The sequence below is a fragment of the Mercurialis annua genome, linkage group LG6 (assembly GCF_937616625.2).
Source record: "Mercurialis annua linkage group LG6, ddMerAnnu1.2, whole genome shotgun sequence".
Classification (NCBI taxonomy): domain Eukaryota; kingdom Viridiplantae; phylum Streptophyta; class Magnoliopsida; order Malpighiales; family Euphorbiaceae; genus Mercurialis; species Mercurialis annua.
The window spans coordinates 14,875,395-14,947,483 of NC_065575.1; the positions used below are offsets into that span (position 1 = coordinate 14,875,395).

The following is a 72,089-nucleotide window of genomic DNA, read 5'->3' on the forward strand; positions in this document are numbered from 1 at the left end:
CCGTCAATGCTCCTTTATACAACTCCGTTAATTCCCTTGGTACTCCGACCCGATAGCTCGACAACTTGTCGAATCTAGTTAGGATCAAAATATTAATTCTCTTAATTAATAAAATCCTACTATGGAATTAACTCTATACCATCTTAATTTAATTTAATTAATTAATTCTAACCTCCAAATAATTTCTTATTTAATAAGTTCATATTTTTACTAATTTAAATTTTCTTTGTTTATCTTTTTTTTTAACACGTAAAACCATTTTTCATCACCACTCATTTAAATATTTTATTTTTCATAAATATACTTCAATACATAAAATATATTTCTTCCGTCAAGTAATACTTTCCACTTCAAAGTTATTTATTTAAATATATTAAAACAGCCCCATATTGGTCGAAACTCCACTTTCGGTCAAAACCAAAATACCCTCAAACTTTTCAAAATTGACCATTTAGGTCCTTTTGTAAGTCAATCGATTTTAAAATCGACAAAATTACTTAAAATACCCAAAATCATTTTACCTCAGATTATTAACAAATATAATCTGGAAACTTTGGCTAACATACCATGTAGCCCTTCAACTTTGGAAAAATACAATTTAACCCCAAAACTCTAGTTTTCGGCAGAAACATTCAAATCTTTCCAAAAATTATCAAAATCATTTAAAAGCATTAAACTCATTTTGTATCAGATTATATACATCTATAATCTGGAATTTTGGTTAAAATACTGATTGGTCCTTTATTTTTATGAAAATTACACTTTAACTCCTAAACTTTAAATTTTGACAATCAAGTCCAAGCCCAACCAAATTCAATAAATCATCAACTCTCAAACTCAGAATTCCATTTATGTTTTGATCACTCCAGTCACCAAATTCCGGTCACCGGATTCCGGTCAAGCTCCGATGAGCTTTAAAAACCGTTAAAACGTTCAAAAATCATTTTTACACAATTTTAATCACCCAAAAATCTACCAATACATATTTATTTTAATTATCATATTAAAACAGCAGCCCCAAAATTAAAATAAATTATTTTTCATAATTTTAACAATTTTAACAATTTTAAACCGTATAAACAATTAATAATCAAAACCGATTATTAATCCGTCAAAACACCTCAACTAAATCAATTAAATTCCATAAATAATCAACATATATATTTCATACATTTTTCATGAATAATTTCTGTCCAGAAATTAAAATGACAAAAATACCCTTTTTAAACATTTTTTTGCCGATTAAACTATTATAAAAATTAAACCCGATTAACGAACCATTAAAAATTCATCATTAAACATTTATTCACCATCAACCCAACATCTAACTCAAACATAAACCAATTTATTTCCAGAAATTTAAAATCCATTTATTTACCCTTTTTAAGCGATTTTTAAGCCTTTAAAACTATTAAAAATCGAACTCCAAACCATTAAATCAATACCCGAAATGTTTAACATTTTTAATCCACAAAAATCACACTTTAAAGCATATTTTAACCTCACTATTTAGATCAGCCCAGAAAATTAAAATAATTAATTTAATTTCACGGAAAAATTATTTTAAAACCGAAACCCAACAAACTAGCAATTAAAACCAACTAATCAACCATTAAACAACAAGTTTTAATCATCCTAAGCATGTATCTATGGTTCATTCAACATCAGCAAATAAAAGTTAAGATTTGAGCTTTGAAATTCACCTTGATCCAACATGCAAAGATAGATTAACGATCTACGGAAAATGCTCAACGTTTTTCGTTAAGAAACTTTTGTGAGTAAAGTTAAAAATCTAGGACTTGTGTTTTATTTTTTTATTTTGAGAGCTTTGGCACCCACACAACAATGGAGAATGAATATGTCTAGCAAAAATGAAGAAGAAGATTAAGAAACTTGGGCATCAAGTTTGTTTAGAGAAATATCTAGATATTAGTTTCATGTTTCATTTATTTACAAGTTTGCCATTATGGCATTCTTGTAAATAAATTGAACTCTAGGGGCAAAATAAACTCAAGTTTCTCAAATATTCAAAAACATTAAATCATAACATATGGGCTGAATTAAAATATTTTTGGGCCTTTAAAATAATAAAAATAATTATTTTGACGATTTTTAGCGTAAAATCGCAAAATTCACATTTAACACATAAAATTGCCAAAAGTTAAACTTAAGGCAAAACACACACAAAATCACATTTTCACACTTATAAATTCATCTCGTGAATTTAATAACTATTTTCGAGGTCCTACTTAATAAAAATTAGACACGCGCGAAAATAAATACTAACAAATAATACGGGGTATTACATTCTCCCCTCCTTAAAATAATTCGTCCTCGAATTATAATATCACTTATACTTCAACATCTATTATTTAGGACTAACAGGGTGCTTTCCCTTATCCTATTCCTTTGTTTACATTACAGAGTCAATGTCTCAGCGTACTTACGTTAAAAACTTATCATTTTAAAATCACTTTTCTTTTCCACATGTAAATCCATGTCATAATTGTGCACCGGTGTGATGACTTCTCTCATCACCAAGAGTTGCAATGGCATTCCTCTTTTCTTTTCAACATACATAATGCACATGATGCATGTTCTAATAGTGAATACAATATGAATGTAGTGATGCAATCCTATTTGTGCCAATGCAATGCTTTCGTGATTCGTGTCCGGGCACAATTATGTGTTCATAAAACAACTCTTTTTCATTAAACATATTTGTTTTTTTTACAAAACTGGCGCCTGCGTAAGTTTCTGTAGACATAAAGCTCTGCAAAATTGCTTATTCCATAATTTTTCTATTTAAGCTTTCTACTCTTTACTACACATCTAAAGGATCTAATCTTATTCCTTGGTTTCAGGCATAGCTTGCGAAACTAGCCCAAATATTCTTATTAATCCTTGATTGATTGAGGGAATTTCGCCACTATTCAACCTCTCAAGTTCGGATTTTCATTGCCTCACTCTCTACCGCGTATCGCGTTAGGTTGACCCGGTCTAGAAACCATTGTGTAAATAGACCTTGCTTGCTGAGGAAGTGGTTGGTCCACATTCTCTATTGTATTATGCTGTACGGAATACGGGCATTCTCTCGCGTAATGACCTTGTTGGCCGCATGAAAAACATATATCCATAGTAGCTTGACAAATACCTAAATGTCTCCTTCCACATCGTTGACACATAGGATTTGCAAAACTAGAGCTTCCTTACTCAAAATTTTGACCAATGGTTCTAGCCTTCTTGGCTTCTTTTCCTTGTCTACCTCTCTGATGGGTTCGACCATGTCGTCGTACATTTTCTTCACTTATTTGCCTTGACGTTTGGTTTCCATAACCAAAACGTTCATTTCTAACTTGATTTGGTTGTGAGGGGTCAGGAATTTTACCAAATTGGATTAATGCGCTTTCCAGTTGTCTTGCACTGTCAACAACTTGCACAAAATCCTTGTCTCTTTGAGTCAACAGTTCTATAAACTGATGTCCTAATCCCTTCACAAACATGGTGTTTACTCTGACTTGATTTGTTATCAAGTCTGGAGCAAATCTGCTCAATCGATTAAACTCGGTAACATATTCTTGTACAGATCTATTACCTCGAGTTAACGATAACAGTTTGTCCCGGTTACCTTCAACTACCGCAAACGGTAAGAAGAAGTCCTTATATCGGGTCACAAACTCTGCCCATGTTATACGACCCATTATTGGTCCAATTACTTGTCGAAACCAATCCTTGGCTGGACCTTTCATCGACATCTCCATTAACAACATTGTCTGTCTTTTGTTAGCTTGAAGTCTACGAGCATTTTGCTCGACTTCTTCCAAAAAGTCTAACGCATCACTTGATCCATCAAACTCTTTTCGGCTCAGTTTTACGTATGCTAACACCAGGTCTCTATCAGCATTTCTCTCTTCTCGCTGATGCTGGTGTTGCATCCACTGCCCTATCATTAACACACAACTTCGTATATCAATAACTTCTGCTGCCAAATAATTTATATCAATATTGGGTTGTTGCGGCATTCCCGGTGCCTGCACATTCCCAGCTTGATATACTCTAGGTTCTTGTTGACCTCTATTTTGTCCACGGCCTCTATCTGCCTGTCGGACTGGGTCATACTCTCCTAAATTAATTTCGGCCTCCCTTCGGGCCTCGTTTACTCGTTGTGCCGCTGCACGCGCTCGAGTGGTTCTTTGTTCAGCCATTCTAAGGCACAAAGAAATCTAAATGAGCTCCTAATAACATGGCATACGCATCATGTTCGCAAAGTTCTACCGCACACATAGTCGTGTCTTATTCTTACTCTACGAATTAGGCTCTAATAAAATTTCCATTCGTCTATGTCATATCTGGCTATAACTCACGTGTTCTATACGTTTCATATACACTATTTCCTTTGCATGCACATAAAAATCAATCACATTACATGCACATAATCAAATCGTAGCCATCACAAACACATAAAAAATTAGGTTCAAAGAAAACCCAATTCATTTATGATTTACTCAATCATAACACATTCCATAAGTCTCGAGAGTATACTACTCTACGTAGACTAAACAACACTCAAAACATATAATCATTCAAGTAAACAATTCTCAACACACATATCACCATATGTCATATATATAAGCCATATCCTAATGATAATCAACTCATTTAGGAATTATCGGCTAAAGCACATAACGCAAGTCTCGTGAGTATATCTCTCTACGCAGACTTTATCACATTCGAAAGCATATCACTCCTTTCAGTGAATACGCTAAAAACATACCACATCAATCAATCAATCATACTCATAATAAACACACATTTCATTGATAATATGAGTCTCGAGAGTATACAACTTCTCGCAGACTATATACTCGAAAGCGTAATGCTTACTCGAGTACCCACAAACATATATTGTGCTAACTAACACATCTAACAGATATCTTGACACCACACATAGGACAGGACGTTTTGAAAAATATTTGAAAAACCGATGAAAACGTTTAAAAGACATGACTGGAAATCCTATAATCCGCAGTAATTCCTAACTTAGCCTAGTGACATTGTATATTGCTCCTATGTAACACAACATCTACACAGACTAGCAGTGGTATCTCTGACCAACTGCACTCAATTCCCATATTAGCAGAGGTAACTGGACCAACTGCTCTGATACCACCTTTGTCACGACCCGAAATCTCGAGTCGAGACCGGCGCTAGGGAATGGGAGTGGTTGCTCCGAAACCCGTAGCAAGCCTGAAAAACACTATAAATTTTTCGCTTTGAAAATAGAAATGTATGAAACATTTATCAAATAACTGATGGGACAAAACATCAGAGTTTAAATGCGCTTTAAAACATTTGATTACAATAAGACTATACTAATCTACTGCGGACAACTAGAACTTAAAACCTTCTTTACAGTCTTTTATCAAAGCAGACTTCCGAGAAATAAACGTTCGGAAGCCTTCATCAAAATCGGACCAGCTTTCCTGAAAAATGATTCCACAACGTGGGTCAGATATACTGGTGAGTTCATGCCGTTACAAATAAATATTTCATAAAGTTAAAAACCGTTTTATATTTAAAGTAACTTTATGTATTTTCGAAATCCTTTGAAAACATCTTTAAAACAATTGAAGCCAGAGCTCACACATAACATATTTCAATCAAGACTTCAATATCAAAGAATGTCAACCATATACGTTGACCTTTAAATTAAACCACATTTCTTAAATTCGTCCATCTACATTGATGGCGAAACTTATCAACACATCATACATGCATAATCTTATGGGACCGATAGCACAGCCAACCGATCAACCATATCCACAACATACATAAATCTTAAGGGACCGATAGCACAGCCAACCGATCAACCTTATTCACCTGACATCGATAGCGAAGCCAACCGATGTAACACACACACACATTCCTGACATCGATAGCGAAGCCAACCGATGTAACACACACACATAAACTGACATCGATAGCGAAGCCAACCGATGTAACACACACACATAAACTGACATCGATAGCGAAGCCAACCGATGTAACACACACACACATTCCTGACATCGATAGCGAAGCCAACCGATGTAACACACACACATTCCTGACATCGATAGCGAAGCCAACCGATGTAACACACACATAAACTGACATCGATAGCGAAGCCAACCGATGTAACACACACACACATTCCTGACATCGATAGCGAAGCCAACCGATGTAACACACACACATTCCTGACATCGATAGCGAAGCCAACCGATGTAACACACACACATAAACTGACATCGATAGCGAAGCCAACCGATGTAACACACACACACATTCCTGACATCGATAGCGAAGCCAACCGATGTAACACACACACATAAACTGACATCGATAGCGAAGCCAACCGATGTAACACACACACACATTCCTGACATCGATAGCGAAGCCAACCGATGTAACACACACACATTCCTGACATCGATAGCGAAGCCAACCGATGTAACACACATTCAAGCATAAGCAAATGCATAATAATTATCAAAATTATGTGTGTGCCTTTGTATATCAAAATAATATATACATATAGTATATACATAAAACATATATCCACACAAGGCATGTAAACATTTAACACCGCAACGCACATATCACATAGTATACTAAAATATGAAACTTTACGAATACCGAAATGTAAAAACATGTACTCACAGAAACCGTTTAACTACGGTATTACTCCGTCAATGCTCCTTTATACAACTCCGTTAATTCCCTTGGTACTCCGACCCGATAGCTCGACAACTTGTCGAATCTAGTTAGGATCAAAATATTAATTCTCTTAATTAATAAAATCCTACTATGGAATTAACTCTATACCATCTTAATTTAATTTAATTAATTAATTCTAACCTCCAAATAATTTCTTATTTAATAAGTTCATATTTTTACTAATTTAAATTTTCTTTGTTTATCTTTTTTTTTTAACACGTAAAACCATTTTTCATCACCACTCATTTAAATATTTTATTTTTCATAAATATACTTCAATACATAAAATATATTTCTTCCGTCAAGTAATACTTTCCACTTCAAAGTTATTTATTTAAATATATTAAAACAGCCCCATATTGGTCGAAACTCCACTTTCGGTCAAAACCAAAATACCCTCAAACTTTTCAAAATTGACCATTTAGGTCCTTTTGTAAGTCAATCGATTTTAAAATCGACAAAATTACTTAAAATACCCAAAATCATTTTACCTCAGATTATTAACAAATATAATCTGGAAACTTTGGCTAACATACCATGTAGCCCTTCAACTTTGGAAAAATACAATTTAACCCCAAAACTCTAGTTTTCGGCAGAAACATTCAAATCTTTCCAAAAATTATCAAAATCATTTAAAAGCATTAAACTCATTTTGTATCAGATTATATACATCTATAATCTGGAATTTTGGTTAAAATACTGATTGGTCCTTTATTTTTATGAAAATTACACTTTAACTCCTAAACTTTAAATTTTGACAATCAAGTCCAAGCCCAACCAAATTCAATAAATCATCAACTCTCAAACTCAGAATTCCATTTATGTTTTGATCACTCCAGTCACCAAATTCCGGTCACCGGATTCCGGTCAAGCTCCGATGAGCTTTAAAAACCGTTAAAACGTTCAAAAATCATTTTTACACAATTTTAATCACCCAAAAATCTACCAATACATATTTATTTTAATTATCATATTAAAACAGCAGCCCCAAAATTAAAATAAATTATTTTTCATAATTTTAACAATTTTAACAATTTTAAACCGTATAAACAATTAATAATCAAAACCGATTATTAATCCGTCAAAACACCTCAACTAAATCAATTAAATTCCATAAATAATCAACATATATATTTCATACATTTTTCATGAATAATTTCTGTCCAGAAATTAAAATGACAAAAATACCCTTTTTAAACATTTTTTTGCCGATTAAACTATTATAAAAATTAAACCCGATTAACGAACCATTAAAAATTCATCATTAAACATTTATTCACCATCAACCCAACATCTAACTCAAACATAAACCAATTTATTTCCAGAAATTTAAAATCCATTTATTTACCCTTTTTAAGCGATTTTTAAGCCTTTAAAACTATTAAAAATCGAACTCCAAACCATTAAATCAATACCCGAAATGTTTAACATTTTTAATCCACAAAAATCACACTTTAAAGCATATTTTAACCTCACTATTTAGATCAGCCCAGAAAATTAAAATAATTAATTTAATTTCACGGAAAAATTATTTTAAAACCGAAACCCAACAAACTAGCAATTAAAACCAACTAATCAACCATTAAACAACAAGTTTTAATCATCCTAAGCATGTATCTATGGTTCATTCAACATCAGCAAATAAAAGTTAAGATTTGAGCTTTGAAATTCACCTTGATCCAACATGCAAAGATAGATTAACGATCTACGGAAAATCCTCAACGTTTTTCGTTAAGAAACTTTTGTGAGTAAAGTTAAAAATCTAGGACTTGTGTTTTATTTTTTTATTTTGAGAGCTTTGGCACCCACACAACAATGGAGAATGAATATGTCTAGCAAAAATGAAGAAGAAGATTAAGAAACTTGGGCATCAAGTTTGTTTAGAGAAATATCTAGATATTAGTTTCATGTTTCATTTATTTACAAGTTTGCCATTATGGCATTCTTGTAAATAAATTGAACTCTAGGGGCAAAATAAACTCAAGTTTCTCAAATATTCAAAAACATTAAATCATAACATATGGGCTGAATTAAAATATTTTTGGGCCTTTAAAATAATAAAAATAATTATTTTGACGATTTTTAGCGTAAAATCGCAAAATTCACATTTAACACATAAAATTGCCAAAAGTTAAACTTAAGGCAAAACACACACAAAATCACATTTTCACACTTATAAATTCATCTCGTGAATTTAATAACTATTTTCGAGGTCCTACTTAATAAAAATTAGACACGCGCGAAAATAAATACTAACAAATAATACGGGGTATTACAGACGTCAAGTACAATTGTTCCTATGGGTTTGATCGGAGATCCACCAAATCCTTTCACGGGAGTAGCATTCCTTTTTAATTCTGCGAGATCCCTTCCCAGGCTTTCATAAGCTTTCCTTGTTATTGGGTTGATAGCACTTCCTTCATCGACCAGGATTCTTTCCATATTCCAATGTTCGATGATCATGGCTACCACTAGGGCCTCATTGTGCTCTTCTGAGATTCTTCCAAAATCCTCTCCTTCGAAAGTCACCGGAGGCGGAATCAAGGATTCTGGTATTTTCCTATTTCTGTATTGCGATGCATTTCTTAATTTGTCTTTTAGGTTCATTCTATCATAAGTCATCTTCTTCAATAGTATTTATTTTGAGTTCATAAAAGCTCCTTCGATTCGAAGTTGGTTAAGATTTTCCCACAGACGGCGCCAATTGATGGAGTCTGCCTTCTGATCCCGTGAATGAGACCTGCAAAATAGGGTAGAATCTAACGGAACGATGGTTGTTCGATTAACTCTACGATGCTAAAGTCTGCTTAGAGGTTTGAGCAGCGTTTTGAGTATATGAATTTAAATTGTGTGTTTAGGCATACCTCATGCTCCTTTTATAGTAGATGATTGTAGTAGAGTCGTAGCAGGAAAGTGAATCCTACTTTGTAGGGTTTGACCCTAATTAGGAGTAATCTACCTTATTCACACATGAGTCCTATTTAGGAACGTCTTCCTAAATAGTCTCGTCTTTTTAAGTTAGAGCTTATATTCCTAAGTTGGAGTTTGTATCCAAATAGGAGAGATACTTCGAGATTATATAGTAGATCTGGTAATCTATCCGAATCCCAGGGTCGACGCGCTTTGTCCAAGTCCTCAGAGATTCGGTCTTCATCTTGTTGGATGATATCAATGACGGATCCTATGGATTCGACCATCTGCTTTATATGTTTATGTCCTCCTGGCGGGAGTCTGATATCGTCTGAGAATGGATCTCCTATGAGTTGGCTCTATTGTAGTTAAGATAGAATTCGGTATCCATCAATTAGTATAAATAATAGGGTTAATTACATATAAAATTACCACCTTTACACGAATTTTCAAAAATAACACGACCTTTAAAACGTGTCAATTCAGGGCATCACCTTTCATTTATTTTCAAAAATAAAATGGGCACGTTTTTGGATAAAATTTTGCTGACTTGGACACCCAATATGAGTGCCACGTGTCATGCCACGTCAGCAAAAATGCCACTAAAAATGTGCTTATGTTGTTTTTGAAAAGAAATGAAAGGTGGTGCCGTGAATTGCCACGTTTTAAAGGTCGTGTTATTTTTGCAATTTCGTGTAAAGGTAGTGATTTTATATGTAATTAACCCTAAATAATATACATGTGCAGTTTTTTAAAAAATATAAAATAAAAAAATATATATAATTCAATATTTTAAAGGTAATCTATTAAAATATATTCTTATTTTGTTTTGTTTTGTTTTGTTTTGTTTTTATTAGTTAATAAACAATAAAATTATGATTTTTTTGTGTTAAATTTTTAGGTAAAATTATTATTACATTTAGATATTAGCTTAATTCCGTATAAATACACGAGATTACTACTAGTTAAAAATAAAATTTTGACTACAATTCAGGTATTTATCAAATTGTTTGGCGGACATGCATCGACTCACATATGAAATGTTGAGTTTGGTTTTGACATGTGGCTTAATTAAAAAATGGAACCATCATGTGATACTGTACATTATATATTTATTTGCTTTAACATAATAATTAATGTCCTAATTATCTATATCTATATACTTATATAATTGAGAGGACCAACGGAGCTCTTTCATTGATTGTTACAAAATCGAGCATTTTTATTAGTTGCCACTTTTGTTAAACTACTTAATTTAAATTTTACTTTTTAAATCAACGGAGCTCTCTCATTGATTGTTATAAAATCGAGCATTCTTATTAGTTGCCACTTTTATTAAACTACTTAATTTAAATATCACTTTTTAAATCAATAAAATTACTTATAACTACTTATCCTATTGAGTAAAAATCTATATCTATATACTTATATAATTGAGAGGACCAACCGAACCCTCTCATTGATTCCTATAAAATAGAGCTCTCTCATTAATTCCTACAAAATAGAGCACTATTATTAATTCTCACCAAATAAAAAATTCTCATGAATTCCCACTTTATCTAAACTACTAAATTTAAATTTATATCTTTAAATAGTTTCCAACTTATATAAACTACTCATTTTATAAAAAAAATTCTCTTATTAATTTGATTTATTAATAACAATCATTCAATTATTCCTAACTATTTTCGGCATAAGTGGAGTAAGAAGATGCATGTCTCTTTATAATTTATTAATATTAATAGAAATCTATCATTTTGACAATATTCACGTGCAATTTTGTGAGCTTAATCTCTAAGTACAAGTTTTAAATTTTACTCCAACATCTTATAATTTAATGAACGAAAAATTTCTTATCAGAGTTAATCTTATTTTATACTTATTATGTGAGTAAATAGCTTTTGCTTTATGTTTTTTTTGCTAAAAAATTAGTAATTAATAACATCAGGTGATATTTTAATAAAATTTATACCAATTAATATATTTTGAACTATTTTTCTAATATGTTTAAACTACATTTTTATAAAGCCAACCCTATAAAAATATCAAACGTATACGACTTTTGTTAGTTATAACCAAAACTTTCAAAATTGGAAATATAACCCGTTTTGATAAATTGTGTTCCTTTAATAGCCAAATTCGAATCAAATCAATTTTTTTGCCAACATGAGAATCATATATATAAGATTAAAAAAGATTTAATCAAAATAAGCATGTTGTATCACAATAAAAAATTTAATCACAAACTGAACCCAGTTCAAAAATGTCTATAAAAAGCATAATATGCAAAAACAGATTAATATTTATAATAGAAAAATAACATAATTTTATTATCAAGCGTAAAATAATCAGACCACACACAAATATTTAATATGACAAAACACAAAAGTTAAATCATTAAAAAACAAAAATAAGTATTTTCTGGTATAAAATTTCTTATTTTTACTGCTTACAAATCTTGGATTTAGCAATCACTTAAGTGGTTAAGTTATCTAATTTACATTAACTTCTTAAACTCAAAAGAAAAATAAAATATATCAACTGTGCTTAGCATCTTTATTACTTCATGTCAATTCAATTTATGGTAGCAGCTGGTGATTAGTTTCCGAACTTGCATCAACCTTTAAACCCCAAAATAAAATTAGAAGCAGGTAAAACTTTTGAATTTAACAGAGTTGTATGTTATGTTAGTATCGTTTTCTTCGTATCTTTGTTTATTTTTTATTCTCTGTGTTCTAAGTTTTATTCTAATAAGTTTTTTTTTGTTTCATTGATTTACAGGAAACTAATTTGTACTTCTAAGAGTATCATTTTTTAGGTTTGAACTTTTGTCAATCTTCATCCATTTTTTTCTTTATAACGCTAATTCGATACCTCATATTATAATCAGGTAATTGTTCCGAATTTTGAAGTGTTTCATATTCTGGATTATATTTTGATTTCATATTCTGGATTATATTTTGATTTTCAGGCCGTTTTTTTTCTTTATATTGCTAATTCAAGTTCACCTTAAACTTTGATTTTCAAATAACTAATTTGAACTTTGAGTTTGATTTGTTAATTATGACCACCTTATGCTTTGATTTTTAGGTAACTATTATGAACTTTCATCTTCTCGGTTTGAGTTTTAAACTATTTCTAAACCATTTTTTTCTTTAATGATAAAGGTTTTTGTGTGAGTGATCAATTCGCACTTCAATGGAGAAATACTTCAGTGATATATAGTAATGTTGTGGATAATGATATGTCGTCTTTTACAAATCAAGAAATATGTAAGTCAATATTTTACCTTCTAATAATATCTGATAGAGTTTCCTCTAACGTTTAAGGTCATCCTGAATTAGCAATATAGACTTTTCTCTAACGTTTACAGTGATATGTCGTCCTCTATTAAGTTTCTTAATCTTTTTGCTAATCTTTAATTTTCGGTTAATAACATTACAAATGTGCTATTTCGCTTTATAATTTATTTTTAAATACTTTACATATTATTGTTTAAAGTTTTGTTGAGCTTCGTTAGCAAATTAATATGAAATCATGAAGTGTTGCAAATCATATTGCTTGATCCATATTTTTTCACAACAAATAACAATAGAGAAATTTTTGCGGAAACAAAAAAAAACGTAATTGAAGAGAAAAAGTTACAGTTTCGATAGAATAATTCTAAAAATATATTATTTCTTTATTCTATTTTATTCATTAGCATTATTTGTATGATTTTTAAAAAACTTATCATTTCAATTACGTATAAATAGATTTCGCGCAGATGCGCGGGCTTACGACTAGTACTTATATAATTGAGAGGACCAACGGAGCTCTCTCATTGATTGTTACAAAATCGAGCATTCTTATTAGTTGCCACTTTTGTTAAACTACTTAATTTAAATTTTACTTTTTAAACCAACGGAGCTCTCTCATTGATTGTTACAAAATCGAGCATTCTTATTAGTTGCCACTTTTGTTAAACTACTTAATTTAAATATTATTTTTTAAATCAATAAAATTACTTATAACTACTTATCCTATTGAGTAAAAACTAATCAATTTACTGAGTTAACATTTAAATAGTAGTTTCATGTTCTAAATCGAATAGTTTTGTCATGAATAAAATTACTTACTATTTGTTTTACTAAGTTAAACTACGTAATTTGTTAAGTTAAACCCTAAAAAAACAAAGTCTCTCAATCTAAACCAAATAGTTATCTCAATCATTCTCTAAATATGACACTAAAAAAAGAAAACTTATGCAAACAGAAGATAGAAAATATATATACGGCTGAACCAAAAATTTGAATCAAAGTTTTGATATTTATTTGGTCTAAAAAGCTATGCAATTGTCTCTGACCATAAACAAACCACAACCAAAAAAACTCATTTTTCTCTCTCATCTCTCTAAACTCTCTTTTTCTTTTCAGAAACCCTAGCCGCAACAAGAGGGAGGTGATTTTGGCCATTTTTTAGTTCAAAATCACCTCCCTACCTTCTCGTTTTCTGTTCAAATCTCGTATTTAGTTTATTTTGCGTTAATAATCACAGATCTGAGATCTGTTGGTATTTTTATTTCTTCCTTTATGGATGTTTTGTCTTCCTTTGTGGAGTTCTGCCTCTTACCCTTTATGGGTTCTGCTATTTCCTTGATGGAATTATCTACGGAACGTAGATCTGAAGTGCTATCAGTAGAAATCTTATTTCTAATATTCTCTCAGTCAGACTCATTCAAAGACAAAAGAGTCGATTTCTGGTTTAAAATAACCTTCGAGTGGAGCGGGCGGATCGCCGAGTTGCATATTCAAAGAGCTCCGTCAATGCGATTGAAGAAATTAGATATGATTTTCTGTTATTTTACTGATGTTCTATTATTGTACTTCTTGAATGTATTGATTTGTTCAATATTTGATCAAGTTGTATTTTTATTTCCCTATTAATGAAATTTTCATTATTCTCAAAAAAATTATCTCTGACCATTGGATGAAGGTGCGTTTTGATACATCATTTTTTTTATTTTGTATAATCTTTGTTACTAAAATTTTGTATAATATATAAAATGGGTTTCGATCAGTAAGTGTTTAGTTTGTTGTTTTGTTTTGAGTGATTTTATAATTCATGGAATTTTTTTTATGTTGTCATTGTAATTTTAGTTTCTTTTTATTAAGCCTATGTTTTAATTTTTCTTTTTCTTTTTCTATTGTATTGACCCTATAATTGAAAAAGTTGTTTTGCTCTAAAAAATGGCTTCGTCCTGGTTTGATTTTTTTTTTTTTGATCTGATCATGAAGTATCCTGAACGGGTTCCAACTATGAAACGGCACCTTTAAGCCTTCCACATTCAGACTAATCCCCACTCGAGCCGGGTAGGTCCCTTGCGGGAAGCAAAGCTCTGGCCCCAAATTTTAAACGGCTGCATACATGAGTACGGTTCGAACCCGCGACCTCACTTAAGCTAGAAGAGCGCCTTACCAACTCATCTACGCATTTCTTCAAAATTAGTGATACAGTATCATAGTTTATCATAGTTAGTTGGTTTTGCAATTAAGCTTACATGAATTTGTATATCGAGCTTTAATTGTATATAAAGGTGGTAATTGGGTGTTTTTGGGTGGATTTAGATGAGTTTATTTGGATTTGGGCAATTTTTTGGTTGGACAATTATTATAAAATTTCTCTTATAATTATAAATTTTTTGTGCAGTTGGATAATTTTAGATTGGGTTGAGTCACCAAAACGCAAAAATAGGCAAAATAAAATATAAGGTGAGATATTTGAAATAAATATTTTTCAGAAAAAATATTTTCCAAAACAAAAAAATATTTCTCAGGAAAAAAAATATTTTTCGAAACAAAGATATTTTTTCAGGAAAGTAATATTTTCCAATAAAAAATATCTCTCAGAAAAAGTTATTTTTCAAAAAAATATATTTTATTGGTTATGTGCTTCTTATGAACTAAGAAGCACGAAAACTTCGATGAAGTCGCGTGTCCCGTTTCAAAAACCGGAAACTCTCAAAAATTCTCGAAAACTCAAAAAGAAACGCTTCGGGCCGTTTAATTATGTTTAATTGGCATAATTATACAAATAAAATTTAATATATTTAATATGTTATAATTACTCAAACTTTTTTTGGTTGAAAATAGGCTATGTTTTCTTAGGTGGGTTGAGTTGGGTGTTTGAATTGGACAATTATTTATGACCTTTTTTTTTATTAATTAATTTGTGATGTTAAAAAAACTTTATATGATATAATAGTATAAAAGAGTTAAATCGAATTTATTTTTTTATTAATATTTATCAATATTTTCACAAGAAAAGAATATATATATAAGAACTTCGTGCTAATTGTTTTTTCTATTGACATTTTTTTATTAATTTTTTATGATAACATTATTATTTAAATGAAATACTATTTTAATTCCGCGCAAATGCGCGGGTATACGACTAGTACTTATATAATTGAGAGGACCAAAAGAGCTCTCTCATAAGTTCCCACCTTAAATAAAACACTTATTTATTTTATTAAAAACATGCTCTTGATAGTTATCCAATTTGAATAAATTACCCCCCACCTTTTAGCTCTTTTTCAGTTGCAACCTGACGTTGCAATTTTATCAGATGCACCCTAATTTGCACCTTTGGATTTCAATTCCACCCTCAAAATCAAATTGGACTCTTTTTCAGTCGGGAAAAATTCATAGAAACCCTTATAAAGTACTCGTTTGAACTCTTTTCCATATAAAAAGTTAAAAATGGATGACTTATTTTAACTTTTTCTAAATAGAAAAGAGATCAATTTAGTACTTGAGGGTGGAATTGAAAACCAAAGGTGCGAATTAGGGTGCAGCTGATAAAATTACAACGTCAGAGTGCATTTGAAAAGGGGCTAAAAAGTAAGGTTTTTTTTTGTGATTAAGCCTTTAATTTATAAAAGAAAATACCTATTTAAATCTCTAATTTCTGACAGTTATATTTTCCAGCGAACTTCATACATAGCGGTGATCTTAATTAATACTGTTTTGTATCTAAATTATGATTAGTTAATACAACATTAACGAAAATTGCATCATTTGTTCGGTTAAATCATATATGCATAAAGATTAGAATTTATTATTAGCCTTATGATTGTGTGAACAATTAAGCCATAACCTATAACTTAGAGTGTTACATAAAAGGGTTAATTACTTAAAAAACTCTCACTTTTAACTTTATTTTTGTTTATACTCTGATATAGAAAAATTGTCACATATACTCATGACTTTATCTTTATGTTTCACCTCTACCCCAAATTTCAAAAAAAAAAAAAAATTATTAAAAACAACTAAATATAAAAATTATTTTACACCTTTTTCTATAAAAAAAAGTACCAAACAAATACTTTATCTTTAAAAACGTTCAAATAAATCGTAAAATTAATAAATTTTTTTAATTTAAATAAATAAAATAAATAAAATATTTTTTATTAATTATAACATACAATTATACTTCAATTTTAAAAACCGCTAATATTATAATTTAAAAAAAATCGATTTTTGAAACGACGCCGGACAAGGAGGAGCTCAATGGAGGAACACGCTAAAGAGGAACACGTTGTTCCTCCTTGGAAAGGATGAACAGATCTGTTCCTCCTTTCCATGGATGAACAGATCTGTTCCTCCTTTCCATGGAGGAACACAACTGTTCCTCCTTGGAGTGTTCCTCCTTTCCATGGAGGAACAGCGTGTTCCTCCATGGAAGGAACAACACTGTTGCTCCTTCCATGGAAGAAGGACGACTGTGGCGGTGGGTGAAATTTTTTTTTTTAAAAAAATTAATTTAATTTTGTTTAAGTTTTTTTTACGGTTTTTAATTTCGATAGCGGATTTTAAAATTGGAGTATGGTTGTAGGTCGAGAATAATTAAATAATTATGATTAATTGATTTTATTAAAGAAAAAGGTGTTTTTGTATAGTTAATAACATTGATGTGTAATTAGAATATATACTAAAAATGAAGGACTATTTTAAACTTTTTTTCAAATGAAAAGAGGTAAATTTAATACTTTGAGGGTAGAGGTGAAACATAAAGACAAGATCATGAGTATATGTGACAATTTTCCTAAGTTAAGTTATAAACGAAAAAAAAGTTAAAAGTGAGGGTTTTTTTAAGTAATTAAGTCTACATAAAATTACTATTCATATAAATTCCATCGGACTAAAAACATTAAACTCTTTATCTATCTATTTATATATACTAGTTTCGCATTACGTGCTATGCACGTGGCTCGTAACGTAATTCCTCAATGAACATATTAGTAAATTTACTATAATTATATCAATTTTTTATTTATAATTAATATTAAATTAGTTAAGAATTTTTGTAAAAGTAAATATAATATATTCGGTTATTAAATTTTTTTCTTTTAGTTTTATAATAACCATAATTAAATAGTTAACTTAATTTTATTAATAATATCTTTAAAAATAATAAAATAGAAATTTAAATAATAATATATTGACGAAATACAGTATTTTAATTTTGTTGTTCAATCAAACTAAAAGATAGATATTCCTACTATTTTGGAGACAATTTAGCTATTTTTTACACACTAAAAATTAAATTGGAGATAATTTAGCTACCTATTCTAATTAGGACTTTAATTACAATAGTGATCAATTAAATAACTAATTAGTTAATGACCATAAAACCTTTATTTAGTAGTAAACTGAAAAGGATTATTCAGTAAATTTACCTGTCCCCCCCCTCCCCCATCCGTGCTTTTATATATAGTATAAAATAGATATATATAACTATCTTATATGTGAGAGGGGGGGCAGGCAAAATTACGGTAATAGGTTTCATTAAGGGTATACTTGATATTAAAAAATATAAAATTAATAAGAGTTTAATTTAAATACAAAATAAAAATATTATAGGTTAATAAAGATACATATATTTGAGGGAGAGTTAACTTTAAACAGGAGTATTTAATTGTTAGGCGAGTTTAAGTAAAAAATATCACCAAGAGTAATCAACTAACAATTTAACTTTAAGTGTAATTCTATTTGTTTATAAATATTAAAAGCCTATTTAATACGTACAGATAATGGTATATCAAGTAGATAAGTGAAAAAGTTTAAGTTCAATATAGTCTTCTATATGTATACTTGAACCAATTATCTCTCAATATCGTGGACAAATTATTATCACTTCTAACAATTATGATAAATAAAGGTTAAAACTTTTTTTTTCTTCCATGCATGCAAAACTTAGAACTTAAAAACTGTCGTTTATTGTCAGCTCATTTAGGGGTAAAGCATATGTAAAAATCAATGAACTGGAGCTATGGAATCTAAGGAAAAGATGTCTTCTCTCCCAAAAAAAATCCCATCCCAAACCCTAACCATAATTCCACCATCGCCAACAACCTAAACTCCTTCCGACCATCATCACCACCATCAAACCATGTAGTTTATTTCGAAAACTTCCCTAGGTCTTGAAACTACCTCAATCTTCAGAATGCTTTTTAACGTTATAACCTTTACGGGAGAATATCCATTGCAAAAAGATTGAATTCTGCAAATCGTTGCTTTGGGTTTCTTAGAATCGATTCGTCTATCAGTATTGATTGGATTTTGTCTCAGATTAACATGATTTCAATTGGGATATACAGGCTGCGTGCTTTTGTGGCAAGATACCCGAGCCCTGTCAAAACTTCAACCCCTCCTGCTGCATCTAAGGATATCAAAAACACTATTTCGATTGAGTCTAAACATGATTCTACTGTTCGTGAAGGCAGGAGCTTCATGGATGTCTTATATAAACCTGCAATATTGAAACCTATTGCTGTCAAAAATCCAACCGCTGCTCCAGATTTGAAGAATACGACCCCGCCTGCTGTGTTTTATTCAGATACGTCAAACATATCTGACTGGCTATCACGTTCGGTAGCTATCTCACTGAAATCACCGGCATCCCTACTCAATGTTAATGATTACCTAATGGAATTAGGTATAGACTTTGAAACTTCATCCATTCTAGGAGGAGCTGATATCCTTCTATCCTTTTCTTCAGCAAAGCTGAACAGTTTATACATAAAAGGCCTGGTGCAAGCGATGGATTTATACAGGCTTTATGCAAAGCTGAAAATTACGTCAAAGCCTCATATCGTTTGGCGTGGATTAATATCTCAGGAGTTCCTTTATCCTTATGGACCGATAATTTCTTTATTTTCATTGGCAATTTAATTGGAGAAGCAGTCACAGTTCATGAGGAAGTCGCCTTGAAAGATCGCTTGGATGTTGGTGCGGTATTGGTGTCATTAAAGGGTCCTCGTGTTAATAAATATTTGATAATTGATTATAACAATCAATCTTGCATGGTCCACGCACGGGAAACTGATAGGGCTGTTTCCTTTATGTCAGATATCGATGATTCGCAAGATATTTCAGTGACTGATGCTACAGATAAAGTGTATGATTCCACACTTTTGTCTTCTCCTTCCCCTCCTATCCTTTTAAACAGCAATCAGATCCCTTTTTCAGCAAGGGATGACCTAGACAGCAACAAGATCCTCTCTTTTGAGAAGGATACCCCCTCTTTACCTTTTCTTTCATTGCAGGTTGGAACTATAGTTCAAGATACTCTTCAAAATGATGATGTTATAGAACCTTTTCAAGTTGACACAGATGTTCAACAAGACCCTAAGGATATGCCGGCACAATCTAAGCATGATTCGATGCAATCTGCAAATTCTGTCCCATCCGTTTAAGATCAAAAGCTGACACCAACCAGCAACAACTTTGTTCAGCATTCTCTTGCCAATGTTACACTCAGAAAGGGTAGGCCTCTCAAGAAAATTTTGCCGAATGGTTCATTGGTTTCAACTTCAAAACAGCAGTCTTCGGCATCCGAAGAAGATTTTGAAAACATGAACAATCTAATCATATCCTCAAGAGAAAAGGCTGATGAAGGGTCCTTTGATGAAGCTCTTAAAATATGGGATGTGGGACATGCTTTGGGGTTTTTCAGATATGACTTAAAGGCCGCGGCAGTGAAGCAGTTACTGCTTAATATGGAGCAGGACTTGAAAAATCAGAAATCATGATTTTATTCGTCTCAAGAATCAAGGTTTTATTTTTCTTTTAATGTCTATGCCTTTTACTTTTATATCTTGGAATTGTAGGGGTGGTCTTTTAAACCATCGAAAGCAGCGATTTATTCAAAACATGGTGAGTAAATACAATCCTTCTTTTTTAGGTTTGTTGGAAACTAAAAAGGATTCTATCGATGCTTTTCTTATTCGAAAGCTTTGGCCGAATTTGGACTTTGATTTTACTTGGGTTCCATCTGTCGGTGCTTCAGGTGGTCTGGAATACGGTTCTGCTCCAGAATATTTCTATTGTCTCTGGCTCTCGTTGGATTTGTATGGATTTTATGTTTAATTCCTTGCCCATTTGTCATATTCTGATTTATGCGAGTAATCTAGTGTCGGAAAGATTATCTTTGTGGAACGATTTGGTTCCTTTCACAACATACTCTGGCTTGGTATTTGTAAGTGGAGATTTTAATGAAGTTTTGACTCCTGTCGAACGTCTTAACTGTTTAGATTTCTCGCCATCTATGATAGCTCTTCGTGATTTTCTGAATGAATCAGAATTAGTGGACCTTCCTCTTCAAGGCCGCTCTTTTACTTGGCAAAATTCTTTCTCAAAATCGAGAATTGATAGGTGTTGTGCTTCTTTATCAGCTGTCAACGCTTGGAGGTTTTGTTCCTTATCAGAGCTGCCTCGAGGTTTACTGACCATGTTCCGCTTATCTTTCAATCAAACGCCAAATTTTATTGGGGCCCAAAGCCCTTTCGATCTATTGATTCATGGTGGGAGCATTCTGATTTTAGCGGTTTTATTTAAAGTTCTTGGGTTTCTTTTGATTCAGTAGAGAACCCTTTACCTTTAGTTCGCAAGCTGAAGCATCTTAGGGAAAAGGTTAAAACTTGGAACGCTGAAGTGTTTGGAGATCAAAACAAGAAGCAGGCTGAGCTCACGGCAGAAATAGCACAACTGGATGTTCTTGCAGAATCAAGAATCCTCCAGGACGTGGAATTAGAAAGGTTAGCTGCAATTAAATCTCAGCTTTGGGTAGTTGAAAAGCGTATAGAAAGCTTGTGGTTTTAAAAGTCCCGTCTGAATTGGTCCATCAAAGGGGATAGGAATTCGAAATTTTATCACACTACAGCTTCAATGCACTACCGAAACAATCAAATTTCGGCTGTGACTGTCGGAGATGTTACCTATACTGAACCTGTGGATATTCGGCAGCAGATAAGAGGGTTTTATTCGGCATTATACTCTAAAAATCATGAGGTTTCAGTAGACTATTCCGGCTTTGATTTTAAGTGTCTATCTTCTAATCGATCAGCAAGTTTAATTCGCCCCTTTCAAGAATTTGAGATTTTTTCGGCGCTGAATTCCTGCAACGATTTAAAGGCTCCGGGCCCTGATGGGTTTAATTACTTTTTCTATAAGCGTGCTTGGCCTTTTATCAAGAGGGATATTTTAGAGTTTTTTAACACTTTTCATAGCTCGAATTCAATTCCTGCTGGTTTGAACTCTTCGTTTTTGGTTCTTATACCACAAGTTATTGGTTCCTGTCATATTCGTGATTACCGCCCTATCAGCTTAGTAAATGGGATTTATAAGCTGCTATCAAAATGTCTCTCGGCTAGATTAGCTCCTCTTCTTCCCTATGTGATCTCGGATCATCAACATGCGTTTATTAAGGGAAGAAGTATCATGGATTGGTCTATGATAGCTAATGAATTAATCCACTGTGCTAGGAAAAGAAAAGAGAAGCTTCTTGTCCTAAAGCTTGATTTTCACAAAGCTTTCGATTCTTTAGACTGGAGTTACCTGCCGAGTGTTATGAAATCTATGTCTTTTCCAGACAAGTGGATTGCTTGGATGTCTAATTGCTTATCTTCGGCGTTCACTTCTGTCCAAGTGAATGGAAGTCCCATTGATCCTTTCATGCTTAAAAGAGGTGTTAGGCAAGGAGATCCAATTTCGCCTTACCTGTTTGTTTTAGCTGCAGAAGGGTTAAAATGTATTTTGCAGAAAGCAAAGGATATGGGTCTTATTAATGGGTTTGCTTTTTCTGATGATCATGACCCTATATCTGTTCTCCAATTTGCAGATGATACGATCTTATTTCTCCCTTATGACTTAGAGCAACTGCGAAATTTTACTCGAATCCTTCGCTGCTTCGAATTAATTTCAGGTTTGAAAATTAACTTTCATAAAATTTCTTTGCTTGGTATTAATGTTTCTGATTCAGAGTTGAGCTTAGCATCGGACTTAGTGGGCTGCAATGTTGAAAAATTCCCTATTAAATATTTGGGATTGCCTCTAGCTGTTCGCAGGATTCCAATTGCGACATGGGATCACGTCATTCAGAGATTCAAATCAAAATTGTCCCTTTGGAGAGGTAACTTACTCTCTCCGGCAGGGAGGTTAGTGCTTTTGAAGTCGGTTCTTTATAGTCTTCCTATCTATTTTATGTTGATTATTGGGATGCCTGTTTATGTCCAAAATCAGATAGAGACTTATATGCGAAAATTCCTTTGGAAAGGTGAGAGCTCTACAAATAGAGTTTTTTGTAGAATTTTGTGGGCAACTATTTGCAAAGATTATGATAATGGTGGTTTGGATGTTTGTAATCTGAGGATTCAAAATGAAAGCTTACTTTTTAAATGGTTATGGAAATTGCGTTCGGCCAATCGTGACTCTTTATGGTTTAATGTGGTCTCTTCTTGTTCCTCGTTAACTAGTTGGAATTCCCTTCTCTTTGGAGATACTCAGCAGCTCTCATATATTTGGAAAGGTATTAGACGTTTTTGTTGTCTTGACGAGAATGTTTGGCATCTTTTTATTATGAATATGAGTTTTAAAATTGGGAATGGTGATTCGATTTCGCTTTGGCACGACAACTGGTCCGGTAATGGTTCGGCAGCGGTTCTTTTCCCTCGTTTATATCATCTTTGAAGCATTAAACAAGCTAAGTTTAGCTCAGTTATGTCAGCTGATTGGAGATGGCGTAGAAGATTGAGATTGGGAAAGCAAGAGCAGTTTGTGGTCTTCATTTGCTATTTCTGGAAAATTGTGAAGTTGATAATTTGGGTGAAGATGAGATGATTTGGAAGGCTAATAGTAGTGGTTTTACCTCTGCAAGTATGGCCAGAATTATTAGAACAGCTGCTGGTTCTATTCGGCAGCAACATCATCAGGTTTCGGCGTTAGCAGCAAGCACTGTTTCTATTCAGCAGCATCAACATGTTTATACAGCAGCTGAAACAAGCATTTCTGGGCAGTTTCATCGGGATTTTTCGGCAGCAGATGGAAGTAATTTTCCGAGGCAGCAACCTTCAAATTCTGCAGCAGTTCAATTAAATTCAACAGTAATTGGGACTACAACATTAACAAGAATTTCAGCAGCAACTTTCTGGAAGATTTGGGATTGTGAGGCACCTCCGAGAGTTCAATTTTTTATGTGGACGACTTTACATTATTGTACTCCGACTCTTTCTTTTCTTGCTTCTCGAAAGATTATTTTGGAAAGCAACATTGGTTGTGGTATTTGTGGTGAAGTTGAGACTCAAAATCATATTTTCCTGCATTGCATTTTTGCAAGGAAAATTTGGGTTGAAATTTGGAATATGATGGGCATTTATTGGGTAATGCCTTCTTCTTTTGAGGGTGTCACGACCCGAATTCCACCCTAATCCAAGTCACGACCGGCGCTAGGGAATGGGAATGGTTGTTCCGAAACCCGTAGCAAGCCTAGAACCTCTAGAAATTTTTCGCAAATATTATTAAATGATCGCACCTCGCGTACGATCCGTTTTCAGAAAACGCCGTTAAAACTTTTCTCGTTTAACTCAAACACATTTCTGAAATTACACATATATGCGAAATCTGGTTTTCAGAAGTACTGGTTGGATAACCTCGTTATCTCAACCCTCGCTTCTTTCTGAAAACCTGGCGTGGTGATCACTGGAAACCGGGGACTTATCTTTCGACTGCCTTAACACATAGGCAGCCCCGTTCCAGATCACACGCCACCGTTAATATGTTTAATAAAATAAAGCGGACACCTCTGGGTCTCGCAACGGTGGTATTAAACATATTAAAATACACAGCGGACCGGTTACACATAGCCGGCTTATTTAAAACATACTGTTTTTGACCCTCACAAAAACACACGAGGCCGACTCGGTAACTAGATACAATATGCCACTAAGCAGCCACCCAAAAGGTATACACATGCACTAGATCCTATCAGAGTATCTAAACAGAGGACTAGTGGCTCGGCTGCTGGCACATTACACTTATACTATTGCAGCATACTAAGAGTACAAAATCCTATGTACATTAAAAAAGAAGAGCTTTCCTGAAGAAGGGATGTGGAAGCTCGACTGACCTCAAATCTCGTTTCCTGAAATATTGGGAAACAACAACGGGGTCAGAAATATAAATATTTCTGAGTGAGTAAACAGTTTACAGATAAATACCAAAATCGCATAATATATATAAAATAGTTATATATAAAAATATTACCAATATGTCGATCCATATGAAACCCTAGTCCACAATTGTCCTAACAGACACACTCATCTTACGAGCTTATGGACAACAGAATAAAGACCGTGAACTGAATCACTGCCGTCCAATTCTGTATCTCTGGTACCTGGACCGTAATCAGAAACTGCCTTCGCGGCTTATTCCGCGACCGTAACTGTATTACTGCCGTCTCAGGGTTTACCCGTGAAGTCAGGGCATCTACTTTCCCAATGACTTACACGACATGCATACCTCTATACCTCGACAGAAGTACATCTAAAAATCAGTGTTGGTGATCACGCAACCCTATTGCCGCCCAATAGGTAGCTCGTTCCAATGGACCTCTCTTGGCTAGCTTATACTATTGCGATTATGGATTTAAAACAGCTGAATACTGATATTCAAAAGTAAACACGTAAACTCACAGTACTGCTAAGTAACTACTTAGCACCGCCGTGTGTGTGACACACTCCCTGGAGTCCTGGTCTGACTGCTGGACAGCTAGTCGGATCAAACATACAAATAACACAAGACAATACATCAATACTCATTTATGGTATAAACATCTAGGTCTTGAAACCTAGGTTTAATCTAACATATAACACATAGCACGTATGGTCCTTTTCTTTTTAAAAACCATTTGAATCGTTTTCACCTTAAGAAAACGTTTAGACTTCACTCTAGAAGTCATTTTAGGTATAACAATACCTAATTAAAATCATTTACTAGCATCGACTTGATTGCCAAAGCCATTCACAGTCGACTACTAATTATTTAGCAACATCGTTTGCTAAATCTTTTAAACCGGTTAAACGTCGACTTTAACTCTTTTAAAGTCCTTTTTAAACGTTTAACTTTACTTTTAAAATCATATTTTAAAAGTCTTTAGCTTAGGTTTAAAAACTCTTTTCACTTTCTTCAAAAGAAGTTATCATTTTTAAACGTTTTAGTTCGACGAAACTACGTCAAACGGATAGGGCAAAAAGCCCCAAAGGAATTTTTCCCCTTTGGCGTCGGCCTGGTGCACGTCCGTGCACCTTGGGTGCACGTTCGTGCACCCCTGGCTAGTGCACGATCGTGCACCTTGGTGCACGTTCGTGCACCTCCAGATTGGTGCACGTTCGTGCACCATATGTGCACGTCCGTGCACCAACGTGCACAGCCCCGGGGAAACTCGATTCCCGGGGCATTCCGACGTGTTTCAAACTCGTTTTTCCGCTCCTAACACATATACACAATCCAATATATCCAAATTCACATTCGAATCGTAAAAATAATAGGTATACGTTCGATTCGATACGGTAACCGTTTATAAACGAATATATATTCGAAATATATCGAAATATATCAAAATAAACGTTCAATACGCGATTAGTACCTCGATTACTTGAGTAATCGTCGAAGAAACGGAGTTAGAATCGAGAAACGGACGGATCGGCCGAAACCCTAATTACCGTCGCACACTCAGAGAGCTTCTGCTCTTTCATTTGCTTTTGCAAATGAATAAATGAATTCTGTATTCATTTCATGTGAGTGAAATGATATATATAGAAACGGCTAAAGTGCAATTTAGTACTAGCTCAATCATGCACTTTAAACCAACTTCTAAACTAGTCGTCCGTAGCCCGAACGGAAACGACTTTCAATTTTCGTGAGAATTTATCCAAAAATCTAATATAATATAAAAAGAATAAAAATATAATTTTTATTCTTATCCGACTTATATTTTATTTTTAATAAATCATTTTTGATTTATTAGGTCCAAATCAGTCCCACTTGATTAAACTTTCTACGTCCAAATTTCATGAAACTTTGACGATAGTTTCGTCAAATTATTTCGCGAATAATGACACCAAAATTATTCTCTCGGGGCTTATAAATTATTTTATTTTAATTTGGACTAACAAATTATACTTAATTAGTTAATAATTGAAAACTAATTGAAGTAAAAGTTTAGGGATTAAAGGAAGCATTTTTACATCCTTTCCCTCCACGCCAAACCGCTTCCCTTCCTTCTTATCATTCATTTTTTTTTTAATATATATATATATATTTATATATATATCTAAACTTATAATCTTTAATTACACGTCGAGACTTCCGAGTTTCGACATTTTAATTTCGGGGTTTTGTCCGAAATATTAAACTCTCCAATTAGAGTGGTATATTGATATATTAATTATCAATATATTTTTATCTTACGACTCCAGTCGTATTTTCTATTCTATTAATCCCGTTCATATCCCTTTATTAAAATTTAAATTCTCAATTTAAATTTTAAACTCTTATTATTACGATATAATTTTAGGGATACTTATAAATTAAATTTACGCTTAAATTTAATTTACGTATTCCCGGCTAATAAAAGCTTTACACGTGGCTTATAAATTACGGGGTATTACATTCTCTCCCCCTTATATAAATTCGTCCTCGAATTTACATATACTTTTTCTTTTACTTATACAGCCAAAAATACTTTTTCTAAATCATGCTCTATGCTTTCATAGCATAAACATTACCGCCGTTGTCTGTTGCATAACTGCTGTCGTCTATGACACAATTGCACAGCTGTGCACTATCTTCTTGTATTTTAACTCTTCATCTCGTATTTACTTGTCCTAATAGACCGTATACTCTCCGTTATTAGTATACAGATGCTTATATCAACATCTCGCAGTTTTCTTCTGACTGCGTTTCATAATTCTTAATCATTTTCTATCTCCTCTTATTGTACTTTTACTTATAAGTTTCTAACCTATAACCTTGACTTCTGTTATCAGAAGTCTTGTTACTTATTGACTTCGGGTTATTCCCTTATGTTTGTTCTTTTTGAGCCTACTTTGGCTACCGGATCGCTTATTCTAAAGCGTCCATTTACCAAATAAATTTGGTATTCTTATAGTTGACAATGCGTTCTACAACTTCCGTTTAGACTTCGAGTTAAGATTCTTTCTCGAAGGTCTCAGAAATTGACCTCAAAGTTGCCTCTTCGAGCTAACTTTGAAAGACTACGAAATTGCCGTCATGGCTGTTATTGAAGCCAATTAACCAAGCATTTAAACCAGTCTTTTTCCAAATATTATTTCATATTCTTATTTTTTGACATCCAATATACAAATTTCATGAAGAGTCGAACTTAATCCGACCTCTTTTCGGTTTTCGAAATCATCCTTGAAGTTGGCTACTAGCCAAACTTGTATTTTTAATACATCTTATTACTTTTTCTTTTCGTTGTATTTCTTTACAGACATACATTTTATTGTACCTTTTATAATTAAGATTTTTAATCTTATTATAAAATTTTCATATCTTTTACTCGTTTTAGGGTAATGTTGGTTAAGTATTTTAATCTCTAACCTTACCCTCTTTTTCTGTCTGAACTCTTGTTCTTTAAACAGACTACTCGTCTTTCACATTCCTTATGATTCTATATCTTGTATAGAATATCCTTTATCTCTCTTATGATTCTATGTCTTGCATAGAATGTTCTCTTAACTCCTTATCAATCTATAGTAACTTCCTGTTACAGATTGAATACTGGGTTACTCTCACACTAATGATGTGGTCATCTAGGTGTAGGTGTAGGTTATAACCTAATTATCTCACCATGAAACACCGTCCAACTTACTTCATCGTCACCGTAAAACTATACTCCTGTCACTAGTTCCCGGTATTTCCAAGGTTAACTAGACTTCTTAACCTCTTTTCCACATACCTCTAGCTTCCTTGTTCACAGCTAACAGTTGTCATAACTGTACTATAGCTGTTACTATCATATTTAATTAACTAATTATCAACTTCAGCTCCGTTTTCAAAACATTTCACTTTGAAAACAAAATGTTCATTAAACATTTTCCACTTTTAGTCGGCCATACTTTACGTATTTTTGGCCCGACATTCAAAATACATGTACATTCCATGTATATTCCGTTACCAGCCAGCCTAGACCTCACAGTCATAGGGCTCGGTTCTCGGAATTTTTATCTTTTGAAATTATTGTCTCATCACAGTTTTCAAATTCATTTACATACATATATGGAGCTTATGTTGATAATTCCAAGTTAATTAAAGTTTACACTTCTCATCATTGTCACTTGCACTTTTGGCTTACCGCCAAAATTTCGTGCAAGTTCCACGACAATATCTTCATCATCGAGCATTGTTTACCTCTCCGTTCGACGATCGCAACGGTTAAAACTTAGATAACCATCATGGGATTATCATATCCCAATATCAAACCGATCTAACGGTTCGATCGCAAGTTATTAGGGTTTTGCTACACCCTGCTAGTTTACAGAAAACATTTGAAACTCACTCGTCTAATTCACTACCTCCATCCCCGTTACACCTTGATAACATCTTTACCTTATGTTGGTTCAAGATTTGATATACGTTTAAGTATATTGTTTATTCATTTTATGATTTATTAATCATTTTCATTAATGAATATTTGTTAACACGACTTGACAATTCCATTAGTCGTTAACATATTCATTAATCCCCTTTACTCATATCAGAACTAGTAGTGTACCTACTTGGTTCTGAGAATACTCACACTTCCTTTATCATCTTTCTTATAGATGTTTCGTTGTTGTTTATTGTTTAACTGCTGAGGTTTACTCCTCTCAGACTTATGAATTCTGGTTTATCTAACCACTCGTATGGATTCAAGAGATATGTCCATTACTGACATTTGCTCTGTCTGTAAGACTGATCTCCAATCCGTTTAATTAAACACGTGCTTATGACTTTGTTCACATATAGTTACTTGAAGTCAAACAAACCGAGTCGTGTTTAATTAGATCCTACTCTCTTATCTTAATCGTGACAATTTCTATCGTCTACTCTCGAACTTTTACTTGCTATAAAAGTTCATCACTAGACTTATATCAGTCCTTTCCTGAGTAAGAATATAGATTCTCACTCACTCTACTCTTCCCGTACTTTCATTAACCTCTAATGTCTCGGTATGAAACATTAGAATTTAGGTCTTTATTATTAGTCTTTATAATAAAAACCGTTATTCTTTATCCCTTTTTCCCATCTACCTTGTCACTATCACAGAGTTTTCGTTTGAGCAAATACAGTTTTGTCTCGCGTACACTGACGCTTAACAAATACAAATCAATTTGTTTTGCTTGCAAGCCTTTTTTTAAATCTCACTTTAAAAACAAATTGTGAATTCTCAAATTCACGGTTCAAAACCTTTTTCATACAATTGTGCTTCAGGGTGATGACATCTCTCATCCCCAAGGAGTTGCTATTTCAATTCACTTTTTATTGATATACTGATATATCAATATATATGATGCATGCCCTAATTAAAATCATTTTATGTATATATATGATATATATAAAATTCAGGTATGCTTCTTCTATAGTGATTTTTTTGCAACATGCACCTTTAATGCATCTGAGCACAATTTTATGTTCAACTGTAAAACAAAACTTCAATAAGTTTTTTTTTTTTTTTTTTTTCAAACTACTTCTCTGTGCCATTTCAAGGTTTTCCTAATCCTCCCATTAGGATTTATTGTTCTGTATTCAACATTTACCTTTTATGTTATTATTCATCGTTATGCTGTTTATTAACAGTTATTGTTCATTAGTATGTGTGTTTTGTTTAAGGATATGCTTTATCTCTGTACTTTATGTTTTCTAGTTTTAGTATTTCGTACTAAAACACATAAATGTACTTACTTAAACACAAGACACATATCTAAATGTTACCTGAGGATGATTGTTGAGGCGGTAGTGCCTCTCGAATCATCAAACCTTTTTCTTCCTCGTCCGCATCTACGCGCAAGTTTTCCTTTCCCTTCCTCATGAACATTCTCACATAGCGTCTCAATCTATTCAAACTTTATTCCTCTTGTTCCTCATTAGCATACACATTCTCCCACCTTTGACCTGGGGAATAACTCATCCTTTGTTGAACTATCCTTAGATAGTTTATCTTTTCTAAATCCTCCCCCAGCCTAAACCTTATATAGGCTGATATAACAGTAGATTCAGACACTGAATCAATACTGTCGTCAATAACATCTATGTTTCCCATTAATCTTTCCAGATCCTCTAATTCAATAGCATCATCGTCAGTATCCATCTTATCAACTGAAGCAAAATCTTCAGCCTCTAATGGATTATCAGGCATAATTGGTTGACTGGGCAAACCATGTCAATCAGGCACGACATGCGGCTGAGCTCGACTAGGCCCAGACATGCTGAAACATGTGGCCATAATGCAAGTAGCCGATATAACAGTTATAGAAAAACACGTTTTCATATAACAGATAACACCTTATAAACACATATAAAATAAAACACATAGCAATCACACGTATAGTTCAGAAAAAATCTAACTATTTTCTCGAACAAACGATTCTTCTGAAATCTTCGCCTCGTTCTGTATTTGAACATAATAGACTTCCTTGAATACTGGTCAATTGATCTGACCATTGCGTACTACTCTAATAGAGCGTCTCGAACACAGGAACATCTCACATGTTCCCTCGTTAGCGTCGCATTTCAAACACAAGAACATATCATATGTTCCTGATCAAACATCAACATATACTACACAGGTATATAGGCTGCTACTTATAGCTGAATGTTTTCAACAACTGAAAACTGATCAAGACATGACTCGAATCCTATGTTGCTGCAATAGTCTACTAAGAATCCCCATAATTCTTAACACATCTTACTTAAAAGTATCAGCAACAGTACTTCAGATGGTCGAGTACTTAAAATGTTGCTCTGATACCAAGTTTGTCACGACCCGAATTCCACCCTAATCCAAGTCACGACCGGCGCTAGGGAATGGGAATGGTTGTTCCGAAACCCGTAGCAAGCCTAGAACCTCTAGAAATTTTTCGCAAATATTATTAAATGATCGCACCTCGCGTACGATCCGTTTTCAGAAAACGCCGTTAAAACTTTTCTCGTTTAACTCAAACACATTTCTGAAATTACACATATATGCGAAATCTGGTTTTCAGAAGTACTGGTTGGATAACCTCGTTATCTCAACCCTCGCTTCTTTCTGAAAACCTGGCGTGGTGATCACTGGAAACCGGGGACTTATCTTTCGACTGCCTTAACACATAGGCAGCCCCGTTCCAGATCACACGCCACCGTTAATATGTTTAATAAAATAAAGCGGACACCTCTGGGTCTCGCAACGGTGGTATTAAACATATTAAAATACACAGCGGACCGGTTACACATAGCCGGCTTATTTAAAACATACTGTTTTTGACCCTCACAAAAACACACGAGGCCGACTCGGTAACTAGATACAATATGCCACTAAGCAGCCACCCAAAAGGTATACACATGCACTAGATCCTATCAGAGTATCTAAACAGAGGACTAGTGGCTCGGCTGCTGGCACATTACACTTATACTATTGCAGCATACTAAGAGTACAAAATCCTATGTACATTACCAAAGAAGAGCTTTCCTGAAGAAGGGATGTGGAAGCTCGACTGACCTCAAATCTCGTTTCCTGAAATATTGGGAAACAACAACGGGGTCAGAAATATAAATATTTCTGAGTGAGTAAACAGTTTACAGATAAATACCAAAATCGCATAATATATATAAAATAGTTATATATAAAAATATTACCAATATGTCGATCCATATGAAACCCTAGTCCACAATTGTCCTAACAGACACACTCATCTTACGAGCTTATGGACAACAGAATAAAGACCGTGAACTGAATCACTGCCGTCCAATTCTGTATCTCTGGTACCTGGACCGTAATCAGAAACTGCCTTCGCGGCTTATTCCGCGACCGTAACTGTATTACTGCCGTCTCAGGGTTTACCCGTGAAGTCAGGGCATCTACTTTCCCAATGACTTACACGACATGCATACCTCTATACCTCGACAGAAGTACATCTAAAAATCAGTGTTGGTGATCACGCAACCCTATTGCCGCCCAATAGGTAGCTCGTTCCAATGGACCTCTCTTGGCTAGCTTATACTATTGCGATTATGGATTTAAAACAGCTGAATACTGATATTCAAAAGTAAACACGTAAACTCACAGTACTGCTAAGTAACTACTTAGCACCGCCGTGTGTGTGACACACTCCCTGGAGTCCTGGTCTGACTGCTGGACAGCTAGTCGGATCAAACATACAAATAACACAAGACAATACATCAATACTCATTTATGGTATAAACATCTAGGTCTTGAAACCTAGGTTTAATCTAACATATAACACATAGCACGTATGGTCCTTTTCTTTTTAAAAACCATTTGAATCGTTTTCACCTTAAGAAAACGTTTAGACTTCACTCTAGAAGTCATTTTAGGTATAACAATACCTAATTAAAATCATTTACTAGCATCGACTTGATTGCCAAAGCCATTCACAGTCGACTACTAATTATTTAGCAACATCGTTTGCTAAATCTTTTAAACCGGTTAAACGTCGACTTTAACTCTTTTAAAGTCCTTTTTAAACGTTTAACTTTACTTTTAAAATCATATTTTAAAAGTCTTTAGCTTAGGTTTAAAAACTCTTTTCACTTTCTTCAAAAGAAGTTATCATTTTTAAACGTTTTAGTTCGACGAAACTACGTCAAACGGATAGGGCAAAAAGCCCCAAAGGAATTTTTCCCCTTTGGCGTCGGCCTGGTGCACGTCCGTGCACCTTGGGTGCACGTTCGTGCACCCCTGGCTAGTGCACGATCGTGCACCTTGGTGCACGTTCGTGCACCTCCAGATTGGTGCACGTTCGTGCACCATATGTGCACGTCCGTGCACCAACGTGCACAGCCCCGGGGAAACTCGATTCCCGGGGCATTCCGACGTGTTTCAAACTCGTTTTTCCGCTCCTAACACATATACACAATCCAATATATCCAAATTCACATTCGAATCGTAAAAATAATAGGTATACGTTCGATTCGATACGGTAACCGTTTATAAACGAATATATATTCGAAATATATCGAAATATATCAAAATAAACGTTCAATACGCGATTAGTACCTCGATTACTTGAGTAATCGTCGAAGAAACGGAGTTAGAATCGAGAAACGGACGGATCGGCCGAAACCCTAATTACCGTCGCACACTCAGAGAGCTTCTGCTCTTTCATTTGCTTTTGCAAATGAATAAATGAATTCTGTATTCATTTCATGTGAGTGAAATGATATATATAGAAACGGCTAAAGTGCAATTTAGTACTAGCTCAATCATGCACTTTAAACCAACTTCTAAACTAGTCGTCCGTAGCCCGAACGGAAACGACTTTCAATTTTCGTGAGAATTTATCCAAAAATCTAATAAAATATAAAAAGAATAAAAATATAATTTTTATTCTTATCCGACTTATATTTTATTTTTAATAAATCATTTTTGATTTATTAGGTCCAAATCAGTCCCACTTGATTAAACTTTCTACGTCCAAATTTCATGAAACTTTGACGATAGTTTCGTCAAATTATTTCGCGAATAATGACACCAAAATTATTCTCTCGGGGCTTATAAATTATTTTATTTTAATTTGGACTAACAAATTATACTTAATTAGTTAATAATTGAAAACTAATTGAAGTAAAAGTTTAGGGATTAAAGGAAGCATTTTTACATCCTTTCCCTCCACGCCAAACCGCTTCCCTTCCTTCTTATCATTCATTTTTTTTTTAAATATATATATATATATTTATATATATATCTAAACTTATAATCTTTAATTACACGTCGAGACTTCCGAGTTTCGACATTTTAATTTCGGGGTTTTGTCCGAAATATTAAACTCTCCAATTAGAGTGGTATATTGATATATTAATTATCAATATATTTTTATCTTACGACTCCAGTCGTATTTTCTATTCTATTAATCCCGTTCATATCCCTTTATTAAAATTTAAATTCTCAATTTAAATTTTAAACTCTTATTATTACGATATAATTTTAGGGATACTTATAAATTAAATTTACGCTTAAATTTAATTTACGTATTCCCGGCTAATAAAAGCTTTACACGTGGCTTATAAATTACGGGGTATTACAGAGGGCTTCTTTTTACAATGGAATGGTATTGTTTCTAAGCGAGGTATTTCGAAGCTTTGGACAACTATTTGGATTATTCTTGTTTGGGAAATATGGAAGTGTCGCAATTTGCGAGTTTTTCAGGATAAGAATTCGACAACGATGGAGGTGATCTTCAAGAGTTTTACTAGTGCTGCTTTTTATTATAAATGTAAGCATCCGTCTTTTGTTTACCCCGGTTTAGATTTGTATAGAAATCCGGATTCTATATTTTGGTAGTTCGCTGCATTTCTCTCAGAGTCATAGCCTTAAGTGGCGTAAGCTTTGAGTTGGTTTGCTTTGCCACTTCTTGTGGCTTCTTAATAAAGCATTTATTCATAAAAAAAATGTTATAAAAGAAGCAAATTCTATAATTTAATATAAAATAAAATAAATAAAATGGTTAAAATATCATAAAAATACTCTATCATATTATACAAATATCACTTGAATGCTATAATTTTAATTTAAATAAAAATATTTATATAATAATTTTTTTATGGCTTAAATATTATATTTAATAACTAAACAATGAATTATATAATTATCACTCACGTACGTAGTATAAACCAATAGAAAATAATTCATAACAATTTATTAAAAACACAATTTCATTTAATATTTTAACTATTCTTAAATATATATGAGTAATTTATTAGGTACAATTTTTATTAAATAATAAATGTTATAAGAATTTTACTTTTAATAAGAGTAATCTATAATAATTACATATTAGTGGTGTAGACGTTGGATTATGTTTTTTAAGTTTACATTAGAATTGGTAAGATTTTTACGCCATTAACAATGGGTAGTATTAATCAAGTTTTTATCAAAAGTAATAGTTTGAAGTCCTCTTAATACTTACCATGACACTATTGGAATTATAAGGCTAGAAACATTCCATTGTATTCATAATTCAAATTATCAACATCAGGACATTGGTCGAACGATACAGCGAAGGGTAGAAAAACTCACCTGGATTTTTAAATATGGCTCAAGAACAATTGCAGTTTCTGCAAAACTGCATTGGGGAATATCTATAACAATTATCATTATATTCTCCCATCTATTTCAATATTTGCATAAAAAATCAAGAATTCCAAGATAATCGCAATTATTGTCGCAACTAATGACCGTACATTATAAGAACTTTGACTTACATATGATTTCTGAATACTCATGCATAATAATTTTTGGTTCAGAGAAGCGTCGGCAAGTTTCTCAAGTATATAAAAGGAATTACATTTTCCAAGAGTGTCTTTACCTCAAGCATATGGTATTATAGTGAAGTCTATTTCCAGATGGCTTGCTACCAATAGTGCGAGAGAGAGTTGACAGTGGTATCATTTCCTATCTGCAGTAGAAATAAGGTTTGCTTATAAGACAAACTAACGAAAAATCAATTAACCATTGTATTAATATTCAAAAAGCCTCAATATGAGGATATTGGTTGACAGATACATCCGATGGGTTGAAAATTTTACCTGGAATTTCGACATGGCTTAAGAACAATGCAGTTCCGGCTATACCTGTATTCTACAAAAAATATAAATGATAAATCTTTTGTCTCTGCTTTGGTTTATATAAACTGACTTAAAACAAATCCTACAAGAATACAGTCCTTAAGTTTTACATTTTATTTTAAAAAATTGAATATACAAACATATAATATTTGAAACGGATATTAAAAACTAGGGAGAATTCGAAATGTTTTAGCGAAGGACTTTGTACACCTACTTATAATATTTGAGCTGAGAGTGTAAGAAATTGACTAAAAAAAATGAGTAAAGACGAAGCAACTAAAATCTATTACAACATTAACAACAAGAATATCGACCCTAATAATTTGAAAGCAAAGAGGACATTTGAGTTAAATTTCACAAAATTACCAACCAAAGAGCAAACTCATCATGAGAAAAAGGAGTAGCAGGAGCCGGATAATGTTTATTGGCATACTTGAGAACCATAGAGAGTATATCCCCGGTGACTTTCAGCATATGAATAACACTGTCGGTGAAGCCAAAGCCACCGCTTTTGCCATCTCAAATGTCATCCCGTCTGATGTTTTCTGTGATACTTCCTTGGATGTGGTCGTGGTCGTGATTGTTGATTTTCCTGCGTTAAAAATCTAGAAAAAGAGAAAAAATTGAGAAAACCCTAAATCTAGCGATTGATTTTAAAAAACGGAAATAAGAAACAAGAAGCTTTGGAAAATTGCTTTGTTGGTTGGTTGAGAGTTTGTCAAAGCGATGATGTTCCAGCTACCTGTTCGGTTTCAGATAATTAATTATTTGCCCTCTAACTAATCTTAGTTTATTTACAAGCTTTTCCTGTTTTCGGAATAAACTAGGATGGGTGGAAAAAATAATGGACTAGAATGGAATAAGATGAACAGAACTGAAATACGCTGAAAGTGGTATTCAGATGCTTTGTGATTAAGAAACTTTTACAAAGTGCAAGCTTATGTTATTTTAATTTTAAATAAAATATTAAAGTAATAAGTAGACTTACTAGACATGACGTATACATAGTTACATACACCTTAAGTGGGATGAACTTTATTATTACTCATATTATGAATCGAATAGAAACTCATCGCAAGTCACTGGTATCTACATGGATAAAAACTAATGTAGTCTAGCAATTCATAATATGCAAATCCATAATGACATAATTATCCAATATACTCAGTTTCAATAAATCAATTTAGGTACATTAATATTTCAGGTTTATGTGAATATAAAAATCGAGTGCTATTAATGGTTTCATTAACTTGTGTTTTTATTCTCCTATTTTTTCTACAAGAGGGGCCTTATAAGCGGCCCCTCTAACTTCCGTCATCCGCCGTCGATTGGTGGAACTCCTCTACTATCAGGTAAGTTTAACCTTAACCTTAATTTTATATTACTTTTAAATTTAATGATCAGGTACACAATGCTGGTGTGACTTAGTCTGGATGATCCAAACTTTTTAATTTTTTGCACTTCTACAAATCAAGGTAACACTATATTATTTAAGCCGGTACCAGCGGTAAGTAATTTTATTTATCTATTTGTATTGTTCCATATATGTTGCTACCGTTCGTTTAGCAAATTATCCATGTATGGGTATTTTAATTTGTTAAACGAATGTGTAATTGGATGGCTCAATCAGTAGCCGCTAAGTCCACTTTTATTTTCTTTGTTCAAGGTAGGTCATTTTCTTCATGAGATGGCCTATCTTCTTATATATTTATATATTATTATCTTTGGCAAAAAAAAAAAAAAAATTCTAATTTGCAAGTCTAATAATATTGCCCCTTAACTGATGATTGGCATAGAAGAGACTATGCCAACCTCTTTCTGATTGATTTAATAATTTAATTAATACTTAAATAAAATAACGGGTCATATAATTTTCATTCACATGTGGAGTACGTACAAATAAAAAATTACGCATAACAATTAATTAACAACTAAACTATTTCACTTTATATATTATTAAATATATGACGGGTTAAATCAAACAACGAGTCATATAATTATCATTTAAATGTGTAACACGTATAAATAAAAAATTATTCATAACAATTAACAACTAAACTATTTCATTTTATATTATTTATTATCAAATATGTAACGGGTCATGTAAATGTCGCTCACGTGCGTAGCACGTGGCGAAACGCTAGTACTATATATAAAAGCACGGATGGGGGGGGGAGGGGACATGCAAATTTACTGAATAATCCTTTTCAGTTTACTATTAAATAATGATTTTATAGTCATTAACTAATTAGTTATTTAATTAATCACTATTGTAATTAAAGTCCTAATTAAAATAGGTAGCTAAATTATCTGTAATTTAGTTTTTAATATGTAAAAGATAACTAAATTGTCTTCAAATTTGTAGGAATACCTATCTTTTAGTTTGATTGAACTACAAAATTAAAATATTGTATTTGGTCAACACATTATTATTTAAATTTCTATCTTATTATTTTTAAAGATATTATTAATAAAATTAAGTTAATTATTTAATTATGGTTATTATAAAACCAAAAGAAGAATAAATTTAGTATGAAAAAAATTTAATAACCTAATATATTATATTTACTTTTACAAAAATTCTTAACTAATTTAATATTAATTATAAACATAAAATAAAAATAATTATAATAAATTTACTAATATGTTCATTGACGAGTTACGTTACGAGCCACGTGCATAATAAAAGCACGGATGGGGGGGGGGGACATGCAAATTTACTTAATAATACTTTTCAGTTCACTACTAAATAAAGGTTTTACAGTCATTAACTAATTAGTTATTTAATTAATCACTATTATAATTAAAGTCCTAATTAGAACATGTAGCTAAATTATCTCCAATTCAGTTTTTAGTATGTAAAAAATAACTAAATTGTCTCCAAATTAGTAGGAATACCTATCTTTTAGTTTGATTGAACTACAAAATTAAAATACTGTATTTGGTCAATATATTATTATTTAAATTTCTATCTTATTATTTTTAAAGATATTATTAATAAAATTAAATTAATTATTTAATTATAATTATTATAAAACCAAAACAAGAATAAATTCAGTATGGAAAAAAATTGAGAAAATAACAAGAAAACCAACAAAAAGGCTTCTATTTTCACACATTACAATTTTGATAAATCTGTTTTCATTAATACCATTTTATTTTCATAATCACAAGCTTTCTTCATTTATTTTCACCACTACCACTTTCTTCTCAAGTTTACACACGTGTCCAGTCAAATCACCCATATAACACTTTTCTTCTTCTCCTTCATGTGGCAAACAGAGGAAAACCCTAGGTTAGTAAAATAAAACATAAAACCTCCAAATTTCAGTTAATTCTTCATTAAATTATCAAAATAATCAAGTCTTTGTTTTTAATTCTTTATCGGTAGTCTCAAACTATCAATCGGTGAGTAGTCAACGGCGGGTTCAAATCAATCGAGGATTCACGAAGCAATTACAGTTTTCGTCAATAGATTCTTGAAGAATTCGAAGATTATGTAAGGATTATTGATTATTCTTTTGTCATTGAATGGATTTTTGCTTTGATTGAAGTTTTTGGATTTGTGTTTAATCTTTTAATTAGTTGTTGTGAATAAGGAACAATTCGATGTTGTTGAGTTTCTGGGTTTATGTTTGATCTTCAGGATTTGATTTTGGTTGAAATCAAATAATGAATTGATTTAGCTTTGATTGAAGTTTTTGGGTTTATGTTTGATTTTTTAATTAGTTGTTGTAAATAATGAAGAATTCTGTTTTGTTTTGTTTTATCTGAATTAGTCAATATTTTTAGAAATTATGTGATGTAAATTCGTACAAATTGATGGGTTACTCAATGTCTTTAGTGGTATGTATGGATAATGAATGTCTTTAGTGGTATGTATGGATAATGAATGTCTTTAGTGGTATGTATGGATGAATGAATGAATGAATTGAGTTGTACCTGTTTGTGAAAATTACTGAACCATTATAGAGCACTTTTGATATTAGACTTTGAACTCGGTAGGTGTACCTATGAATTTCAATGGTCTAATTTTGTTGCTACTTGTTTTTTTTTTCAAATGATACCGGAAGATAGAAGAAATGACATTTTACAAGCAAACAAGGTCACAGTGAAGCTCCCTACTTGTTTTACTTACTCTTCACTTTAGATTGGTTATAAAATTAAATTTATTTTTTAAATTCATTTTACTTTTATTTGTAATTTTTATTCGGTTAAATGAGTATAATATCTCTATTGTTATAGTTCTACAAGATGAATCAATTTTATTTTATTTTTCAAAATCTTATAAATCAAGACCGGCGTTAGAAAATTGTTAATAGAGTGGATACATTTGTGATACATTTGCGGCACATTTTCGATACATCTCTAATTTTATTTTTAATGAATTGAGTATAAATATTTAATCTTTGAATGTTAGATAGTGCATTTTTGGATATGTTATTGATGCTGAGGTTATTTTCTAGTGTTTATTAAATTCTAATCGATCACATTTAATTGTAATTTGAATATATTTTTGATACACATTTTATACACAATTTATACATAATAGATACATTAATTGAATTAACTGACTAATTCGATTGGTTCGTTTTTATATTGAGAAAAACTTATAAACATATATGTAATAATACTAATTAAAATTAATTTTTCTAGTGCTTATTGATTTCTAATCGATTATATTTAATTGAAATTTGAATAAATTTTTAATACATCTCTAATACACAATTTATACATGATAGGTACATATTTGATACATTAATTGAATTAACTGACTAATTCGATTGATTCATTTTTATATATAAAAAAGCTTATAATTAGTATTATTATATTTATTATTTTTTATATATATTTGATCGGTTTGTTTTCATGATTTGACTGGAAGCCCAAGGTGGAAGAAACGAAAAAAAGAGTATAAGTGCAAAATATTCGATAAATATTTGATACATCTCCGATATATATTTAATGGCTTAATACATCATTTGACCCCTAAACTATACCATTTTATTCTCTGCGACCTCTAAACTAATTTCGTATTCTTTTGGACCTCTTAACTCTTTTTTTTGTTCTATTTAACCCCTCATTCGGAATGTGCACACCACGCGCGATGACGTGGATAAAATTGCTGACATGGCTTTGCTGACATGGGGTTAAATAGAATAAAAAAAAGTAGTTAAGAGGTCCAATGGAACACTAAAATAGTTTAGAGGTCATAGGAAATAAAAAGGTAAGGTTAGAGGTCAAAAAATATATTAAGTCTAAATATTTTTTTTAATTTAAAATAAAAAATGATGTACTTTACATATTATTTGAAAAAATCATTTAAGGCTTTAAAAGTCATGAAATTTAGCGTGTTTTCCAATTTTAACACAAATTTTAAAAATTCAGAATTGATTTGAAAAGTTTGAAATTGCAAAAAATTAAAAGCTGGTGTATTAAAATTTTTATAATTGGAAATTCGTGAAATACACTAAAAATTATAATATTTAAAAAAAATCAGTCTTTTTTTTAATATTATCACAGTATAGTAAATTTATATATTTTATAATATCGTTAAACAGACAAAACTTCTTTTATCATTATTGAAATGTAAACAAATATTTACATGTACAAGAAGTTATATTATGTAATTATTTGACTAAATTTCAATATTTTTTTATTTTTCTAGAAGATTAAATGGATAAAAGTTAAATAATTGTATTTTTGAAGGTGCAATAGGAAAATAAAATAAGTTCACGGGTCAAATAGAACAAAATAGTGTAGTTCGGGGGTTAAATAGAACAAGTTATGCATTTTAATTATCCTTCACGCGCTTCAACGCGTTTGAAAACACGCGTTTTTGCCACGTTGGATGAAAAAGGTCAGATCGGCAAAAAAATTACAATTGACGGGTTAAATAGAACAAAAAATAAAGTTAAAAGGTCCAATAGAATATCAAATTAGTTTAAGAGTCTCAGAGAATAAAAGTGTATAGTTTAGGGGTCAAATGATGTATTAAGCCTATATTTAATGCATCTCAGATACATACGTGATATATTTTCGATACATAATAATACGTGATATTTATAAAAAAAATATTTATCATGATAAATAATTCGATTGGTTCGTTTTTATATTTTAAAAAGCTTATAAACATATATGTAATAATATTAATTAAAATGAACTAATTATTTCATTTTAATTAGTATTATTATATTTATTGTTTTGTTTATATTCGATCGGTTTGATTTCATGATTTGACCGGAAGCCCAAGGTGGAAGAAAGGAAAAAAATGAGTAGAAATACAAAATATTCGATAAATATTTGGTACATATCGGATACATATGTGATACATATCTGATACATAATTTATACATATTTAAAAAGACTATTGTCAAATTACGTTGAAAATTGAAAAATTATCAGACATATAATTTAATATATCGCCGATACATATATGATACATATTTAATACATCGCTGATACATTTCTGATTTGTCAAGTTCTATAGTTTCAAGGACTGCCATCGTTGGAGTATTATTTATAGCGTGGATACATATCTGATATATTCAAATAAATCATCGTCAAATTCTATAAAAAAATATATATAAACATATGATAGACATATTTTTTTAAATGTATTTAATAGATACATCGCTGATACATAATTTATACACGATAGATATATTTTTAAATGTATTTAAATAGATACATGATAGATACATTTTTACTAAATTTATATATTTTTATTAAATTTGCACACTATATATTTTTTACATATATTTGTTTGATACATTATTGATACATAATTATTTATTGTAGTTAATTAAACTAACTTTCTAATTTTTGTAAATATTACTTTGAATAATTTTGTGGATTTTTTATATTTATAAATATACAGGAATAATAAAATACGAAATATAATCAAAATATATTTTTAAAAGATAAATAAAAAATTGTCAATTTTATTTTTTTGGAGAATGTATCAATGATATCTCGGAGATGTATCAGATGATATTACAAAACTGTGTCTATAATTTGTTGATGCTTGTATGCTACTGGTTGACGCTCTGACACGCCAACCACATGTGCTAGCTGTTTTTATTCCTTTTTATTAAGATAATGTCATGTTTGCCATGTGTCACCTTTTTAATGGAATGATGTTTGTTGTAAACTTTTGTGCTTTTGTGGTAGGAATGATAAATAATGGAGTTAGGTGACAATGTATGAAATGTTGAGCCATTTTTGTGGTATTTTTGTGATATTCTCAAAAAAAATTAATAACCGAATATATTATATTTACTTTTATAAAAATTCATAACTAATTTAATATTAATTATAAACAAAAAATTGATATAATTATAATAAATTTATTAATATGTTCATTGACGAGTTACGTTACGAGCCACGTGCATAGCACGTAATGCGAGACTAATATATATATATATATTAAGGTCGTAGGAAATTTTGAAAAGTCCGGAGGTCTGCGTTGCATATAAACAGTCTTCTCTTCATTCCCTTTCTCAGTGCCGTAGAATATCAGTGTCGAAATCCCGGCAAGTTCTTGAAAAGTAAGTTATGGTTTTAATATAATCAATCTGTTTACATCGGCCCAGGAAATTATATTGAGTAAAGTTTCATATGGGCTTATTAGAGATTCAGGCCCAAAGAAAAGCCTTTTAATTATTGCTTTTTCTTATTTAGAGTTTGTAACTCATTAGGAGTGATTTTCTCTTAGAGTCTTAGTCCTAGTTGAATTAGGAGTCTTGATTATGAGGAGCTATAAATAGCTCAGAGCTTCATTATGAATGGATCAACAAATCAATCAATCAAAAACCAAGCCCAATGCTTTTTATCTCGCAATCTCCGGATTGTTTTAATTTAGGAGTAGTTTTCGGTATTAATCTCGCCTGAGTTCGTAGCTCCCAGATTATTACTTTTAAATCACGTGGTTAAGTGTTTTTAACCAAACAAGCCCTGTGAATATCTACATAGGTTCATTAAAGTATCAAACCTCAAACCGATCCTGATTATAAATTCAAAGATTCGAGTCCGCAATATTTCCAGGCGAACATCTTTTGGCAACTCCACTGGAGACCAGTTTATGGTTGGCACAAAAACGGACTTTAAAGACGATTCCAGGCACGCTTGGTCTATACGCCGGCAACAGCTGAAGGGGGGGTGACGCAGTAGACGAATCTGATTCGGACAGATCTGAAACCATGGCCAAGGACAAACAGGTGAACCAGTCAAACAAGGTGCCGAATACAACGGATACCGAGGGGAACCTGCCTAAGGACAAGAATGACGACGCGACCGATGATGGGATAGATTACTCACGTCAGCTTCCTCCTTCTCGCCCATCTTTATCACAGGCCGATTTCTCGGCCATGAGGGGCGAGATAGCACAGGAGAACAAGCAGATGTTCGATGGTGCCATGCATCAAATGTCCGAAGTGATGAGAAACATCATGGCCGACCAAACGTCGGTCCAAAGACAGATCCAAGGAAACTTGGACGGCCTCAACAAGGCAATGGAGAACCTAGGGCGATTGTTTTCCGGGCAATCAACTGATCAGGGTTACAGGCGGGCCGAACAGAACCAAACGCCAAACCATTTTGGTCATCAAGGTGGTTCGGTCGAAACCATGCAACAACCCAACAAGATGGGATATACATATGGTTCGGTCAAACTCTTGACGAGGAACGAGGCCGAATTTGCAGGAAGGGCCGATCACCCGGGGGCAAGCTCGTCAAACCCTCAAGGCGAAACCAGACCACAAGGGGCAGCTACTGGAGCCAACACCTAGGAGCCTAACGTGGGCGAACGATCATTCTCAGAGGGGGGCGATCCAAATATATACAATCAAGGGCAACTCGTGGACATGCTAGAAAGACTCGGGGTGGACTTGAGACCTTTGCCTCGCCCATCGTACATGAAGTCATATCCAGACTGGATCGACAAGTTATACCCTTTCCCAAGGGGTTACAAAGTGCCGGAGTTCAGTCTATTTTCAGGCGAGGAGAAGGGGCAATCGACGGTTGAACATGTCGCCCGGTTCTCGGCCCAATGTGGCGAAGCGGCTGCTCACGATTTCTGGAAGCTCCGGCTGTTCTCCAGCTCTTTGACAAAAATGGCATTTACATGGTACTCTAGACTGTCGCCGAATTCGGTGGACACGTGGAAGGACCTCGAAATCCTCTTCCATGAGGAATTTTACAGGGCACCACCTGATGTCACTCTGGCCGACCTCGCCCGAATCTCGCAGCTACCAAGCGAATCGGCAGAAAAATATAGCGGCCAATTCAGGAACCTCAGGACTAGGTGCTCCACCAAAATGTCCGAGGCCGATTGCGTACCGATGGTGGTAAGAGGTATGAGTTTCGCCATGAGGGAGAACTTCGAGGGCCATAGGTTTCTTGACTTGTTCGAGCTAACGAACAGGGTGACGAGTTACGAAAGACTCCTCCAAGAAAAGGAGCAAAGGAGAGGCGCATCTAAGGGAACCTACTACAAAGACCAGCTGGACGTGACCGTGGTGTCTGACAGCGAGGATAGTGGTTCCGAAGATGAAGTCAACATGGCCGAATTTTTGGGAACGAAGCCCCTGGAATGTTCGGCCTTGCGAAAGCCTGGTTTTGTTAAGAAAAATAAGACTGCGGTGGTACAGAAGGAGTATTCGTTCGACCTAACCAAAGCCGACGACATATTCGATGCCTTGTTAAAGGATGGACAGATCGCCCTAAGCGAGGGTCATGTAATTCCGCCGTTAGAGGAGCTGGTCGGCAAGGATTATTGCAAGTACCACAATTCTTGGAGGCACAGCACGAACAATTGTGTAAATTTCAGAAACGTGATCCAGAAGGCAATCAACGAGGGGAAACTTCTGTTTCCGACGAAGAAAGAGGCCGAGGTAAAGTACGTTTCTATCAATACTGTTCGGCCTCACTTTGATAGTTTCCTGGAACAAGGGCAAATACGGAGAAAGTGGAATCCTAGAAGGCCCAAGCCCAGAGTGGAGACCGATGGCTCAAAATCGCAAGGAGAGAAAGGACGACCTCAGCAACAGAAGAGGAAGCGCCACAGCTCGCCCACTGCAGATATGACTTGCCCATCATGCAGTACGTGTTTCAAGGTCAAGGGAGGCGAGAACATGAGGGAGCATCCCAAGACCTTTAAACCTAAATCGCCTACGAAGCAGTGGCAGAGACATGAGCCACAGCGGGGGTCTAGCACCACCGTATTGAAAAGGATTTTTCGGCCAACGGAGGAGACCCCTCGTATGACGAAAACCCAGAAGAGGCGAATGCAAAGGCTGAGACAAGAGTCAAGAGCGAATCATGACGCGAAATTGGCTCCTCGAGAAGAGCGGGAGAACAGACCTATAGTCGAGAGGTTGGGAGTCAGGAACCAGGCCGATATGAACACCAAGTCGCCTGAACGGCGAAACCCCAAAGTCAGGAAGATATGGGTGCCAAAGCGTGAGAAACGAGAAGCTAATCCGGCCGACACGACCTATACGACAACGGTTCACAAGGGCGAAATAGATTCCGACGACAAACCGTCTTACAAAGACGTACTCGTGTCGCACCAGGATGGCCAGTTGAAGGCGAGATTGCCTAAAGACCACGAGGTCATTGTTTCGCATAAGAAGGGAGTGCTAAAAGCTTGGGTCCCGGTGGTAAGGGACGAATACGGAGTAAAGGTGGTCACACTCCCTGATTCTTATAGAAGCAAGCCTGGACAAAAGGCAACGTTAGAAGGCGATGTGATCACTCCGGAAAGAGACAACGCCGACAACACGGTAGTGGTATCACTTAGTAAACCCCCAACGAGGATGACAAGGCACATTCGGCCACTTTACATCAAGGCCGATTTGAATGGAGTGTCAATCAACAGGGTCCTTATTGATAACGGAGCTGGGGTTAACATCCTACCGGCAAAAATGCTTAAGAAACTAGGCATAAATCGGGATCAGCTTGACCCGACTGATGTCTACATGACTGATTTTGCAGGAGGCAAAACGCCGGCCGAGGGATACATTACCCTCCGAATAAGGTTGGGGCGAGTGGAAACCGAAGAAGGGTTTTTTGTGGTCAATGCCCGGAGCAACTACAACATTTTACTCGGCCGAGATTGGATACACTCCAACATGTTTATACCGTCGACCATGCATCAGATGCTCTTCATATGGCGAGATGACGGTGAGGCCGAAGTCGTGCAGGGTGATCCCAACCCCTTCGGCGAAGACCATAACGTGCTCGAAGCACGTTTATATGACGAGGAAGTGCGCAACATACAATCCCTTAGTTCAAAAGGGGAAACAAACGTCCCTCGCCTACTTGTTAACTCGGATCGGCCAGTATTAGTAACCCTTGGGGGCAAAGGCCGATCTACTATCCTCAAAAGTTCACAATGATAGCATGACATAAGGAATTGAGGGAGAAGATTAGGCAGTTAGCCTCGCTGTATGATATTACATCGGCCGAATGCATCTACGAGGACCAAGATCAACACCCAACAGGATCGCTGCGAGTTGGGGATATACAATTGGCAACCGGGAAACTGGAAGATGATCCCGCCCAAGTACAAGACGAACTTCTCGAAGTAAATTTGGGAACAGCTGAATCGCCTAAGCCTATATATGTCAACGCAGGACAAGACGAGGGATTCAGAGGACAGCTGATCGCTTTACTCATTGAGTTTCGCGATTGTTTTGCCTGGTCGTATGATGAGATGTCGGGCCTTGATCCTGATATCGCCAAGCATAAGCTTCCATTGAAAAGTGGGTTTCGGCCATTTCGGCAACCTCCCTGGCGAATGTCCAGGGAAGTGGATACCCTAATCCAGGACAAAATTAAGCGGCTGGAAGATGCTAAGTTTATTCAAGAAGCTCAGTACACCGAATGGCTCTCTAACATCGTACCAGTGATGAAGAAAAACGGAAAGCTAAGAGTATGCGTGGATTTTCGAAACCTCAACCTGGCCACACCTAAGGACGAATATCCGATGCCGGTGGCCGATATGCTAATAGACAGGGCAGCAGGACACACGATACGCAGTTTCCTCGACGCACACTCTGGGTACAACCAAGTACCAATCAGCAAAGAGGACATCTCTAAAACAGCCTTCCGATGCCCAGGGCCGATTGGAGCGTACGAATGGGTCGTGATGCCTTTCGGCTTGAAAAACGCGGGGGCAACATATCAGAGAGCGATGAACAAAATGTTCAGAGGCCTCGACTGCCTTGAAGTTTACATTGACGACGTCGTGATCAAATCAAATACCAGTGAAGTCCATCTGGCCGACCTTCGGAAAGGTTTTGAACGTATACGATGTAATGGGTTGAAGTTGAACCCTCTGAAATGCGCGTTCGATGTTTCGGCTAGAAACTTCTTGGGTTTCTTGGTTCACCAGCGGGGAGTAGAGATAGATAAGAACAAAGCCAAGGCAATCATCAATGCTGAACCACCAAAAACCAAGAAGCAGCTCCAGAGGCTCATCGGTCAAATTAATTTCCTTAGGCGATTCATAGCGAACACAGCAGGCCGACTTCGCAGCTGGAGTGTTTTGCTGCGAGGAAAAGAAACCGATGAGTGGATATGGGCGGACGAGCAACAGAGGGTGTTTGATGATTTAAAAGGTTACTTGGCGAGACCTCCGGTTATGACCCCCCCAAAGCCGAACAAACTACTATTGTTGTATCTATCGGCTGCACACGAATCCCTAGGTTGTATGCTCGCCCAAGAGGACGATGGGGTGGAAAGGGCAGTCTACTATTTGAGCCGAGGACTGACGGACACAGAAATTCGCTATACCGACATAGAAAAAATGTCTATGCCTATACTTCACGTGTTGCAAGCTGCGATACTATATGTTGCCGGTCGTAGTGTACGTATTATCCCAGACCGACATCATTAAGTATATTTTATCAAAACCATACTTAAGGAATCGGATTGGGAAACGGGCGATTGCGATGTCCGAATTCACATTAGTGTATGTTCCCCAAAGAGCAGTGAAAGGACAAGTGTTGGCAGATTTCGTGGCCGATCACCCTGCAATTACCCTCAGGGAAGAGACGGTCACGTTCTGCGACATCGCCATATGGGAGATGTGGTTCGACGGGTCCATGACAAGCCAGGGGGCAGGCGCCGGAGTTCACATCATCACGCCCTTGGGGGCATCCTACCAGTTGTCATTCAGACTCCAGTTCGAATGTACCAACAATTAAGCAGAATAGGAGGCCCTAATATTCGGTTTCGAGATTTTAGCCGAGCTGGGGTCAAACGCGATCAGCGTAAAAGGGGATTCTTTGCTAGTCATTAAACAAGTGACAGGAGAATTCAAATGCGAGTCCGAGCTACTGGTGAGATATTGCAACAAGGCAAAACACCTGATCGAAGGCTTTCAAGATACAAGGATAGAATACACAGAGAGGGCCGATAATAGTGTCGCGAACGACCTAGCTCAGCACGGTAGCGGGTACAAGGTGAACCTCCAGTTCCATGCGATGGAGAGGGACGCCGAATCTCCATACTGGGGGCATCACTGTCGACGAGAAACAATCCTCCATCTACCAGCTGAATGTTACCCAAGATTGGAGGGTCGAGCTCCTGAAGTGGTTCGAAAAACCAGACCCCACAAATAGAAGGTTAAGAACTTTAGCCCTAAATTACGTGGTGTTAGCCGGCGAATTATATAAGAAGGGCTTTGAAGGGCTACTCTTCAGGTGCATCGGCCCAAAAGAAGCGATGCTTGCAATGGCCGAGGCACATGAAGGAATAGCGGGCGCTCACCAGGAAGGCCCTAGAATGAGGTGGCTGATTCATAAATACGGCTTCTATTGGCCAAAAATGGAACAAGACTGCATAAGATATGCCAAAGGTTGCGAAACCTGCCAGAAATGTGGTCCTATACAGCATGTCCCGGCTGAAGAACTACACTCTATTATTAAGCCATGGCCATTTAGAGGATGGGCAGTCGACCAAATAGGGAAGATATATCCCGGCTCGTCAGACGGCCATACGTTTGTGATTGTCGCCACTTGCTATTTTACCAAATGGGTCGAAGCTAAACCCTTGAAGTCGCCGACGCAGGAAGCGGTGATCAAGTTCTTCAAAGAATACATCGTCCACCGACACGGGCTGCCCGAATCTATAACCACAGATCAAGGGACGATGTTCACAGGAGGCGATATAGTTTGGTGGGCTTCCCAAATGAAGATAAAAATGTTACATTCAACGCCGTACTACGCCCAAGCCAACGGACAGGCCGAAGCCACCAACAAATCTATCAAGCTTATAGTTCAAAAGATGATTGAAGAGAACCCAAGACAATGGCATGTGCTTTTATCGGAAGCCGTTTGGGCGGATAGAACCAGTCAGAAGTCGGCCACCGGGACCTCGCCCTTCAGATTGGTGTATGGTTATGATGCAATGTTGCCAATGGAACTGACTGTCACGTCTACTCGCCGCAGATACCAGAACGAATTATCCAAGGACGACTACTTCGATAAAATGGTGATAGACGCTTTAGACCTTGACGAAGAACGATTAACGGCGTTAGATCACCTTGAAGCCCAGAAAAGAAGGGTCGAGAGGGCTTACAACAAACGGGTAAAACGAAAAACATTTATGGTGGGCGACATAGTATGGAAGGCAGTCTTGCCTATCGGCCATAAAGATAATCGGCTCGGCAAATGGAGCCCGAATTGGGAAGGCCCCTTTATTGTGGTCAACAAGTTAACAGGCGGTGCTTACTTGTTGGCGAACGTTGATGGAGAAGAGCACGACAGGACGATCAACGGTCAGTTCCTAAAAAAATATGTCCCTGGTTGCTGGGAGAGCATCGACCGACGGCTGTTTGGAGCCGACGAAGAATAGACGCAGCTACAAACTCTCGTCGAACACCCTGAACTGTTTAAACGTTCATCTTATGTTCGGCGGTGTTTTTATATGTTGCTTTTAGCCGATTATTCGAAGTAATTGTTTATACTTCGGCTGTTTACTATTACAGTTGAGTTTTTTCAACGGGTGCTCCGTTTTTCTCAACATTTGTATGAAAAAAGTTATGAAATCAATTATTTCGTATCGGACCAATTACAGACCGATTATATGGTGAATAATAATGAGACATATAAAAAACTGGTCAAAATATGATTGATAAAAAATCCGAAACATTCGGCCCCCTGGCCGAACAACACAAAAACCAAATATTCAAAACAAAGAGATACGGCACCTGGCCGATCAATAAAGTACGAATATGCGTGTGTTACAAACATGAAAAATCATAAATTGTTCTCGGCGTAGAAATTATCAAAAACGGGAAAAGCAAAGCCCTAATTCACTCCGGATGGTGCTAAATTCCTTACGAGCTCCATTCACCTTCGGCGCCAGCTTCGAGATGCTCCCCTTCAAAATGCTCCGGCACTTTTTGACATCGAGGCCTTCGACCATGTCTCTATCCATACAGCTTTCGAGATCTTTGATGCCTTTCTCCTCGGCCTCTAACTCGGCGTTCATAGAGGCAATTTTATCTTGCAACTCCTTGGCCTGGGAGCGGCGATCTGTCAAGCTCGTGACGGCCGCTTTCACATTCGTCTTCAGGGTTTCGAGTTTCTCTTTGGCTTCAGTCTCCTGGGCGAGAAGCTTTTCATATTCGGCTTGCGTAGCCAGCGAATCGTTATATATCTTCTGAAAAGCTTCAAGAGATGCCGACAGTCTCGTCACAGCATCTCGGGCCTCCTCGCCGAGAACTTCTGAAGGGGCGTCAGATAAGGCTGCAGCAGTTTTCTTCAGTTTGGCGATCTCTTCGGGCGATTTGAATAATGAAACGCCGAGGGTTTTCATCTGGGACATGATATCGAAATGATCACCCCAATTCTCAGAAGGGTTGCTCGTCTCCAGATTAGTCGGCCCATCTTCTGAGGGAATCAGCAGCTCATCGTCGCTATCAGAGTTTAGAAAGGCAGCAACCTTCGCCTTCACGTCATCTTCCAGGCCAGGATCGGCGATTGGAATCTGCCATGATTGACCACAATAAAATATCAACTACCAGGAAGTGTAAAGATTATGAGCAAAAGCAGAAAAGTACCTTAGTAGCCGATTTCTTAGCTAGATTCTCGGACAGATTCAGCAATTCCGGAGCGAGGGGCGACAACTTCTTAGGAACCTCCATGCTCGCCAAAATCTGAGTCACAATGGGGGTGCGTTGAGAGCTGGTCTCTACTGAAACTTGCGTGCATTCTGCTTCTTCGGCAGGAAAATCTTCTGCCGTTTTTGTCTCGCCCCTAGAAGACGAATGAGAGCTGGCGGATGGAGTTGCCCGTTTGGAAGAATCAGAATCCTTGGGCGAAGGATGAAACAGGCGAGATCCTCTAGGCTCCACTTTCTGTTTTTCGCCTTGGCTTCTTTAGATGGCTTTTGCTTCGCCGGGCGTTTGGCTCTCGATCGTTTGGTTTCAGGTTCGTCGTCTCCATCAATGTCAAACTTGTCATCCTTGTGCCATTTCGGCACGCCAACTGCGGAATTATTACAATGTGTAAGGGCAATAAAAAATGGTTTTAAAGACAGAAAAGAATGGATTACCTGGAATTCTGGTATAACCGACTCGAACCAATTCGGCTATAGCCTCGGCATCAGATGGACATCTAATACCGGTATAAGAGACTCCCTCACTATTAATGATCGGCTCAGATTTTTTGGTTTTCTTTATAAGTTTTTTAATGGGAATATTCGTGGACATGTTGCATTTTGGAACCGGTGGGCTCTTATACTTAAACTTAGGACGAATATGAGCTAGGAAAAACTCGTACGAGTACTTATGTTGGTATTTTTATTCCCATAGTTTTATCATTTTATTTTCAAAGTTACGTTTAGCTATTCGCCTATGTTTTTGTATTAAAAGGTTCATGCCTGGGCGATTTAAGGGATCATACTTATACTTATAAAAGCGCTCGAATTTAGCTATTTCGTAAAGGTGAAAAGTAATACCTTCATATTGGGGACGTTTCGGGGCCTGCAAAAGAAAGAGATCGGCATGAGTAGGAGTTCTTGACAAAGGAGGTAAAGAAAAATTGTGAAGAGAAAGGATTTCTTTCGGCGAAAGATCAAAGAAGGACTCTGTGACCGAAGCCCACCAGCTCTCATATTCAGGGGTAGTTTTGGGTTTAGATGAGGGACGAGACAGGTCTGGAATGGGGGGTAGATAAGCCTTATTGAGGCGAATTATGAACTGGAGGCCAGCATAATTTTCTAAGGAAGCTTTATGGGTCCCGCGATTATTGACGGAGATCAATAAAGAACAGGGGATGCCTTGGTTAAAACCGAATTGGCGAGACACGTAGTTGGGGCAATACAACTCGATGCCACTTTGCTTATACTCCAGACCAGCGATCAAATTCCTGGCCTTTAGGGCGCTTCCGCAGTACTGGCCACCTAGCCGAGTAATTGGATGGGTTCAAACTTCCTCAGTATCTTCGCCATCCCAGCCGATCAGAAGCCATGATGGTGGATACTTCATAGATAAAATCGGGCAGAACAGCTCCGACGCCCTTACTGAGTGGTTAAAAACTTCAAGGATATCTAAAACGTGGCCGAGGCGAGTGCCAGACGATATGAGAGAAAAGCCATTCAGCTCGGCCTTTATAGAGGGAACACTCTCAAATAGTTCCGGAAAATACATTGCTAACCAAAGTTGGGCGACCCACAACGGACCACCAGGACATTTGAATACCCTCTTTTCAGCGTGTGGGGCGATGTCATTTAAAGATCGGTATAAATGGGCGAGCAAGAATTCACCTACATTACATCTTCGACCTTCGGCCCAAGCAGCGGCGAGGACGAAGCTATCTTGGGTGACCCTGAACGAAGCCGGACATAGGATAAATTTGGAGATGAAGAAGGCCAGAAATGCTACGTGTTCTCGGTTGTCGGGAACAGTATCCGTATCGCCCTGGAAAATGCCGATGTAAGGGCCGTAACTTCGTTGGGGCTTGGTCAGCTTGAAGTTTGGTTCATCGGCCGAGAGGTTGGGCGAAATCCTTTCGCCAACTATTGGAATGTTAAGCATCACTGCCAAATCCAGAAGTGTGATGGTCATAGCGCCGAATTTGAAGCAGAAGCAGTTTACCGCACTAGACCAGAAAAGTGATGCGCCCATTATGTAGTGCTTGGCTATTGGGCGAATTGCTTTACAAAGGCTAATCATGTCATATATTCCGACCTCGGTCCATATGTGTCCAAAGTGAGGCTTCAGTCTGTTTACCCAGGCATGGTATCCCTTGTGTTCGACCGGCCAATTTCGGAAGGTTGTGTTGAACCAGATGGACGACTGATGTGGAAGAGAGAAGCGTGGTGGGACTTCGTCATGATAGGGAGTAGTGATATCACACAAGTGGCTCGGCGATGTAAGAATAGGACCCACGCAGATTTGGTTGTCCCCTGCGTCGACAATTACCTGGAATTCGGTGTTCGGCGCAGCAGCTCGAGTCTCGGCTATCTCATCAGTAACTTGAGTGGCGATGGTCTCTTGAGGGGCAGCCATGATAACTGCAAAGAATGAAGATACCTTAGTTAGGCGATTGATAAAAAGGGGCGAGTCAAAATTAAGAGGCGAAGAACGAACACTTCCCAGGGAAAGATGCGGAGATTACTTGAAATTTGCTTAGAGAGAGGAAGTCTTGCAAAGGCAGAGAGAGTAGGTAAGTGAGTAATTGAGACAATATTTTTTCTTAAAAGAGAAAATTAGAGGAAGCCGAAAGGTCGTGGGGCCAAGATGTGACATCGTGGAGGGCAGTTGGCAATGACGTGGCATAAAGGGAGTACCGAGAAGTCAATAGATGAGCACCCCTTTAAAATTTTCTTGCAGAAATTTGGGCCTCAGTGTAGGGCCGGGTGATGTCAAAGAAGAAGAAAAGAACAAACCCAAAAATAATTGTTTTAAACTTGTTGGGGGCATTGTTTACACCGGCCCAGGAAATTATATTGAGTAAAGTTTCATATAGGCTTATTAGGGATTCAGGCCCAAAAAAAAGCCTTTTAATTATTTCTTTTTCTTATTTAGAGTTTATAACTCATTAGGAGTGATTTTCTCTTAGAGTCTTAGTCCTAATTGAATTAGGAGTCTTGATTATGAGGAGCTATAAATAGCTCAGAGCTTCATTATGAATGGATCAACAAATCAATCAATCAAAAATCAAGCCCAGTGCTTTTTATCTCGCAATCTCCGGATTGTTTTAATTTAAGAGTAGTTTTCGGTATTAATCTCGCCTGAGTTCGTAGCTCCCAGATTATTACTTTTAAATCACGTGGTTAAGTGTTTTTAACCAAAAAAGCCCTGTGAATATTTACATAGATTCGTTAAAGTATCAAACCTCAAATCGATTCCGATTATAAATTTAAAGATTCGAGTCCGGAATATTTTCAGGCGAACACAATCTAACAAAAAAAATGTGAATTTGATGGTACCTGGAGTCCTGCATGTCCACCTTGACTGCACTAAGAGCTGACCTGAGTATATATATGAACTCCACAAGAGCCATGCACCTTTATTCATTAATTTCGATATAGTTAATTAAATTTGTCCGTATTCACATTATTTATTGTATTTTATTTGATAAATATACATTTTCAACCTACAAATAGATAACGTAATTTATTAAAAGGATAACGTCATAAAAATTTATAAATTTTATACGTTTTCTCAATTTAATCACGTTTTTTAAAATTTCTCATAAAAATACATCAACTTTTATTTATTTTTTAAAGGTATAATCACAAAAAAAAACCCACCCTTTAGTCCTTTTCAATTGCACCCTGACGTTGCAATTTTGCCAGTTGCACCCTAATTCGCACCTTTGAGTTTCAATTTCACCCTCAAAATCAATTTGGACTCTTTTTCACTTGGAAAAAATTCATAAATCCCCTTATATAATACTCGTTTGAACTCTTTTTCACACAAAAAATTAAAAATGGATGACTTATTTTAAGTTTTTTCAAATAGAAAAGAGATGAATTTAGTACTTGAGGGTGGAATTGAAAACTAAAAATGCAAATTAGGGTGCAGCTGACAAAATTGGAACGTCAGGGTGCATTTGAAAAGGGGCTAAAAGGTGGGGATTTTTTTGGTGATTAAGCCTATTTTAAATTCATACACGGTAATGACGTGGCATTCATTCGTTGGTGCAATTTATTGAGGTATAAGTCATTTTTTACTAATAAATGAGTGACACGTCAGTATTCCGTATGAATTTGGGAAAAATGAAAGTTGTTATATTTTTATGAAAGTTTTTTAAAAATGTGATTAAATTAAGAATACGTGTAAAGTTTGTGACTTTTTTATGACATTAACCCTTTATTAAAAATACCATAATGTACGAAAAATTATAATACTTAATTTACTATATATATAACGGATCATATATATTATGAATATATTATTAATATATTATTATTAAAATTAAAATATTATAACCAAAAATTAAATTATTAAAAGAAAACTGATGTTTTATTTATATTTTTTATTAATTAGGATAAAAAATAAAAAAATGATCTAAAGAGAATTTTGGTGCAGTTGTGAATGGCGATATCTTTTGAATTTATATATTGGACCATTAAATTAAAAAATATGCGATTTACAATGACAACTGTTCTATTTCAGAGGCTATTATTAGACATTAATTGGAATAAGAATACAAGTGAATAGAAATTAAAATTCATATGTTTAGTTGGTAGTAATTATATGTAATATATTTAATAATTGAAATTATAAATATATGACTAATAATAATTTATGTATTTTTAAGTAATATAACTTATATATATTTAATAAAGAAATGACAATAAAATTTAAATGTCTAGAAATATAAAAATATATTTAATTATATATAATTTAATAAATTACGTTTATTTAATTCAAATTTTATGTTGCTAACATAAAGTAAGAATCATATAAAAAACTTGAATCTTGATTTAACATGATATGATATTAAAATACAAAAGAGTTAAAAGTAAATATAGTCTATTTATTACTATTATATATTAATCTTTTGTTGGATAAATAGTATCATAATTTTACAATTTAGAGCAGTCTTATAAAAAGGAAAAAAGTTTAACTTTTACCTAACCGGTTTTCGAGCACACACTTTATAATACAAAAAGGAATATAAATTTTCTTACAAACTGAAAAAAAATAAAATTACACGAACGTAAGAATATCGTAAAATATAAGAATCATAATACTTGATCCATAACATTAAAAAATCACTTGAGAAAAAAAAACAGATTTCGATATATATATAATTTGAATAACATAAATATATTAGTTTTGTTGACATTAGTGTCTTTTTTAATAAAATCATTGTTTAAATTAGTTTTTTTTTGATGAATAAAACGTTTATTGACCGCAAGAAGTGGCAAAGTCCAGATCAAAGCTTTCGCACAAGAAGTGGCACACTCAAGTTGGCACACTAGAGGCTACGACTAAGAGAAAGGCCTAAAAAATCAATGTCTCGAAAGGAGAATACAAGTGGGATTTCGATAGAAATCCATGCCTGAGTAAGCAAACTCCATATTACATGTTTTATACAGAAAAACTGCTTTATTGAAGCAGTTAAAGATAACACTCTCCTTGTCCTGCCGAATGTTCTGAAAAACTCTAACGTTCCGACATTTCCAAATTTCCCAAACCACTATGAAACATAAAATCCTCCAGAGATAATAATAATTACCTCTCGAAATAATATACTGCCATTGAAGCATGAATTCCCCAAAAGAAGAAGGAAAAATCCATGCTATATCCATCTTCTGTAAAATAGTGCACCAAACCTGTCTCGCAAAGTCACAATGAATTAAAATATGGTCCTATGTCTCCACCACATCACACAGAGAAAAAATAGAGTCATTCACAGAAATAATTGACCGACGTGCCAAAAAACCAAGCGAAGTAACTCTATTATGCATGGCCAACCAAACGAAAAACTTAACTCGTGGCGGAGCTTTAGAATTCCAAACTGTCATAAATGGAGCTGAATTAAGTGTCTCAGTTGTAATTAAACCCGGGTTATTAGTTGCTGAAATAATTTCCTGACTTGAAACATAAGCAGCAGATTCATTTCCATTATTTTTCCCACGCCCAACAACTCTCTAAGTAGCAGCAATGTCGTCCATCTCCACCCTCCCGTCAGCAGCAACATCTCCATCGTTTCCTTCGACAGCAGCCTCATCAACAGCTGCTACATCATGACCAAAAGTTTCCGAACGCCCAGCAACTCCCTCATCATCAGCACTTTCGTCTCGCTCCACTCTCCCATCGGCAGCAACAGAATAAACGTTTCCCTCAATAGTAGCGTCATAACCAGCAGCTACATCCTCCACAGATGCTACGCCATGACCAGGAGCTGTGTTTTCATTCCAGCCAGCAGTAGCACTCATAACCATAACAGCAGCAACAACTCCTATAGTCTGATCAGCAGCTATATTTAAAACCCCATTAGTATTCACAGCAGATGCACTCCTGAAGCTCCAATCCACAGTCCTTTTCTCAGCTAAAAACCGAATCATAGATGCTGCAGTATAAGATTTAGAACTTAAGTTCCACCAAATATTATCCGGTTGTCCCAAATTATGAGGAATCACATTAAAAATGGACAGTAAATCATCTAATAAAACCAACTCAGCCCCTCTTAATCGTCTTCTCCATCTCCATCCATCATGCCAAACAACACTAATAGTCGCTTGCTTTTGTTTTGAAAGATTATAGAGACGAGGTAACAAAAAGCAAGGAGGACCCAAGCCACTCCAATTATCATTCCAAAGAGAAATTGAACACCCATCTCCAACATTGTATTTCAAGTTGTTAAGAAAAAATTTCCACGCATGTTTGTCATTACAGCAAGCTTTTTTAATTCCTTCCAAATGAGGGACATTTTTTTAACATCACCATTCAGCAACGAGTTCCAATCCGTAACGTTAGAACAACTTGAAACAATCTTATAACAAAGCGAATCGCTATTGTTAATTCTCACCTTCCACACCCATTTAAAAAGCAAACTTTGATTTCTAACTTTAAGATTATAAATACCCAAACCTCCATATTAAAAGTCTTGGCAAATATATTTCCAAGAAACTCTACACAACACCCGTGAAGAAATATCACCCTTCCACAAAAAGAGAATCATATACGACTCCAATTGTGTCTGAACCGCCCACGGCATATTAAACAACGACATGAAATAGACTGGCACACTAAAGAGAACCGATTTAATGAGGACTAACCTTCCAGCCGGAGATAATAGAGAACCTTTCCACAAAGTCATACGAGATTTGAAACGTTCAATAACTGGATCCCAAGAACGAACAGAGAGCGTCCTGTTCGAGAGAGGGAGTCCAAGATATTTAATAGGAAAAGAATCAACTTTGCACCCAACAAATTGCGCCGCGTTCAGCAAATCAGCCTCGTTCACATTAATCCCCATAATAGAGCTTTTATGAAAATTGATTCGAAGACCCGATATCAGTTCGAAGCAGCGAAGAATCCGAGTCAAATTCCTAAGTTGCTCAATATTATAAGGCAAATACAAAATAGTGTCATCAGCAAACTGCGATAAAGATATAGGATCATGATTTTCCGAGAAAACAAAACCTCGAGTGAACCCTAGCTCTTCGGATTTGTTCAGAAGCCGTTTTAAAGCCTCCACAGCAATGAGAAATAAATAAGGCGATATCGGATCTCCCTGACGGACACCTGTTGGCAAAAATACCAACTCGTAATAAAGTGGACTTTAAGTCCGGGTTGTCGAACCCACAAGGATGAGAGGTTTAAAGTGAATGAAATTGATTGTGAAATTCAATTCGTTTAGCAACGGAAAGATTGGTTTTTAGTAACAACTAAACAACTAACCAACAACTAACACTAATCTAGCAATTAACAACTAAATTGGCGATTAATAAAAAACTAGAACGATTAATAATAACGATAAATCAAATGATAAACGAGGTTTGGAGGTCGACAATCCACCTAGGTCATGCATTCTCGGGATTCGGGTCTAGGAGCATAAAACGAGGGCCGAGCGTTTCTAAATTGCAACTCCCGCTCTCTCGAGCCTCAAAGAGCTACAAAACCACAACTAATCAAGCTTAACCTACTCTCATAGCACTAAACACAAGTAGAGCAATTACAATAAATCACAACTCAAAGGCCACTTAATTACTAACCCACTCTCATGGTGTCACTAATTAAGCATCTAATTAACTCTTTCCAATTAATAAACCCTCTCTCAAGGTGAGTCTTAATCTAACAATAATACTTAGGTAGCTAGTCTAAGCAAGCCTTAGGAGCATTAATTAGAACAACCAAACTAACCCAAACCCTAACCCAATCATGCATTAACTAGGATTCATATCAACCCCCAAACAAGGGGTTTAGCCAACCATCACTAATCTAGCATTAACTACTAACCAATAATCAATAAACATAATAAAAGTTAGAGTAATGACCTTAAGCAAGAAGGGAAGCAATATCATAAACAAGATAATGAAGATAGAAAACCAAAAGCTTGCATTAATGGAGATAAAACCCAAATTACAAAATCTGGAAATTAAATGAAGAACACCAAGAACAATGTAGATCCTATTCTAAAAGTAGAGAGAAAAAGGAATTGCAACTACACTAAGAATTGATGTCTCCTACACTAATGAGACATACCCTAAAAGAAGAGATAAAATTGTTTATATAGTACTCCTAGAAAGGTAATAAAAGACAACCTGTTACAAGAGTGTTTGGCCAAATAAGGAAGTGGGCCTAAGTCTTGAGCCTTTGAAATTTGAAAGCTGAGAATTAATTTTGCACTGGTCCAGATCGTGACCCTCAGGTCCAGATCATGACCTTCCTTAGAGCATTCCTCTCGGTACCATTTTCATGCCTAGTCCAGATCGTGACCCTCAAGGTCCAGATCGTGACCTCCTTTAAAAATGCCTCTTCGCCGTTTTATTACTCCAAGACTTTGCCGAATCGATTCTTTGCCGGTTCTTTCTGCTTTTTGGGCCAAATAGTCTCCATTACGCTCTAATGCTCCTAAAATGCATACACATACGATAAGGCACCAAAACACCTCAAAATACGTGCTAAAATGTACCAAAACGTAATGGAAACGACTCTAGATATAGGAGTATTTTACTCCTATCAAACCTCCTCACACTAAACCCTTGCTTGTCCTCAAGCAAGAAATGCATGTTTCACAACTCACAACTAGCAAACTTGGCAATCTTAAACAAGCATCAACAAACATACTCCCGAATCAAGAATGCACAAATGCAAATGTCTAACATCAACAACTATAAGCGATGCAAGCAAATGAACAATGCAATTATAATGACATATTCCGAAGACAAAGAGAATATAATTGCATTAGCCTAATGTCAAATCTCGAACAATCAAGGTATCACCATCATCTTCGGGACATGCGTATATTTGGTCAAACAAAATATTGGGCAAGTTATGGCATAGCAAACATATGCATTGAATAATGGCATATAAATCCTCACAAGGTGTCACTCTAACATACAAGTGTTTAGGGTGCAAAAAGTATTAAGCTCACAACACAAATGTATATTCACCATAGGCTTGCTCTTAGTCGCGGACTCCGCTACTTAGCACGGTAATCGAAAACTATCATATGGACTTAAAATGGGTTGTAACTTGGCTAAGGGTTAGGGGTAGGTAAAAATGGATAATTGGCTATAACTTGACTTGAAAAACATATTGCAAGGCGAAACCAAATTCTTTACTTCTAGCTCGGAAATTTTCACACAAGTGAACTTTCTTCTTTCTTTTTATGCCTTTATTCATTTTTTCTTTTCTTTTCTTATTTTCTTTATTCTTCCTTTTTTCTTTATTTTGTTTTTCTTTTCTTCAAGGAAAATTTCTCTTTTAAAGCACTTGTTCACTTTTTCCTTCTAAACATCAAGCTAGAGTCACAAATTCCTTAGTTAAGTTAAACAAGTCAAATTAGGTGTTTAAAGAGGGTAATTTGTTGAAAGGTAAATTTGTGTAATGTGTGTAATCAAAAGAAAGGTTTAGCCTCAAGTTTGTGTAATCTAGGGGTAAAGGGTAGGCTTTTTACAAGTGGTCTAAGTTAAAAGGGGTAATCCTAATTGCCACACTCATCTAGTTGTCAACTACTCAACAATGCAACTTTGAACGGACACCGAGCAAGTTCTAGGAATATCATGCGATCGACACTCACACAAGAAATTTAGGCTCAAAAACTCTCAAAATATGTGGTGTTATGCCTAATGCTCAATTCCTATGTTCTCATGCCAAACATGCCCATAAAAAAATGACACAAATGTTTCAAATTATCGCAAATCATGCATCCGCATTAAGCTAAAACTGTCATATCCGAGAGTTAACAACTAAAGGTCAATTTCACCACTATCCCCTCGCAACGTGTCATACAAATTTGCATTTCATTAAGCAAGCATCAAGAATAATTGTTTAGATCATGACATTCAAGCTCAAGTGATAACAAAAGTTGATACATTTCAAGTCATTGCCAAATTCACTAAATTTCACTAAAAGCATTCAACAAGCTTGGTACAAGAGTTTAGTGGAGGCGACTCAAACATTTTAAACAACTAGACACACACGACACAAACATAAAGCAATAAAAATATAAAACATGATAAAGCGAGATACAATTTCACAACCCTCCTCACACTATTTCTAGCTTAGTCTCTAAGCAAGAAATATAAAAATAAAACATGAAATTGTATGAGATAGAGTTAGAAAGAGCAAATCTCGCTAGTCGAATGTCGGGGTGCCAGGCGATGGTGGAGGAGATGAGATCGCCATGGAAATGATCCATGTGGTTTGTGTTTGTTGGGGAATGGTCTAGATGAATGCCACCTCATCAATCCATGTAAAGGAGTGTCATTTGCCCCAAGAAAAAATTTCTCATCTTGCCCTTGATGAGGGTCACGATCGTGACCCTCTCTCCCAGGTGAGGTCATGATCGTGACATGCTATGCCCATTAGCCTCGGTACATTTTGTACCAAAGGTCACGATCGTGACCTTCTGGTCACGATCTGGATCTTCATTAAAAATCACAATCTCCGCTTTTTTCACCTACACACCAAAAACACAACACACTCCGGAATTAACTCGAACAAAAACATGATAACTAAACATATAAAACATTGAAACTAAAAGACTAAGAAAAATGAACAAAAACAATAAATCGAACCTCTCGGAATTGCCTCCCGAGTGCGCTTTAGTTGGAGTCCAAAGCTAGACTCTTCGCGTAAGGTTGTTAAAAATACAACCTAACATTTGGAAGCCGTCTTGATAGCATCTTCTCCCTCTTTTGCTTTGTTGGCTCCTTCAAATAAGGCTCATGTGATATGAAGTATGCTTGTACTCTAAAATAATGAACATGAGGAGTATGAAGCATCTTCATATACTTGGTATTATTTCCATCATACTCGGAATCAAACCCCTCTAAGAATGGATCTTTATAATCAAAGGATTTGTTGAATTCCTCGTAGAGTACCGTAATACCAAATGTCTCCTCACTTTTATCATTTACGCTCTTGGGACAAGTAAGTGGCTTGGAAATTGGAGCTTCAAGTTCAACATCCTCACACTTTTCTCTTTCGATCTCTATGTGAACCATTGTGTGAGGATGTTCTACTAAAGCACCATCATCTTTCAAATCTATGGCCATAGCATGTTGTGTTGGAGTAGCTTCAATTTTGGCTAGTAATCCTCTTTGATTGTCCGAAGCCTTCTTGAGTCGACTCGGAAAAGGGACCTTTGGTACATAAGGAGATGGGGGTGGTAGTCTAACATATGGAGCTTCAACTTTCACTTCGTCACTAGAACTTAGCTCACTATAACTTGGCTCATCTTCAACCACCATAGGTCTCTTGACATGAGGGTTATCGAGAGCTTTTCCGCTTCTAAACTCAATGTCCTTGAGTTGCTCTCTCGGATTAGACTCGGTTGTAGTTGATACGATACCTTGTGCTCCACATTGCATAAAAAGCGCCCTTTGAGCAATTTGAGTTTCAAGACGGCGATTAGTGGCGGCTTGATATTCAAGGTGGCGTGCATTATCCTCCCTTATTTGATCGAGTTTCTCCAAGACCTTGTCAAGCATGCTATCCTCATCAAACATTCCATTTTGCTGAAATTCATGTGATTGTTGTGGTTCATTGCCAAAATTGGAGTTGAAGCTCCATTGGTCTTGATGTGGGTGATAACTTGAGTTGAAGTTTTCCAATTGTTGTCCCAACCATAGTTCGGAGGGTTATGCCACCCCGGATCATATCAGAATAAGGGTCATTATCTTGCCGTTGATCACCCACATAATTTACATGGTCATTCCAATTTGAATAGAGTGTAGGACACTCGGCTCCGGTATGACTAAAATCCCCACAAATATCACAATTGTAGTTAATGTTTTGGTACGGAAAATATCTTTAATTCCATGCCATTACTCCTTTCCGACCATAATTGCCATAAAAAGAATATTTGAAGATAAACCAATGAAGTCCAAAATTTCCTACGCAACCACAAACAAGCACACCAAGCGTAATTCACGAAAACACAAACTAACAAAAGAAAAGTAAAAACAAAAACTAAGGCTAACTCGACCGAATTTCAAAATACTTTCAATCAATTAAACGCAACCTCATCCCCGGCAACGGCGCCAAAAACTTGTTGGGAATTTTACTCGCCAACTTATAATAGAGTAGACTTTAAGTCCGGGTTGTCGAACCCACAAGGATGAGAGGTTTAAAGTGAATGAAATTGATTGTGAAATTCAATTCGTTTAGCAATGGAAAGATTGGTTTTTAGTAACAACTAAACAACTAACCAACAACTAACACTAATCTAGCAATTAACAACTAAATTGGCGATTAATAAAAAACTAGAACGATTAATAATTACGATAAATCAAATGATAAACGAGGTTTGGAGGTCGACAATCCACCTAGGTCATGCATTCTCGGGATTCGGGTCTAGGGGCATAAAACGAGGGCCGAGCGTTTTTAAATCGCAACTCTCGCTCTCTCGAGCCTCAAAGAGCTACAAAACCACAACTAATCAAGCTTAACCTACTCTCATAGCACTAAACACAATTAGAGAAATTACAATAAATCACAACTCAAAGGCCACTTAATTACTAACCCACTCTCATGGTGTCACTAATTAAGCATCTAATTAACTCTTTCCAATTAATAAACCCTCTCTCAAGGTGAGTCTTAATCTAACAACAATACGTAGGTAGCTAGTCTAAGCAAGCCTTAGGAGCATTAATTAGAACAACCAAACTAACCCAAACCCTAACCCAATCATGCATTAACTAGGATTCATATCAACCCCCAAACAAGGGGTTTAGCCAGCCATCACTAATCTAGCATTAACTACTAACCAATAATTAATAAACATAATAAAAGTTAGAGTAATTACCTTAAGCAAGAAGGGAAGCAATATCATAAACAAGATAATGAAGATAGAAAACCAAAAGCTTGCATTAATGGAGATAAAACCCAAATTACAAAATCTGGAAATTAAATGAAGAACACCAAGAACAATGTAGATCCTATTCTAAAAGTAGAGAGAAAAAGGAATTGCAACTACACTAAGAATTGATGTCTCCTACACGAATGAGACATACCCTAAAAGAAGATATAAAATTGTTTATATAGTACTCCTAGAAAGGTAATAAAAGACAACCTATTACAAGAGTGTTTGGCCAAATAAGGAAGTGGGCCTAAGTCTTGAGCCTTTGAAATTTGAAAGCTGAGAATTAATTTTGCACTGGTCCAGATCGTGACCCTCAGGTCCAGATCATGACCTTCCTTAGAGCATTCCTCTCGGTACCATTTTCATGCCTAGTCCAGATCGTGACCCTCAAGGTCCAGATCGTGACCTCCTTTAAAAATGTCTCTTCGCCGTTTTATTACTCCAAGACTTTGCCGAATCGATTCTTTGCTGGTTCTTTCTGCCTTTTGGGCCAAATAGTCTCCATTACGCTCCAATGCTCCTAAAATGCATACACATACGATAAGGCACCAAAACACCTCAAAATACGTGCTAAAATGTACCAAAACGTAATGGAAATGACTCTAGATATAGGAGTATTTTACTCCTATCAAACCTCCTCACACTAAACCCTTGCTTGTCCTCAAGTAAGAAATGCATGTTTCACAACTCACAACTAGCAAACTTGGCAATCTTAAACAAGCATCAACAAACATACTCCCGAATCAAGAATGCACAAATGCAAATGTCTAACATCAACAACTATAAGCGATGCAAGCAAATGAACAATGCAATTATAATGACATATTCCGAAGACAAAGAGAATATAATTGCATTAGCCTAATGTCAAATCTCGAACAATCAAGGTATCAGCATCATCTTCGGGACATGCGTATATTTGGTCAAACAAAATATTGGGCAAGTTATGGCATAGCAAACATATGCATTGAATAATGGCATATAAATCCTCACAAGGTGTCACTCTAACATACAAGTGTTTAGGGTGCAAAAAGTATTAAGCTCACAACACAAATGTATATTCACCATAGGCTTGCTCTTTGTCGCGGACTCCGCTACTTAGCACGGTAATCGAAAACTATCATATGGACTTAAAATGGGTTGTAACTTGGCTAAGGGTTAGGGGTAGGTAAAAATGGATAATTGGCTATAACTTGACTTGAAAAACATATTGCAAGGCGAAACCAAATTCTTTACTTCTAGCTCGGAAATTTTCACACAAGTGAACTTTCTTCTTTCTTTTTATGCCTTTATTCATTTTTTCTTTTCTTTTCTTATTTTTCTTTATTCTTCCTTTTTTCTTTATTTTGTTTTTCTTTTCTTCAAGGCAAATTTCTCTTTTAAAGCACTTGTTCACTTTTTCCTTCTAAACATCAAGCTAGAGTCACAAATTCCTTAGTTAAGTTAAACAAGTCAAATTAGGTGTTTAAAGAGGGTAATTTGTTGAAAGGTAAATTTGTGTAATGTGTGTAATTAAAAGAAAGGTTTAGCCTCAAGTTTGTGTAATCTAGGGGTAAAGGGTAGGCTTTTTACAAGTGGTCTAAGTTAAAAGGGGTAATCCTAATTGCCAAACTCATCTAGTTGTCAACTACTCAACAATGCAACTTTGAACGGACACCGAGCAAGTTCTAGGAATATCATGCGATCGACACTCACACAAGAAATTTAGGCTCAAAAACTCTCAAAATATGTGGTGTTATGCCTAATGCTCAATTCCTATGTTCTCATGCCAAACATGCCCATAAAATGACACAAATGTTTCAAATTATCGCAAATCATGCATCCGCATTAAGCTAAAACTGTCATATTCGAGAGTTAACAACTAACGGTCAATTTCACCACTATCCCCTCGCAACGTGTCATACAAATTTGCATTTCATTAAGCAAGCATCAAGAATAATTGTTTAGATCATGACATTCAAGCTCAAGTGATAACAAAAGTTGATACATTTCAAGTCATTGCCAAATTCACTAAATTTCACTAAAAGCATTCAACAAGCTTGGTACAAGAGTTTAGTGGAGGCGACTCAAACATTCTAAACAACTAGACACACACGACACAAACATAAAGCAATAAAAATATAAAACATGATAAAGCGAGATACAATTTCACAACCCTCCTCACACTATTTCTAGCTTAGTCTCTAAGCAAGAAATATAAAAATAAAACATGAAATTGTATGAGATAGAGTTAGAAAGAGCAAATCTCGCTAGTCGAATGTCGGGGTGCCGGGCGTTGGTGGAGGAGATGAGATCGCCATGAAAATGATCCATGTGGTTTGTGTTTGTTGGGGAATGGTCTAGATGAATGCCACCTCATCAATCCATGTAAAGGAGTGTCATTTGCCCCAAGAAAAATTTTCTCATCTTGCCCTTAATGAGGGTCACGATCGTGACCCTCTCTCCCAGGTGAGGTCACGATCGTGACATGCTATGCCCATTAGCCTCGGTACATTTTGTACCAAAGGTCACGATCGTGACCTTTTGGTCACGATCTGGATCTTCATTAAAAATCACAATCTCCGCTTTTTTCACCTACACACCAAAAACACAACACACTCCGGAATTAACTCGAACAAAAACATGATAACTAAACATATAAAACATTGAAACTAAAAGACTAAGAAAAATGAACAAAAACAATAAATCGAACCTCTCGGGATTGCCTCCCGAGTGCGCTTTAGTTGGAGTCCAAAGCTAGACTCTTCGCGTAAGGTTGTTAAAAATACAACCTAACATTTGGAAGCCGTCTTGGTAGCATCTTCTCCCTCTTTTGCTTTGTTGGCTCCTTCAAATAAGGCTCATGTGATATGAAGTATGCTTATACTCTAAAATAATGAACATGAGGAGTATGAAGCATCTTCATATACTTGGTATTATTTCCATCATACTCGGAATCAAACCCCTCTAAGAATGGATCTTTATAATCAAAGGATTTGTTGAATTCCTCGTAGAGTACCGTAATACCAAATGTCTCCTCACTTTTATCATTTACGCTCTTGGGACAAGTAAGTGGCTTGGAAATTGGAGCTTCAAGTTCAACATCCTCACACTTTTCTCTTTCGATCTCTATGTGAACCATTGTGTGAGGATGTTCTACTAAAGCACCATCATCTTTCAAATCTATGGCCATAGCATGTTGTGTTGGAGTAGCTTCAATTTCGGCTAGTAATCCTCTTTGATTGTCCGAAGCCTTCTTGAGTCGACTCGGAAAAGGGACCTTTGGTACATAAGGAGGTGGGGGTGGTAGTCTAACATATGGAGCTTCAACTTTCACTTCGTCACTAGAACTTAGCTCACTATAACTTGGCTCATCTTCAACCACCATAGGTCTCTTGACATGAGGGTCATCAAGAGCTTTTCCGCTTCTAAACTCAATGTCCTTGAGTTGCTCTCTCGGATTAGACTCGGTTGTAGTTGATACGATACCTTGTGCTCCACATTGCATAAAAAGCGCCCTTTGAGCAATTTGAGTTTCAAGACGGCGATTAGTGGCGGCTTGATATTCAAGGTGGCGTGCATTATCCTCCCTTATTTGATCGAGTTTCTCCAAGACCTTGTCAAGCATGCTATCCTCATCAAACATTCCATTTTGCTGAAATTCATGTGATTGTTGTGGTTCATTGCCAAAATTGGAGTTGAAGCTCCATTGGTCTTGATGTGGGTGATAACTTGAGTTGAAGTTTTCCCAATTGTTGTCCCAACCATAGTTCGGAGGGTTATGCCACCCGGATCATATCGGAATAAGGGTCATTATCTTGCCATTGATCACCCACATAATTTACATGGTCATTCCAATATGAATAGAGTGTAGGACACTCGGCTCCGGTATGACTAAAATCCCCACAAATATCACAATTGTAGTTAATGTTTTGGTACGGCAAATAACTTTGATTCCATGCCATTACTCCTTTCCGACCATAATTGCCATAAAAAGAATATTTGAAGATAAACCAATGAAGTCCAAAATTTCCTACGCAACCACAAACAAGCACACCAAGCGTAATTCACGAAAACACAAACTAACAAAAGAAAAGTAAAAACAAAAAATAAGGCTAACTCGACCGAATTTCAAAGTACTTTCAATCAATTAAACACAAACTTATCCCCGGCAACGGCGCCAAAAACTTGTTGGCAATTTTACTCGCCAACTTATAATAGAGTAGACTTTAAGTCCGGGTTGTCGAACCCACAAGGATGAGAGGTTTAAAGTGAATGAAATTGATTGTGAAATTCAATTCGTTTAGCAACGGAAAGATTGGTTTTTAGTAACAACTAAACAACTAACCAACAACTAACACTAATCTAGCAATTAACAACTAAATTGGCGATTAATAAAAAACTACAACGATTAATAATTACGATAAATCAAATGATAAACGAGGTTTGGAGGTCGACAATCCACCTAGGTCATGCATTCTCGGGATTCGGGTCTAGGGACATAAAACGAGGGCCGAGCGTTTCTAAATCGCAACTCCCGCTCTCTCGAGCCTCAAAGAGCTATAAAACCACAACTAATCAAGCTTAACATACTCTCATAGCACTAAACACAATTAGAGCAATTACAATAAATCACAACTCAAAGGCCACTTAATTACTAACCCACTCTCATGGTGTCACTAATTAAGCATCTAATTAACTCTTTCCAATTAATAAACCCGTTTGGCTTAAATTGGTAAAAAGGTGAAACGCTTTGATTTGTTTCGTAACGTTTGTAAACGTTTGGCTTAAATTGCTAAAAAGTTGAAACGCTTGGTTTTGTTTCGTAACGTTTGTAAATGTTTGGCTTAAATTGCTATAAAGGTGAAACGTTTGGATTTGTTTCGTAACGTTTATAAACGTTTGGATTTGTTTCGTAACGTTTATAAACGTTTGGATTTGTTTTGTAACGTTTGTAAACATTTGGCTTCAATCGCGAAAAAGGTGAAACCTTTGGAATTGTTTCGTATCATCTGTAAACGTTTGGCTTAAATCGCTAAAAAGGTGTAACGTTTGGATTTGTTACGTAACATTTGAAAACATTTGGCTTGAATCGCTAAAAAGGCTAGACATTTTGATTTGTTTCGTAACGTTTGTATACGTTTGGCTTAAATTTCTAAAAAGATGAAACGCTTGGATTTTTTTCGTAACATTTTTAAACGTTTGGCTTAAATTGCTAAAAAGGTAAAACACTTTGATTTGTTTCGTTACGTTTGTAAACGTTTGGCTTAAATTGCTAAAAAGGTGAAACGCTTGGATTTGTTTCATAACATTTGTAAACATTTGGCTTAAATTGGTAAAAAGGTGAAACGCTTTGATTTATTTCGTAACGTTTGTAAACGTTTGGTTTAAATTGCTAAAAAGGTGAAACGCTTCGATTTATTTCGCAACGTTTGTAAACGTTTGGCTTAAATTACTAAAACGATAAAACATTTGGATTTGTTTCGTAACGTTTGTAAGTGTTTGGCTGAAATTGCTAAATAGGGGAAACGCTTGGAATTGTTTCGTAATTTTTGTAAACGTTGGGCTTAAATCGCTAAAAAGGTGAAACGGTTGGATTTGTTTCATAACGTTTGTAAACGTTTGGCTTAAATCGCTAAAAAGGTTAAACGTTTGGATTTATTTCGTAGCGTCTGTAAACGTTTGACTTAAATTGCTAAAAAGGTGAAAGGCTTAGATCTGTTTAGTAACGCTTGTAAACGTTTGGCTTAAATTGATAAAAAGGTGAAAC

The 72,089-nt window shown here is 35.3% G+C and overlaps 2 protein-coding genes and 1 long non-coding RNA gene across 4 annotated transcripts; all 3 read right to left on the reverse strand.

Annotated features, from left to right (window-relative positions):
• Positions 1 to 8,543: 8,543 nt before the first annotated feature.
• LOC126687638 (uncharacterized) lies at positions 8,544 to 9,381 on the reverse strand. The gene is made up of 2 exons (XM_056106340.1): positions 9,049 to 9,381; positions 8,544 to 8,591 (listed from the first exon to the last, which is right to left on the reverse strand). The coding sequence occupies exons 1-2, from the start codon at positions 9,379 to 9,381 to the stop codon at positions 8,544 to 8,546; spliced, it is 381 nt and encodes a 126-aa protein (XP_055962315.1).
• A 26,904-nt stretch (positions 9,382 to 36,285) lies between these two features.
• On the reverse strand, positions 36,286 to 37,771 carry LOC126686235 (uncharacterized). 2 transcript variants are annotated; one of them, XR_007643850.2, is made up of 3 exons: positions 37,200 to 37,771; positions 36,795 to 36,846; positions 36,286 to 36,664 (listed from the first exon to the last, which is right to left on the reverse strand). It is a non-coding gene; the product is annotated as an uncharacterized LOC126686235 (long non-coding RNA). The 2 variants fall into 2 exon arrangements; XR_007643849.2 differs by having other exon boundaries at positions 37,204 to 37,770.
• A 15,265-nt stretch (positions 37,772 to 53,036) lies between these two features.
• Positions 53,037 to 55,356, reverse strand: LOC126687639 (uncharacterized). Its single transcript, XM_050382195.1, has 4 exons — positions 54,294 to 55,356; positions 53,805 to 54,248; positions 53,400 to 53,609; positions 53,037 to 53,332 (listed from the first exon to the last, which is right to left on the reverse strand). The coding sequence occupies exons 1-4, from the start codon at positions 55,354 to 55,356 to the stop codon at positions 53,037 to 53,039; spliced, it is 2,013 nt and encodes a 670-aa protein (XP_050238152.1).
• Between the last annotated feature and the right edge of the window lie 16,733 nt (positions 55,357 to 72,089).

Bases quoted from the DNA above. Each gene is read 5' to 3' on its own strand.
- LOC126687638 (XM_056106340.1), bottom strand. From the start codon at position 9,381: ATGACTTATGATAGAATGAACCTAAAAGACAAATTAAGAAATGCATCG. The intron at 8,592-9,048 runs GTACTTGACGTC...CATTTTTGCTAG, and splicing joins TCAAACCCATAGGAACAATT to ACATATTCATTCTCCATTGT.
- LOC126687639 (XM_050382195.1), bottom strand. From the start codon at position 55,356: ATGGCTGCCCCTCAAGAGACCATCGCCACTCAAGTTACTGATGAGATA. The intron at 53,610-53,804 runs GTATTACTTTTC...AGTTTTTCCTAG, and splicing joins GAAACGTCCCCAATATGAAG to CTCATATTCGTCCTAAGTTT. The intron at 53,333-53,399 runs GTAATCCATTCT...ATAATTCCGCAG, and splicing joins CGGTTATACCAGAATTCCAG to TTGGCGTGCCGAAATGGCAC.